Raw genomic sequence first — 72,089 nt, 5'->3', positions numbered from 1 at the left:
ATCCAAAGCTTGGGGATGCCCCGGAAGGCATCCCCTCTTTCGTCTACTTCTATCGGTAACTTTACTTAGAGCTATATTTTTATTCGCCACATGATGTGTGTTTTGCTTGGAGAGTCTTGTATGATTTGAGTCTTTACTTTTTAGTTTACCACAATCATCCTTGCTGTACATACCTTTTGAGAGATCCATACATGATTTGGAATTTGTTAGAATACTCTATGTGCTTCGCTTATATCTTTTGAGTTATGTAGTTTTGCTCTAGTACTTCACTTATATCTTTTAGAGCACGGTGGTGAATTTTTTTTATAGAAACTATTGATCTCTCATGCTTCACTTAGATTATTTTGAGAGTCTTAAATAGCATGGTAATTTTCTTAAAATCCTAATATGCTTGGTATACAAGATTAATAATAAAACTTTCTTATGAGTGTGTTGAATACTATGAGAAGTTCGATGCTTGGTAATTGTTCTGAGATATGAAGATGGTGATATTAAAGTTGTGCTAGTTGAGTAGTTGTGAATTTGAAGAATACTTGTGTTAAAGTTTGTGATTCTCATAGCATGCACGTATGGTGAACCGTTATGTGATGAAGTCAGAGCATGATTTATTTTTTGATTGTCTTCCTTATGAGTGGCGGTCGGGGACGAGCGATGGTCTTTTCCTACCAATATATCCCCCTAGGAGCATGCACGTAATACTTTGCTTTGATAACTTGTAGATTTTTGCAATAAGTATATGAGTTCTTTATGACTAATGTTGAGTCCATGGATTATACACACTTTTCTCACCCTTCCACCTTTGCTAGCCTCTCTAATACCGCGCACCTTTTGCCGGTATCATAAACCCACCATATACCTTCCTCAAAACAGCCACCATACCTACCTATTATGGCATTTCCATAGCCATTCCGAGATATATTGCCATGCAACTTTCCACCATTCTGTTTATTATAACACACTCCATCATTGTCATATTGCTTAGCATGATCATGTAGTCGACATCGTATTTGTGGCGAAGCAACCATTCATAATTCTTTCATACATGTCACTCATGAGTCATTGCATATCCCGGGACACCGCCGGAGGCATTCATATAGAGTCATATTTTGTTCTAAGTATTGAGTTGTAATTGTTGAGTTGTAAGAAAATAAAAGTGTGATGATCATCATTATTAGAGCATTGTCCCAGTGAGGAAAGGATGATGGCGACTATGATTCCCCCACAAGTCGGGATGAGACTCCGGACGAAAAAAGGGGAGAAAGAAAAGAGGCCATAAAAAAGGAGAAAAGGACCAAATAAAAAAATGAGAGAAAAAGAGAGAAGGGGAAATGTTACTATACTTTTACCACACTTGTGCTTCAAAGTAGCACCATGATATTCATGATTGAGAGTCTCCTATGTTATCACTTTCATATACTAGTGGGAATTTTTCATTATAGAACTTGGCTTGTATATTCCAATGATGGGCTTCCTCAAAATGCCCTAGGTCTTCATGAGCAAGCAAGTTGGATGCACACCCACTTAGTTTCTTTTTGAGCTTTCATATACTTATAGCTCTAGTGCATCTGTTGCATGGCAATCCCTACTCACTCACATTGATATCTATTGATGGGCATCTCCATAGCCCGTTGATACGCCTAGTTGATGTGAGACTATCTTCTCCCTTTTTATCATCTCCACAACCACCATTCTATTCCACCTATAAGTGCTATGTCCATGGCTCACGCTCATGTATTGCGTGAAGATTGAAAAAGTTAGAGAACACCAAAAGTATGAAACAATTGCTTGGCTTGTCATCGGGGTTGTGCATGATTTAAATATTTTGTGTGGTGAAGATGGAGCATAGCCAGACTATATGATTTTGTAGGGATAACTTTCTTTGGCCATGCTATTTTGAGAAGACATAATTGCTTTGTTAGTATGCTTGAAGTATTATTATTTTTATGTCAATATTAAACTTTTGTCTTGAATCTTTCGAATCTGAATATTCATACCACAATTAAGAAGAATTACATTAAAATTATGCCAAGTAGCACGCCACATCAAAAAAATTGTTTTTATCATTTACCTACTCGAGGACGAACAGGAATTAAGCTTGGGGATGCTTGATACGTCTCCAACGTACCTATAATTTTTGATTGCTCCATGCTATATTATCTACTGTTTTGGACATTATTGGGCTTTATTATCCACTTTTATATTATTTTTGGGACTAACCTATTAACCGGAGGCCCAGCCCAAAATTGATGTTTTTTGCCTGTTTTAGGATTTCGAAGAAAAGGAATATCAAACGGAGTGCAAACGGAATGAAACCTTCGGGAACGTGATTTTCTCAACGAACAAGACCCAAGAGACTTGGACCCTACGTCAAGACACAAAAGAGGAGGCCACGAGGTAGGGGGGCGCCTACCCCCCCCAGGTGCGCCCTCCACCCTCGCGGGCCCCCTGTTGCTCCATCGACGTACTCCTTCCTCCTATATATACCTACGTACCCCCAAACGATCAGATACGGATCCAAAACCCTAATTCCACCACCGCAACTTTCTGTATCCACAAGATCCCATCTTGGGGCCTGTTCTGGAGCTCCGCCGGAGGGGGCATCGATCACGGAGGGCTTCTACATCAACACCATAGCCCCTCCGATGAAGTGTGAGTAGTTTACCTTAGACCTACGGGTCCATAGTTATTAGCTAGATGGCTTCTTCTCTCTTTTTGGATCTCAATACAATGTTCTCCCCCTCTCTTGTGGAGAACTATTCGATGTAATCTTCTTATTGCGGTGTGTTTGTTGAGACCGATGAATTGTGGGTTTATGATCAAGTCTATCTATGAACAATATTTGAATCTTCTCTGAATTCTTTTATGTATGATTGGTTATCTTTGCAAGTCTCTTCGAATTATCAGTTTGGTTTGGCCTACTAGATTGATCTTTCTTGCAATGGGAGAAGTGCTTAGCTTTGGGTTCAATCTTGCGGTGTCCTTTCCCAGTGACAGTAGGGGCAGCAAGGCACGTATTGTATTGTTGCCATCGAGGATACCAAGATGGGGTTTTCATCATATTGCATGAGTTTATCCCTCTACATCATGTCATCTTGCTTAAGGCGTTGCTCTGTTTTCATTAACTTAATACTCTAGATGCATGCTGGATAGCGGTCGATGAGTGGAGTAATAGTAGTAGATGCAGGCAGGAGTCGGTCTACTTGTCTCGAACGTGATGCCTATATACATGATCATACCTAGATATTCTCATAACTATGCTCAATTCTGTCAATTGCTCAACAGTAATTTGTTCACCCACCGTAGAATACTTATGCTCTCGAGAGAAGCCACTAGTGAAACCTATGGCCCCCGGGGCTATCTCTATCATATTAATCTTCTACTACTTAGTTATTTCCTTTGCTTTTTACTTTGCCTTTATTTCACTTTGCATCTTTATCACAAAAATACCAAAAAATATTATCTTATCATATCTATCAGATCTCACTCTCGTAAGTGGCCGTGTTGGGATTGACAACCCCTATTCGCGTTGGTTGCGAGGATTTATTTGTTTTTTGCAGGTACGAGGGACTCACGCGTAGCCTCCTACTGGATTAATACCTTGGTTCTCAAAAACTGAGGGAAATACTTATGCTACTTTGCTGCATCACCCCTTCCTCTTCGGGGAAAACCAACGTAGTGCTCAAGAGGTAGCACTGCATCACCCTTTCCTCTTCAAGGGAAATACTTACTCTACTTTGCCGCTACGGGCCAGCCAACTGTCTTCGCCCGCGCAAAAGCAGATCATAAGGCTCGCTAGGGCTGTCATTGTCCTTGGTTTTTCCTGGTCGAGGTGTCTGGCGAGCCATTCGTCCCGGACACTGTGCTTGAAAGCCGCTAAGGCTTCGGCATCCAGGCAGTCAACGATTTGATGCTTCTTCGTGAGAAATCTGTTCCAAAGCTTTCGGGCTGACTCTCCGGGCTGTTGAATTATGTGACTTAAATCGTCTGCGTCTGGAGGTCGGACATAGGTCCCTTGAAAATTGGCCCTAAAAGCATCCTCAGGCTCTTCCCAGCTTCCCATTGAGTTTTCGGGGAGGCTTTTCAGCCAGTGCTGAGCTGGTCCTTTCAGCTTGAGGGGCAAGTATTTGATGGCGTGGAGATCATCTCCGTGAGCCATGTGGATGTGAAGGATAGAGTCCTCAATCTAGACCCCAGGGTATGTCATTCCGTCGTATGCCTCTATGTTAACGGGTTTGAATCCCTCTGGAAATTCATGGTCCAGCACCTCATCGGTGAAGCATAGGGGGTGCGCGGCACCCCTGTATTTGAATGTGTCATGGCATTCTTCGGACGGTTGTAGCGTTTGGTTTTGATTCCGAGCTGTTATTCGGTCAGTATAGTCTTTTGGGCGGCCATGATTCTGTGCCGGACCGCGCTTCTTAGATCCGTAGATGGACCTGGCCATACTGGCTTTTTTGTGCAGGTCTTCACGCAAATCGTGTGCTGACTTGTGTGCAATGTCGTTAGCCGCCCTATCGCGGCCACGGGGTGGTCGATCCGGCTGATCAGCCGTTTTATTTTTCGGCTGAATTGGCTCTAAAGCCTCGTCGTCGAATTCAGGCAGCAGCTTGCGCTTTGGATAGCTCTTTGTGTGGCGACTGCCGCCGTACTTTTCTTCAGTGTCATGCACTTTGTTCCATCTGCTGTTGAGCGTATTCTGCACGGCCTTAAACCTTTGCTTCTGCTTCTTCAAGCTCCTCACGGTGGCGATAAGCCTTCTATGGAGGTTATCTTATTCCAAGTGCCTTTCCAGGATAATGTGTGCATCGTCGTCCGGACTGTTCTCCTCTCCGGAGACAGGTTGATGAGCTTTACCATCTGCGTCGCCGTGATCGGACAGCGGCTCTGTACTATGTTCGCCATCCACTGGCTCATCCTGCTCCATCGCTGGGTCCCTGTGGTCGTCGTTTCCTTTGGAGTCGACCGGGGTATTATTCTTTCTTGCGCTGTTATCGATGTTTTTACTGAGGCTGGATTTGGAGCGATGCCTACGTCGTTGCTTTGGTTGCTTCTCGAGGGGACTATCCTTCGCTCCATCCTCCCGTTCCTCGCCGTTGTTTTCTTTGGGTGTATCCACCATGTATATATCGTGTGATGAAGTGGCTGTCCAGCGCCCTGTGGGCGGTGGTTCCTGTTTCTCTCCTGCATCGTCGTCCATACCGTCGATGTCTTCGAAGTCGAAATCAAGCATGTTGGTTAAGTCGTCGACAGTGGCTATTAGGTGGGTGGTGGGTGGGGAACGAATTCCTTCGTCGTCCGCTTCCCACTCGAGCCGGACATAGTTCGGCCGAGGGTCTCCTGACAAGGAGAGAGACCTCAATGAATCTAGCACATCGCCCAAGGGCGAGTGCTGAAAAATATCCGCGGAGGTAAACTCCATGATCAGTGCCCAATCAGATTGGATAGGCATGGACGCAGGCGGTTCGGAGCCTGTGGCCGGGGACGAATCCAAGGGTCTGGTAACACAGGTCTCATAGGAGGTGAAGTCAGTATTCGGCTCTATCGCCGCTGAGTGTGCGGCCTCCGTGGTAGGGTCCATCCACTCGTCCTCGGATGGCACGATCTGCTCCGGATTGAGGGCTGGAGTAACCGCATGTGCGATCTCCCGAACACCGTCCGATGGCAGAGCTAAGTCATACTCATCGTGACTGTGTGGCGCACCTGACATGAGCTCAAATCCGTCAAAGATCAAGTCTCCGTGGATATAGGCAGTGCAGTTCAAGCTTCCAAATCTGACCTGATGGCCAGGGCCGTAGCTATCGATCTTCTCTAGATGGCCAAGCGAGTTGGCCCGCAGTACGAAGCCGCCGAATACGAATATCTGTCCGGGGAGAAAAACCTCACCCTGGATCGCATCGTTGCCGATGATCGAAGGAGCCATCAAGCCTTTACGTGACGGCACAGTGGAACTCTCAATGAAAGCACCAATGTCGATGTCAAAACTGGCAGATCTCGGGTAGGGGGTCCCGAACTGTGTGTCTAAGGCCGATGGTAATAGGAGGCGGGGGACACAATGTTTACCCAGGTTCGGGCCCTCTCGATGGAGGTAATACCCTACTTCCTGCTTCATTCATCTTGATGATATGGGTATTACAAGAGTTGATCTACCACGAGATCATAGAGGCTAAACCCTAGAAGCTAGCCTATGATTATGATTGTTCTTGTCCTACGGACTAAACCCTCCAGTTTATATAGACACCGGAGGGGGCTAGGGTTGCACAGAGTCGGTTACAAAGAAGGAGATCTACATATCCGAATCGCCAAGCTTGCCTTCCACGCAAAGGAGAGTCCCACCCGGACACGGGACGAAGTCTTCAATCTTGTATCCTCATAGTCCAACAGTCCGGCCAAAGTATATAGTCCGTCTATCCGAGGACCCCCTAATCTAGGACTCCCTCAATTGTCGTGCAACTTTCCACCGTTCTGTTATTATGACACGCTTCATCATTGTCATATTGCTTTGCATGATCATGTAGTTGACATCGTATTTTTGGCAAAGCCACCATTCATAACTCTTTCATACATGTCACTCTTGATTCATTGCGTATCCCGGTACTCCGCCGGAGATATTCACATAGAGTCATATTTTGTTCTAAGTATTGAGTTGTAATTCTTGAGTTGTAAGTAAATAAAGTGTGATGATCATCATTATTAGAGTATTGTCCCATGTGAGGAAAGGATGAGGGAGACTATGATTCCCCCACAAGTCGGGATGAGACTCCGGACGAAAAAAAGAAAAAGAGGCCATAAGAAAGAGAAAAGGCCCAAATAAAAAAATGAGAGAAAACGAGAGAAGGGACAATGTTATTATCCTTTTACCACACTTGTGCTTCAAAGTAGCACCAAGATCTTCATGATAGAGAGTCTCCTATGTCGTCACCTTCATATACTAGTGGGAATTTCACATTATAGAACTTGGCTTGTATATTCCAATGATGGGCTTCCTCAAAATGCCCTAGGTCTTCATGAGCAAGCAAGTTGGATGCACACCCACTTAGTTTATTTTGTTGAGCTTTCATACACTTATAGCTCTAGTGCATCTGTTGCATGGCAATCCCTACTCACTCACATTGATATCTATTAATGGGCATCTCCATAGCTCGTTGATACTCCTAGTTGATGTGAGACTATCTTCTCCTTTTTTTGTCTTCTCCACAACCACCATTTTGTTCGACCTATAGTGTTATATCCATGGCTCACGCTCATATATTGCGTGAAGATTGAAAAAGTTTAAGAGCATCAAAAGTATGAAACAATTGCTTGGCTTGTCATCGGGGTTGTGCATGATTTAAATATTTTGTGTGGTGAAGATAGAGCATAGCCGGACTATATGATTTTGTAGGGATAACTTTCTTTGGCCATGTCATTTTGAGAAGACATGATTGCTTAGTTAGTATGCTTGAAGTATTACTATCTTCATGTCAATATTAAACTTTTATCTTGAATCTTTCGGATCTGAATATTCATGCCACAATAAATAGATTTACATTGAGAATATGCTAGAAAGCATTCCACATCCAAAATTCTGTTTTTATCATTTACCTACTCGAGGACGAGCAGGAATTAAGCTTGGGGATGTTGATACGTCTCCAACGTATCTATAATTTTTTATTGTTCTATGCTATTATATATTCTATTTTGGATGTTAATGGGCTTTATTTTACACTTTTATATTATTTTTGGGACTAACCTATTAACCCAAGGCCCAGTGCAAATTGCTATTTTTTTGCCTATTTCAGTGTTTCGCAGAAAAGGAATATCAAACGGAATCCAAATGGAATGAAACATTTGCGAGAGTTATTTTTGGAACAAACGTGATCCAGGGGACTTGGAGTGGACGTCAAGAAACAATCGAGGAGGCCACGAGGCAGGGGGCGTGCCTACCCCCCTAGGCGCGCCCTCCACCCTCGTGGGCCCCTCGTTGCTCCACCGACCTACTTCTTCCTCCTATATATATTCATATACCCCGAAAACATCCAGGAGCACCACGAAACCCTATTTCCACCGCCGCAACCTTCTGTACCAAAGAGATCCCATCTCGGGGCCTTTTCTAGAGCTCCGTCGGAGGGGGCATCGATCACGGAGGGCCTCTACATAAACTCCATGGCCTCTCCGGTGATGTGTGAGTAGTTTACTTCAGACCTTTGGGTCCATAGCTAGTAGCTAGATGGCTTCTTCTCTCTCTTTGGATCTCAATACAATGTTCTCCTTGATCTTCTTGGAGATCTATTCGACGTAAATCTTTTTGCGGTGTGTTTGTCGAGATCCGATGAATTGTGGGTTTATGATCAAGTCTATCTATGAACAATATTTGAATCTTCTCTGAATTCTTTTATGCATGATTGGTTATCTTTGCAAGTCTCTTCGAATTATCAGTTTGGTTTGGCCTACTAGATTGATCTTTCTTGCAATGGGAGAAGTGCTTAGCTTTGGGTTCAATCTTGCGGTGCTCGATCCCAGTGACAGAAAGGGAAACGACACGTATTGTATTGTTTCCATCAAGGATAAAAAGATGGGGTTTATATCATATTGCTTGAGTTTATCCATCTACATCATGTCATCTTACCTAATGTGTTACTCTGTTCACATGAACTTAATACTCTAGATGCATGCTAGATAGCGGTCGATGTGTGGAGTAATAGTAGTATATGCAAGCAGGAGTCGGTCTACTTGTCACGGACGTGATGCCTATATTCATGATCATGCCTAGATACTCTCATAACTATGCTCAATTCTATCAATTGCTCGACAGTAATTCGTTCACCCACCGTAATACTTATGCTATCTTGAGAGAAGCCACTAGTGGATCCTATGGCCCTCGGGTCTATTCTCCATCATATAAGTTTCCAATCTATTTTACTTTGCAATTTTTACTTTCAATCTATATCATAAAAACACCAAAAATATTTATCTTATCATTATCATATCTATCAGATCTCGCTCTCGTAAGTGGCCGTGAAGGGATTGACAACCCCTTTATCACGTTGGTTGCGAGGTTCTTATTTTTTTGTAGGTACGAGGGACTTGCGTGTGGCCTCTTACTGGATTGATACCTTGGTTCACAAAAACTGAGGGAAATACTTATGCTACTTTGTTGCATAACCCTTTCCTCTTCAAGGGAAAACCAATGCAGTGCTCAAGAGGTAGCAAAGCTCTGCTGGATTGGAGTTCATGGGACGTCATCGAGCTGAACGTGTGCTGAACTCGAAGGTGCCGTGTGTTCGGTACTTGGATTGGTCGGATCATGAAGACGTTCGACTACATCAACCGTGTTCTCATAACGCTTCCGCTTACGGTCTACGAGGGTACGTGGACGATACTCTTCCCTCTCGTTGCTATGCATCACCGTGATCTTGCATGTGCGTAGGAAAATTTTGAAATTACTGCGTTCCCCAATAGTGGCATCCGAGCCAGGTTTATGCGTAGATGTTATATGCACGAGTAGAACACAAGTGAGTTGTGGGCGATACAAGTCATACTGCTTACCAGCATGTCATACTTTGGTTCGGCGGTATTGTTGCATGAAGTGGCCCGGACCGACATTATGCGTACGCTTACGCGAGACTGGTTCTACCGACGTGCTTTGCACACAGGTGGCTGGCGGGTGTCGGTTTCTCCAACTTTAGTTGAACCGAGTGTGACTACGCCCGGTCCTTGTTGAAGGTTAAAACAACACTAACTTGACGAAATATCATTGTGGTTTTGATGCGTAGGTAAGAACGGTTCTTGCTCAGCCCATAGCAGCCATGTAAAACTTGCAACAACAAAGTAGAGGACGTCTAACTTGTTTTTGCAGGGCATGTTGTGATGTGATATGGTCAAGACGTGATGAGATATAAATTGTTGTATGAGATGATCATGTTTTGTTAAAGTTATCGGCAACTGGCAGAAGCCTTATGGTTGTCTCTTTATTGCATAAGATGCAAGCGCCATACAATTGCTTTACTTTATCGCTATGCGATAGCAATAGTTGCAAGAGCAATAGTTGGCGACACGACCATATGATGACACATTGATAGAGATCAAGATGATGGAGATCATAGTGTCATGCCGGTGACAATAGAGATCATGACGGTACTTTGGAGATGGAGATCAAAGGCGCAAGATGATCATGGCCATATCATGTCACATATTTTGATTGCATGTGATGTTTATCCTTATGCATCTTATTTTGCTTAGTTCGGCGGTAGCATTATAAGATGATCTCTCACTAAATTTCAATGTACAAGTGTTCTCCCTGAGTATGCACAGTTGCCAAAGTTCGTCGTGCCGAGACACCACGTGATGATCGGGTGTGATAAGCTCTACGTTCACATACAAAGGGTGCAAACCAGTTTTGCACACGCAGAAATACTCGGGTTAAACTTGACGAGCCTAGCATATGCAGATATGGCCTGGAAAACTGAGACCGAAAGGTCGAGCGTGAATCATATAGTAGATATGATCAACATAGTGATGTTCACCATTGAAAACTACTCCATTTCATGTGATGATAGGTCATGGTTTAGTTGATTTGGATCACGTGATCACTTAGATGATTAGAGGGATGTCTATCTAAGTGGGAGTTCTTAAATATGATTAATTGAACTTTAATTTATTATGAACTTAGTCCTGATAGTATTTGCATAACTATGTTGTAGATCAATAGCTCGCGATGTAGCTCCCCCTTTATTTTTGATATGTTCCTAGAGAAAAACTAAGTTGAAAGATGTTAGTAGCAATGATGCGGATTGGATCCGTGATCTGAGGATGTCAGTGGGAACGACACCTATGGGATCACAAGAATCCCTACTACGGTTGCGGGGCGCGGGGTCGTGAGAAGAGCGGATCAAACAGATAGCACACGGTTCGTTTATCCAGGTTTGGGCCGCGGGGATGCGTAAAACCCTACTCCTGCTTTGGTGGATTGTATATTTGTGTTCTTGAGCTAGCTATGGGGCGTGAGGAGCTCCAAAAAGCCGAATCCTCCTCCTGGTCACCTCGGGCCTCCTTTTATAGGAAAGGGGGTGCCACAGTGGCACACGGGAGGTGGAAAGGGTACAGTGATGTGAGGTTATCCCTCGCAGTATATGACAAGGCGCATTTAATGCATCTTGCCCAGGTGTCCTTGCTTTATCGGGGATGAGGGAGAGCCCTGTCTCGTCCGTCGCCGCTCCCTCTTGCGTCGACACGCGCCCTGGCCAGCGGCGCCCACGGTGCCATGTAGGCAGGCAGGCAGCTGAGGTGGCGCAGTGGTGGGTCTCCACGAATATCTGCATGCCACCACGCAGGTGCCTGCCCAGCTGGTTGGGTCGGCAGCTGCATGCGAGCGGCGGTGGAGGTTTGACTGGCGTGGGTCTGATGGTGGCCCAACGGGTGTTCTTGGCAAGGGCCTTGCCGGGGCCCCGGCAAGGGTCTTGCCGTGGCGCCTGCTGTCATCCCCGGCAAGGCTCTTGCCGGGGGCCTTGTGGTCCTCCTTGGCTGGGATCCCACCAAGGATCATCATCTTCTGAAGGGTGTATCCGATCTCGAATGTCTTCACAAAGATCTGCATGCCACCACGGGGATGTCTCCCGAATCCTTGCCCCATGGGGGCAGTGGACTCAAGGGTGACTCACTCCGTAGGTGTGGGGCGAGCTGCCGCAGCAAGGGTCTTGTCGGGTTTGCCAAAACCGCCTCCCGGCAAGGATCTTGCCGGGGGGTCCGCTTCATCCCCTTTGCTCTTTGTGGTCTTGGTCTTGGCATCATTCTGCTTCTCTTGAGCTCCAGCCTTACCTTGGCTCACCTCCCTTGCCTTGCTCAGTGTGGTGGTGCCCGTGGCTCAGACTGCCCATGCATAGTTATAGGGGTACAAAAAGTGTACCCCTCTTTTTGTACACCGACAGAGGATTATCCTCATTGCTGCACAGAAAAATTATGTCCTTGATGCACCACTAGGTGACAGACCTATTGCAGGAGCATATGCACATGTTATGAACGTTTGACAAAGCTCGGTATGATGACTACTTAATAGTTTAGTGCACCATGCTTTATGACTTAGAACTGGGACTTCAAAAATGTTTTGAATGCCATGGAGCATATAAGATGTTCCAAGAGCTGAAATTGGTATTTCAGACTCATGCCTGAGTCGAGAGGTATGAGACCTCTAACAAGTACTTTGCCTACAAGATGGAGGAGAATAGATCAGCTAGTGAGCATGTGCTTAGAATGTCTGAGTACTACAATCACTTGAATCAAGTGGGAGTTAATCTTCCAGATAAGATAGTGATTGACAGAGTTCTCTAGTCACTATCACCAAGTTACTAGAACTTCGTGATGAACTATAATATGCAAGGGATAAAGGAAACGATTCCCAAGCTCTTCGTGATGCTAAAATCGACGAAGGTAGAAATCAAGAAAAACATCAAGTGTTGATGGTTGACAAGACCACCAGTTTCAAGTAAAAGGGCAAGGGAAAGAAAGGGAACTTCAAGAAGAATGGTAGACAAGTATCCACTCCCATGAAGAAGCCTAAAGCTAGACCCAAGCCTGAAAATGGGTGCTTCTACTGCAAAGGAAATGGTCACTGGAAGTGGAACTGTCCTAGGTACTTGGTGGATAAGAAGGATGGCAAAGTGAACAAAGGTATATTTGATATGCATGTTATTGATGTGTACTTTACTAGTGTTTATAGCAACCCCTCAGTATTTGATACTAGTTCAGTTGCTGAGATTAGTAACTCGAAACAGGAGTTGCAGAATGAACAGAGACTAGTTAAGGGTGAAGTGACAATGTGTGTTGGAAGTGGTTCCAAGATTGATATGATCATCATCGCACACTCCGTATACTTTCGGGATTAGTGTTGAACCTAAATAAATGTTATTTGGTGTTTGCGTTAAGCATGAATATGAGTTGATCATCTTTATTGCAATACGGTTATTCATTTTAAGTCAGGGAATAATTGTTGTTTGGTTTACATGAATAAAACCTTCAATGGCCATACACCCAAGGAGAATGGTTTATTGAATCTCAATCGTGGTGATACAAATATCATAATATTGAAGCCAAAAGATGCAAAGTTAATAATGATAGTGCAACTTATTTGTGGCACTGCCGTTTAGGTCATATTGGTGTAAAGCGCATGAAGAAAATCCATGCTGATGGACTTTTGGAATCACTTGATTATGAATCAGTTGATCCTTGCGAACCATGCCTCATGGGCAAGATGACTAAGACTCCGTTCTATGGAACAATGGGTGAGCAACATACTTGTTGGAAATAATACATACTGATGTATGCAGTCCGATGAGTGTTGAGGCTCACGGCAGGTATCGTTATTTTCTGACCTTCACAGATGATTTGAGTATATCTTCTTGATGAAACATAAATCTGAAACATTTCAAAGTTTAAATAATTTAAGAGTGAAGTGGAAAATCATCGTAACAAGAAAATAAAGTTTCTACAATCTGATCGTGGAGGAGAATATTTGAGTTATGAGTTTGGTCTTCATTTGAAACAATGCAGAATAGTTTCACAACTCACGCCACCTGGAACACCACAGCGTAATGGTGTGTCCGAACATCGTAACCGTACTTTATTAGATATGGTGCAATCTATGATGTCTCTTACCGATTTACCACTACCGTTTTGGGGTTATGCATTAGAGACAGCTGCATTCACGTTAAATAGGGCACCATCTAAATCTGTTGAGACGATGCCATATGAACCGTGGTTTGGCAAGAAACCAAAGTTGTCGTTTCTTAAAGTTTGGGGTTGCGATGCTTATGTGAAAAAGTTTCATCCTGATAAGCTCAAACCGAAATCGGAGAAATGTGTCTTCATAGGATACCCAAAGGAGACAGTTGGGTACACCTTCTATCATAGATCCAAAGGCAAGACATTCGTTGCTAAGAATGGATCCTTTCTAGAGAAGGAGTTTCTCTCGAAAGAAGTGAGTGGGAGGAAAGTAGAACTTGATGATGTAACTGTACCTGCTCCCTTATTGGAAAGTAGTTCATCACAGAAATCTGTTCCTATGACTCCTACACCAATTAGTGAGGAAGCTAATGATGATGACCATGTAACTTCAGATCAAGTTACTACCGAACCTCGTAGGTCAACCGGAGTGAAATCCGCACTAGAGTGGTACGGTAATCCTGTTCTGGATGTCATGTTACTTGACCATGACGAACCTACGAACTATGAGGAAGCCATGATGAGCCCAGATTCCACGAAATGGCTTGAGGCCATGAAATCTAAGATGGGATCCATGTATGAGAACAAAGTATGGACTTTGATTGACTTGCCCGATGATCGACGAGTCATTAAGAATAAATGGATCTTCAAGAGGAAGAGGATGCTGATAGTAGTGTTACTATCTACAAAAGCTCGAATTGTCGCAAAATGTTTTTGACAAGTTCAAGGTGTGGACTACGATGAGATTTTCTCACTCGTATCGATGCTTAAAAGTCTGTCCGAATCATGTTAGCAGTTGCCGCATTTTATGAAATCTGGTAAATGGATGTCAAAATTGTATTCCTTCATGGATTTCTTAAAAGAAGAGTTGCATATGATGCAAACAGAAGGTTTTGTCGATCCTATAGGTGCTAACAAAGTGAGCAAGCTCCAGCGATCCATCTATGGACTGGTGCAAGCATCTCAGAGTTGGAATATATGCTTTGATAAAGTAATCAAAGCATATGGTTTTATACAGACTTGCGGTGAAGCCTGTATCTACAAGAAAGTGAGTGGGAGCACTACAGCATTTCTGATAAGTATATGTGAATGACATATTGTTGATTAGAAATAATGTAGAATTTTCTAGAAAGCATAAAGGAGTGTTTGAAAAAGAGTTTTTCAAAGAAAGACCTCGATGAAGCTGCTTACACATTGAGCATCAAGATCTATAGAGATAGATCAAGACGCTTGATAAGTTTTTTCAATGAGTACATACCTTGACAAGATTTTGAAGTAGTTCAAAATGGAATAGTCAAAGAAGGAGTTCTTGCCTGTGTTGCAAGGTGTGAAGTTGAGTAAAGACTCAAAACCCGACCACAGCAAAAAATACAAAGAGAGTGAAAAGTCATTCCCTATGCCTCAATCATAGGTTCTATAAAGTATGCTATGCAATTTACCAGTCCTATTGTATACCTTAGCATCTTTCTGGCAAGGGATTACAATAGTGATCTAGGAGTAGATCACTGGACAGCAGTCAAGATTATCCTTAGAGGACTAAGGAAATATTTCTCGGTTATGGAGGTGGTAAAAGAGTTCATCGTAAAGAGTTACGTCGATGCAAGCTTTTTACATCGATCTAGATGACTCTAAGTCTCGATCTGGATACATATTGAAAGTGAGAGCAATTATCTAGAGTAGCTCCGTGCAGAGCATTGTAGACATAGAAATTTGCGAAATACATACGGATCTAAATGTTGCAGACCCGTAGACTAAACTTGTCTCACAAGCAAAACTTGATCACCCTTTGGGTGTTAATCACATAGCGATGTGAACTATATTATTGACTCTAGTAAACCCTTTGGGTATTAGTCACATGGAGATGTGAACTAATCACATAAAGATGTGAACTAGATTATTGACTCTAGTGCAAGTGGGAGATTGAAGGAAATATGCCCTAGAGGCAATAATAAAGTTATTATTTATTTCCTTATTTCATGATAAATGTTTATTATTCATGCTAGAATTGTATTAATCGGAAACATAATACATGTGTGAATACATAGACAAACAAAGTGTCACTAGTATGCCTCTACTTGACTAGCTCGTTGAATCAAAGATGGTTAAGTTTCCTAGCCATAGACATGAGTTGTCATTTGATTAATGGGATCACATCATTAGAGAATGATGTGATTGACTTGATGAAGGAAATATGCCCTAGAGGCAATAATAAAGTTATTATTTATTTCCTTATATCATGATAAATGTTTATTATTCATGCTAGAATTGTATTAACTGGAAACATAATACTTGTGTGAATACATAGATAAACAGAGTGTCACTAGTATGCCTCTACTTGACTAGCTCGTTGATCAAAGATGGTTAAGTTTCCTAACCATCGACATGAGTTGTCATTTGATTAACGGGATCACATCATTAGGAGAATGATGTGATTGACTTGACCCATTCCGTTAGCTTAGCACTTGATCGTTTAGTTTGTTGCTATTGCTTTCTTCATGACTTATACATGTTCCTATGACTATGAGATTATGCAACTCCCGTTTACCGGAGGAACACTTTGTGTGCCACCAAACGTCACAACGTAACTGGGTGATTATAAAGGTTCTCTACAGGTGTCTCCGAAGGTACTTGTTGGGTTGGCGTATTTTGAGATTAGTATTTGTCACTCCGATTGTCGGAGAGGTATCTCTGGGCCCACTCGGTAATGCACATCACTATAAGCCTTGCAAGCATTGCAACTAATGAGTTAGTTGCAGGATGATGTATTACGGAACGAGTAAAGAGACTTGCCGGTAACGAGATTGAACTAGGTATTGAGATACCGACGATCGAATCTCGGGCAAGTAACATACCGATGACAAAGGGAACAACGTATGTTGTTATGCGGTTTGACCGATAAAGATATTCGTAGAATATGTGGGAGCCAATATGAGCATCCAGGTTCCGCTATTGATTATTGACCAGAGACGTGTCTCGGTCATGTCTACATAGTTCTCGAACCCGTAGGGTCCGCACGCTTAAAGTTCGGTGACGATATAGTATTATATGAGTTATGTATGTTGGTGACCGAATGTTGTTCGGAGTCCCGGATGAGATAACAGACATGACGAGGAGCTCCAGAATGGTCCGGAGGTAAAGATTCATATATTGGATGATATGGTTTGGCCAAGGGGTCAGGCCCATGGGGCTATAAGTCGGTGCAAAAGGAGTTTTGCGGAGGCCAGGGGGCCAAACGCCGGAGACCCTGGCGTCTGGCCCTGGGCCAGACACCGAGGCCCATGGCGTCTCGGCCAGACGCCAAGAATTGTGGCGTTTGGTCCTGGAGTCTGAGTGGGACTCTTGGCTTTCGGGCAAAACCAACTTTGAGGAGGCTTTTGCTCCAAGTTTCGACCCCAGGGCTCAACATATAAATAGAGGGGCAGGGCAAGCACCAAAGACACATCAAGAAACACCAAGCCGTGTGTCGGCAACCCCGTCCCCTCTAGTTTGTCCTCCGTCATAGTTTTCGTAGTGCTTAGGCGAAGCCCTGCGGAGATTGTTCTTCACCAACACCATCACCATGCCGTCGTGTTGCCGGGACTCATCTACTACTTCGCCCCTCTTGCTGGATCGAGAAGGCGAGGACGTCACCGAGCCGAACGTGTGCAGAACTCGGAGGTGCCGTGCTTTCGATACTTGATCGGTCGGATCGTGAATACGTTCGACTACATCAACCGTATTGATATAACGCTTCCACGAACGGTCTACGAGGGTACGTAGACAACACTCTCCCCTCTCGTTGCTATGCATCACCATGATCCTGCGTGTGCGTAGGATTTTTTTTGAAATTACTACGTTCCCCAACAGTGGCATCCGAGCCAGGTTTTATGCGTAGATGTCATATGCACGAGTAGAACACAAGTGAGTTGTGGGTGATATAAGTCATACTGCTTACCAGCATGTCATACTTTGGTTCGGCGGTATTGTTGGATGAAGCGGCCCGGGCCGACATTACGCGTATGCTTAGTCGATACTGGTTCTACCGACGTGCTTTGCACACAGGTGGCTGGCGGGTGTCAGTTTCTCCAATTTTAGTTGAACCGAGTGTGGCTACGCCCGGTCCTTGCGAAGGTTAAAACAGCACCAACTTGACGAACTATCGTTGTGGTTTTGATGCGTAGGTAAGAATGGTTCTTGCTAAGCCCAGTAGTAGCCACGTAAAACTTGCAACAACAAAGTAGAGGACGTCTAACTTGTTTTTGCAGGGCATGTTGTGATGTGATATGGTCAAGACATGATGCTAAATTTTATTGCATCAGATGATCATGTTTTGTAACCGAGTTATCGGCAACTGGCAGGAGCCATATGGTTGTCTCTTTATTGTATGCAATGCAATCGCCCTGTGGTGCTTTACTTTATCACTAAGCGGTAGCGATAGTCGTAGAAGCATAAGATTGGCGAGACGACAACGATGCTACGATGGAGATCAAGGTGGCGCGCCGGTGACGATGGTGATCATGACGGTGCTTCGAAGATGGAGATCACAAGCACAAGATGATGATGGCCATATCATATCACTTATATTGATTGCATGTGATGTTTATCTTTTATGCATCTTATTTTGCTTTGATTGACGGTAGCACTATAAGATGATCTCTCACTAAATTTCAAGATAAAAGTGTTCTCCCTGAGTATGCACCGTTGCCAAAGTTTGTCGTGCCCAGACACCACGTGATGATCGGGTGTGATAACTCTACGTCCATCTACAACGGGTGCAAGCCAGTTCTGCACATGCAAAATACTCAGGTTAAACTTGACGAGCCTAGCATATGCAGATATGGCCTCGGAACACTAAGACCGAAAGGTCGAGCGTGAATCATATAGTAGATATGATCAACATAGTGATGTTCTCCATTGAAAACTACTCCATTTCACGTGATGATCGGTTATGGTTTAGTTGATTTGGATCACGTGATCACTTACATGATTAGAGGGATGTCTATCTAAGTGGGAGTTCTTAAGTAATATGATTAAATTGAACTTAAATTTATCATGAACTTAGTACCTGATAGTATCTTGCTTGTCTATGTTGATTGTAGATAGATGGCCCGTGCTATTGTTCTGTTGAATTTTAATGCGTTCCTTGAGAAAGCAAAGTTGAAATATGATGGTAGCAATTACACGGACTAGGTCCGTAACTTGAGGATTATCCTCATTCTTGCACAGAAAAGTTACGTCCTGGAAGCACCGCTAGGTGTACCACCTGCGCCAGCAATTGCAGACATTGTGAATGCCTAGCAGTCATGTGTTGATGACTACTCGATAGTTCAGTGTGCCATGCTTTACGGCTTAGAACCGAGACTTCAACGACATTTTGAACGTCATGGAGCATATGAGATGTTCCAAGAATTGAAGTTAATATTTCAAAAGAATGCCCGGATTGAGAGATATGAAGTCTCCAATAAGTTCTACAGCTGCAAGATGGAGGAGAATAGTTCTGTCAGTGAGCATATACTCAAGATGTCTGGGTACTGCAATCACTTGATTTAACTAGGAGTTAATCTTACGGATGATAGCGTCATTGACAGAATTCTTCAATCACTGCCACCAAGCTACAAAAGCTTCGTGATGAACTATAACATGCAAGGGATGGATAAGACGATTCCCGAGCTCTTCGCAATGCTAAAGGTTGTGGAGGTAGAAATCAAGAAGGAGCATCAAGTGTTGATGGTCAATAAGACCACCAGTTTCAAGAAAAATGGCAAAGGGAAGAAGAAGGGGAACTTTAAGAAGAACAACAAGCAAGTTGCTGCTCAAGAGAAGTAACCCAAGTCTGGACCTAAGCCTGAGACTGAGTGCTTCTACTGCAAGCAGACTGGTCACTGGAAGCGGAACTGCCCCAAATATTTGGCGGATAAGAAGGGTGGTAAGGTGAACAAAGGTATATGTGATATACATGTTATTGATGTGTACCTTACCAGAGCTCGCAGTAGCACCTGGGTATTTGATACTGGTTCTGTTGCTAATATTTGCAACTCAAAACAGGTACTACATATTAAGCGAACACTGGCCAAGGACGAGGTGACGATGCGCGTGGGAAACGGTTCCAAAGTCGATGTGATCGCTGTCGGCACGATACCTCTACATCTACCTTCGGGGTTAGTATTAGACCTAAATAATTGTTATTTGGTGCCAGCGTTGGGCATGAACATTATATCTGGATCTTGTTTGATGCGAGACAGTTATTCATTTAAATTAGAGAATAATTGTTGTTCTATTTATATGAGTAATATCTTTTATGGCCATGCACCCTTGAAGAGTGGTCTATTTTTGATGAATCTCGATAGTAGTGATACACATATTCATAATGTTGAAGCCAAAAGATGCAGAGTTGATAATGATAGTGCAACTTATTTGTGGCACTGCCATTTAGGTCATATCGGTGTAAAGCGCATGAAGAAACTCCATACTGATGGACTTTTGGAACCACTTGATTATGAATCCCTTAGTACTTGCGAACCGTGCCTCATGGGAAAGATGACTAAAACGCCGTTCTCCAGAACTATGGAGAGAGCAACAGATTTGTTGGAAATCATACATATAGATGTATGTGGTCCAATGAATATTGAAGCTCGTGGCGGATATCATTATTTTCTCACCTTCACAGATGATTTGAGCAGATATGGGTATATCTACTTAATGAAACATAAGTCTGAAACATTTGAAAAGTTCAAAGAATTTCAGAGTGCAGTTGAAAATCATCGTAACAAGAAAATATAGTTTCTACGATCAGATCATGGAGGAGAATATTTGAGTTACGAGTTTGGTCTACATTTGAAATAATGCGGAATAGTTTCGCAACTCACGCCACCCGGAACACCACAGCGTAATGGTGTGTCCGAACATCGTAATCGTACTTTACTAGATATGGTACGATCTATGATGTCTCTTACTGATTTACCGCTATCGTTTTGGGGTTATGCTTTAGATACGGCTGCATTCACGTTAAATAGGGCACCATCGAAATCCATTGAGATGACGCCTTATGAACTGTGGTTTGGCAAGAAACCAAAGTTGTCGTTTCTTAAAGTTTGGGGTTGTGATGCTTATGTGAAAAAGCTTCAACATGATAAGCTCGAACCCAAATCAGAAAAATGTGTCTTCATAGGATACCCAAAGGAGACTGTTGGGTACACCTTCTATCACAGATCCGAAGGCAAGACATTCGTTGCTAAGAATGGATCCTTTCTAGAGAAGGAGTTTCTCTCGAAAGAAGTGAGTGGGAGGAAAGTAGAACTTGATGAGGTAACTGAACCTGCTCCCTTATTGGAAAGTAGTTCATCACAGAAACCGGTTCCTGTGACGCCTACACCAATTAGTGAGGAAGTTAATGATGATGATCATGAAACTTCAGATCAAGTTATTACTGAACCTCGTAGATCAACCAGAGTAAGATCCGCACCAGAGTGGTATAGTAATCCTGTTATGGAAGTCATGTTACTAGACCATGATGAACCTACAAACTATGAAGAAGCAATGGTGAGCCTAGATTCCGCAAAATGGCTTGAAGCCATGAAATCTGAGATGGGATCCATGTATGAGAACAAAGTGTGGACTTTGTTTGACTTGCCCGTTGATCGGCAAGCCATTTAGAATAAATGGATCTTCAAGAAGAAGACCGACGTTGACGGTAATGTTACTGTCTATAAAGCTCGACTTGTTGCAAAAGGTTTTTGACAAGTTCAAGGGATTGACTACGATGAGACCTTCTCACCCCTAGCGATGCTTAAGTCTGTCTGAATCATGTTAGCAATTTCCGCATTTTATGATTATGAAATTTGGCAAATGGATGTAAAAACTGCATTCCTAAATGGATTTCTGGAAGAAGAGTTGTATATGATGCAACTAGAAGGTTTTGTCGATCCAAAGGGATCTAACAAAGTATGCAAGCTCCAGCGATCCATTTATGGACTGGTGCAAGCCTCTCGGAGTTGGAATAAACACTTTGATAGTGTGATCAAAGCATTTGGTTTTATACAGACTTTTGGAGAAGCCTGTATTTACAAGAAAGTGAGTGGGAGCTCTATAGCATTTCTGATATTATATTTGGATGACATATTGTTGATTGGAAATGATATAGAATTTCTGTATAGCATAAAGGGATACTTGAATAAGAGTTTTTCAATGAAAGACCTCGGTGAAGCTGCTTATATATTGGGCATCAAGATCTATAGAGATAGATCAAGACGCTTAATTGGACTTTCACAAAGCACAAACCTTGACAAAAATTTGAAGAAGTTGAAAATGGATCAAGCAAAGAAAGGGTTCTTGCCTGTGTTACAAGGTGTGAAGTTGAGTAAGACTCAATGCCCGACCACTGCAGAAGATAGAGAGAAGATGAAAGATGTTCCCTATGCTTCAGCCATAGACTCTATCATGTATGCAATGCTGTGTACCAGACCTGATGTGTGCCTTGCTATAAGTCTAGCATGGAGGTACCAAAGTAATCCAGGAGTGGATCACTGGACAGCGGTCAAGAACATCCTGAAATACCTGAAAAGGACTAAGGATATATTTCTCGTTTACGGAGGTGACAAAGAGCTAGTCATAAATGGTTACGTTGATGCAAGCTTTGACACTGATCCGGACGATTCTAAATCGAAAACCAGATACGTGTTTACATTGAACGATGGAGCTGTCAGTTGGTGCAGTTCTAAACAAAGCGTCGTGGCAGGATCTACATGTGAAGCGGAGTACATAGCTGCTTCGGAAGCAGCGAATGAAGGAGTTCATATCCGATCTAGGTGTCATACCTAGTGCATCGGGTCCAATGAAAATCTTTTGTGACAATACTGGTGCAATTGCCTTGGTGAAGGAATCCAGATTTCACAAGAGAACCAAGCACATCAAGAGACGCTTCAATTCCATCCAGGATCTAGTCCAGGTAGGAGACATAGAAATTTGCAAGATACATACGGATCTGAATGTTGCAAACCCGTTGACTAAGCCTCTTCCACGAGCAAAACATGATCAGCACCAAGACTCCATGGGTGTAAGAATCATTACTGTGTAATCTAGATTATTGACTCTAGTGCAAGTGGGAGACTGAAGGAAATATGCCCTAGAGGCAATAATAAAGTTATTATTTATTTCCTTATATCATGATAAATGTTTATTATTCATGCTAGAATTGTATTAACTGGAAACATAATACTTGTGTGAATACATAGACAAACAGAGTGTCACTAGTATGCCTCTACTTGACTAGCTCGTTGATCAAAGATGGTTAAGTTTCCTAACCATAGACATGAGTTGTCATTTGATTAACGGGATCACATCATTAGGAGAATGATGTGATTGACTTGACCCATTCCGTTAGCTTAGCACTTGATCGTTTAGTTTGTTGCTATTGCTTTCTTCCTGACTTATACATGTTCCTATGACTATGAGATTATGCAACTCCCATTTACCGGAGGAACACTTTGTGTGCCACCAAACGTCACAACGTATCTGGGTGATTATAAAGGTGCTCTACAGGTGTCTCCGAAGGTACTTGTTGGGTTGGCGTATTTCGAGATTAGGATTTGTCACTCCGATTGTCGGAGAGGTATCTATGGGCCCACTCGGTAATGCACATCACTATAAGCCTTGCAAGCATTGCAACTAATGAGTTAGTTGCAGGATGATGTATTAAGAAACGAGTAAAGAGACTTGCCGGTAACGAGATTGAACTAGGTATTGAGATACCGACGATCGAATCTCGGGCAAGTAACATACTGATGACAAAGGGAACAACGTATGTTGTTGTGTGGTCTGACCGATAAAGATCTTCGTAGAATATGTAGGAGCCAATATGGGCATCCAGGTCCCGCTATTGGTTATTGACCAGAGAGGTGTCTCGGTCATGTCTACATAGTTCTCGAACCCGTAGGGTCCGCACACTTAATGTTTGTTGACGATATAGTATTATATGAGCTATGTATGTTGGTGACCAAATGTTGTTCGGAGTCCCGGATGAGATCACAGACATGACAAGGATCTCCGGAATGGTCCGGAGGTAAAGATTCATATATTGGATGATATGGTTTGGCCAAGGGGTCAGGCCCATGGGGCTATAAGTCGGTGCAAAAGGAGTTTTGCGGAGGCCAGGGGGCCAAACGCCGGAGACCCTAGCGTCTGGCCCTGGGCCAGACGCCGAGGCCCATGGCGTCTAGGCCAGACGCCAAGGATTGTGGCGTTTGGTCATGGAGTCCGAGTGGGACTCTTGCCTTTCGGGCAAAACTGACTTTGAGGAGGCTTTTGCTCCAACTTTCGACCCGAGGGATCAACATATAAATAGAGGGGCAGGGCTAGCACCAAAGACACATGAAGAAACACCATCTATAATGTTTGATTGCTCCATGCCATATTATCTACTGTTTTGAATGTTTATGGGCTTTATTATACACTTTTATATCATTTTTGGGACTAACCTATTAACCCAGAGCCCAGTGCCAGTTTCTGTTTTTACCCTGTTTTAGGGTTTCGAAGAAAAGGAAAATCAAACGGAGTCCAATTGACCTGAAACTTCACGGAACTCATTTTTGGAAGGAAAGAAGCCCAGAAGACTTGGAGTGCACGTTGGGGGCTCTATGAGGAGGTCACGAGGCTGGGGGCGCGCCCACCCCCCTGGGCGCGCCCTCCACCCTCGTGAGCCCCTCGTGGCCCCCTGACGTACTTCTTCCGCCTATATATCTCCATATACCCTAAAAACATCCGTGAGCACAATAGATCGGGAGTTCCGCCCCAGAAGCCTCCGTAGCCACCGAAAGCCAATCTAGACCCGTTCCGGCACCCTGCCGGAGGGGGCAATCCTTCTCCGGTGGCCATCTTCATCATCCCGGTGCTCTCCATGACTAGGAGGGAGTAGTTCTCCCTCGGGGCTGAGGGTATGTACCAGTAGCTATGTGTTTGATCTCTCTCTCATGTTCTTAAGGTGATACGATCTTGATGTATCGTGAGCTTTGCTATTATAGTTGGATCCTATGATGTTTTCTCCCCCCTCTACTCTCTTGTAATGAATTGAGTTTCCCCTTTGAAGTAATCTTATCGGATTGAGTCTTTATAGATTTGAGAACACTTGATGTATGTCTTGCCGTGCGTATCTGTGGTGACATTGGGATACCACGTGACTCACTTGATGTATGTTTTCATGACGAACTTGCGGGTTCCGCCCATGAACCTATGCATAGGGGTTGGCACACATTTTCGTCGTGATTCTCCGGTAGAAACTTTGGGGCACTCCTTGAGGTCCTTTGTGTTGGTTAAATAGATGAATCTGAGATTGTGTGACGCATATCGTATAATCATACCCACGGATACTTGAGGTGACATTGGAGTATCTAGGTGACATTAGGGTTTTGGTTGATTTGTGTCTTAAGGTGTTGTTCTAGTACGAACTCTAGGGCTGTTTGTGACACTTATAGGAATAGCCCAACGGATTGATTGGAAAGAATAACTTTGAGGTGGTTTCGTACCCTACCATAATATCTTCGTTCGTTCTCCGCTATTAGTGACTTTGGAGTGACTCTTTGTTGCATATTGAGGGATAGTTATGTGATCCAATTATGTTATTATTGTTGAGAGGACTTGCACTAGTGAAAGTATGAACCCTAGGCCTTGTTTCCTAGCATTGCAATACCGTTGACGCTCACTTTTACCATTAGTTACCTTGCTGTTTTTATAATTTCAGATTACAAATACCTTTATCTATCATCCATATTGCACTTGTATCACCATCTCTTCGCCAAACTAGTGCACCTATACAATTTACCGTTGTATTGGGTGTGTTGGGGACACAAGAGACTCTTTGTTATTTGGTTGCAGGGTTTCTTGAGAGAGACCATCTTCATACTACGCCTCCTACGGATTGATAAACCTTAGGTCATCCAATTGAGGGAAATTTGCTACTGTCCTACAAACCTCTGCACTTGGAGGCCCAACAACGTCTACAAGAAGAAGGTTGTGTAGTAGACATCAAGCTCTTTTCTGGCGCCGTTGCCGGGGAGGTGAGTGCTTGAAGGTATATCTTTAGATCTTGCAATCGAGTCTTTTAGTTTCTTGTTTTATCACTAGTTTAGTTTATAAAAGAAAATTAAAAATGGAATTGAGTTTGTCTCATACGTTCATCTTTTTAATATCTTTCGTGAGTATGATGGAAAGGATAATTGTGCTAAAGTTCTAGAAGAAGAAATCTATAAAATGTTTGGCACTAAATATTTGAATGATGAGCATGATTTCAATGTTGTTAGTACGAATTCTTTGAATATTCATGATGCTAATGATATGCAAAGCCACAAGCTTGGGGAAGCTATGTTTGATGAAGATGATATTTTTTGTCCCCCAAGTTTTGATGAGCAAATTTATTATGATGAAAGCATGCCTCCTATCTATGATGATTATTGTGATGACATGTATGCTTTAAAGAATAATAATAACAATGAAACTTGTCATATTGATTTCAATTTTCAATCCCATGATAATTACTTTGTTGAGTTTGCTCCCACTACTATTAATGAGAAGAATTTTGCTTGTGTGGAGAGTAATAAAATTTCTATGCTTATAGATCATGAAAAGAATGCTTTAGGTGCTAGTTATATTGTTGAATTCATTCATGATTCTACTGAAAATTATTATGAGGGAGGAATATATGCTTGTAGGAATTGCAATAATATCAAGTTTCCTCTCTATGTGCTTAAAATTTTAAAGTTATGCTTGCTTTACCTTCCTATGCAAGTTGATTCTTGTTCCCATAAATTGTTTGCTCACAAAATCCCTATGCATACAAAGTGGGTTATGCTTAAATGTTCTAGTCATATTCTTCATGATGCTCTCTTTATGTTTCAATTCTTATCTTTTATGTGAGCATCATTGAAATCATCATGCCTGGCTAGGGGCATTAAACGACAGCGCTTGTTGGGAGGCAACCCAATTTTATTTTAGTTACTTGGTTTTTGTTCCTCTTTAGTAATAGATAATTTATCTAGCCTCCGTTATGATTGTGTTTTTTGTTTTTAATTAGTGTTTGTGCCAAGTAGAACCGTTGGGAAGACTTGGGGAAAGTCTTGTTGAACTTGCTGTAAAAAACAGAAACTTTAGCGCTCACGAGAACTGCTGTCATTTTTATTTTGAAAGTGATATTTAGTTAGTTATTTTTTAAGATGATTAATAGATAAATTCCTCACGTCCAGAAATTTATTTTAGAATTTTTGGGGTTCCAGATCTTGCGCTAGCTCCAGATTACTACAGACTGTTCTGTTTTTGACAGATTCTGTTTTTCGTGTGTTGTTTGCTTATTTTGATGAATCTATGAGTAGTATCGGAGGGTATGAACCATAGAGAAGTTGGAATACAGTAGATACTACACCAATATGAATTTAGAATGAGTTCATTACAGTACCTTATGATGGTGATTTGCTTTCTTATACTAACGGAGCTCACGAGTTTTCTACTTTAAGTTTTGTGTTGTGAAGTTTTCAAGTTTTGGGTAAGGATTCGATGGACTATGGAATAAGGAGTGGCAAGAGCCTAAGATTTGGGATGCCCAAGGCACCCCAAGGTAATATTCAAGGATAGCCAAGAGCCTAAGCTTGGGGATGCCCTGGAAGGCGTCCCCTCTTTCGTCTTCGTTCATCGGTAACTTTACTTGGAGCTATATTTTTATTCACCACATGATATGTGTTTTGCTTGGAGCGTCAATTTATTTTGTTAGGATTTGCTTGCTGTTATTTAGAACAATGTTTTTCATCTTTTATTTCAATAAAAGTGGCATTGATAGCCTCCACTATGCCTATGTTACAAGTGTACATGTTGCTGTTTGAAAACAGAAAGTTTACCGCTGTTGCAATAATTCCCTACAAAATTAAGAATGTGATAAAATGTTGAAACCTTTTGAATATTAAGCTCTGATAAATTTACTACAGTGGAAATTTTATTTCATAATTTTTAGAGCTAGGGAAGTATGGATGTTGCTGCATTCTTTACAGACTATCCTGTTTAGGCAGATTGCTGTTATGTTTGCATTGTTTGCATATGGTTGCTTCTTTAATGATTCTATTTGAGGATAGGACTATTAAATATGCAGAGGCCTTTAGTATGCAATGTTGAATAATAATTTTAGTGATTTGCTACAGTAGAGTATGATAAGGTTTTGGCAATGGTTTATACTAACTTATCTCACGAGTCCTTGTTGAGTTTTGTGTGGATGAAGCTTTTGAGATTTAGGGAGACCGTGATATGAGAGGAATTAAGGAGACACAAAAGCTCAAGCTTGGGGATTCCCAAGGCATCCCAAGATAATATTTCAAGAAGTCTCAAGCGTCTAAGCTTGGGGATGCCCCGGTTGGCATCCCACCTTTCTTCTTCAACAACTATCGGTTAGTTTCGGTTGATCCTAAGTTTTTGCTTCTTCACATGATGTTTGCCATTCTTAGAATGTCATTTTATTTTGCTTTGTTTGCTATTTGAATAAAATACCAAGATCTGAAATTATTAAATGTTAGAGAGTCTTCACATAGTTGCATAATTATTCGACTACTCATTGATCTTCACTTATATCTTTCGGAGTAGTTTGTTGTTGCTCTAGTGCTTTACTTATATCCTTTTAGAGCACGGTGGTAGTTTTATTTTGAAGAAATAGATGAAATCTCATGCTTCACTTATATTATTTTGAGAGTCTTTAGAATAGCATGGTAATTTGCTTAAATAATCCTAATATGCTAGGCATCCAAGAATAGTAAAAACTTTCATATAGAGTATTGAATACTAAGAGAAGTTTGATGCTTGATGATTGTTTTGAGATATGGAGGTAATAATATCAAAGTCGTGCTAGTTGAGTAGTTGTGAAATTGAGAAATGCTTGTGTTGAAGTTTGCAAGTCCCGTAGCATGCACATATGGTAAACGTTATGTAACAAATTTGAAACATGAGGTGTTCTTCGATTGTCCTCCTTATGAGTGGCGGTCGGGGACGAGCGATGGTGTTTTCCTACCAATCTATCCCCCTAGGAGCATGCGCGTAGTGCCGAGGTTTTTGATGACTTGTAGATTTTTGCAATAAGTATGTGAGTTCTTTATGACTAATGTTGAGTCCATGGATTATACGCACTCTCACCCTTCCATCATTGCTAGCCTCTTCGGTACCGTGCATTGCCCTTTCTCACATTGAGAGTTGGTGCAAACTTCTCCGGTGCATCCAAACCCCGTGATATGATACGCTCTTTCACACATAAACCTCCTTGTATCTTCCTCAAAACAGCCACCATACCTACCTATTATGGCATTTCCATAGCCATTCCGAGATATATTGCCATGCAACTTTCCACCATTCCGTTCATCATGACACATTCATTATTGTCATATTGCTTTGCATGATCATGTAGTTGACATCGTATTTGTGGCAAAGCCACCATTCATAATTCTTTCATACATGTCACTCATGAATCATTGCACATCCCGGTACACCGCCGGAGGCATTCATATAGAGTCATACTTTGTTCTAGTATCGAGTTGTAATCATTGAGTTGTAAATAAATAGAAGTGTGATGATCATCATTTTCTAGAGCATTGTCCCAAGTGAGGAATAAAAAAAGGCCATAAAAAGAGACGGCCCAAAAAAAGAGAAAGGCCATAAAAAGAGAGAATGCCAAATAAAAAAAATGAGAGAAAAAGAGAGAAGGGACAATGTTACTATCCTTTTACCACACTTGTGCTTCAAAGTAGCACCATGATCTTCATAGTAGAGAGTCTCTCATGTCATCACTTTCATATACTAGTGGGAATTTTTCATTATAGAACTTGACTTGTATATTCCAACAATGGGCCTCCTCAAGTGCCCTAGGTCTTCGTGAGCAAGCAAGTTGGATGCACACCCACTAGTTTCTTTTGTTGAGCTTTCATACATTTATAGCTCTAGTGCATCCGTTGCATGGCAATCCCTACTCCTTGCATTAACATCAATCGTTGGGCATCTCCATAGCCCATTTATTAGCCTCGTTGATGTAAGACTTTCTTCCTTTTTGTCTTCTCCACATAACCCCCTCATTATTCTATTCCACCCATAGTGCTATGTCCATGGCTCGCGCTCATGTATTGCGTGAAAGTTTATAGGTTTGAGATTACTAAAGTATGAAACAATTGCTTGGCTTATCATCGGGGGTTGTGCATGATGAGAGCATTCTTGTGTGACGAAAATGAAACATGACTAAACTATATGATTTTGTAGGGATGAACCTTCTTTGGCCATGTTATTTTGAGAAGACATAATTGCTTAGTTAGTATGCTTGAAGTATTATCATTTTTATGTCAATATGAACTTTTGTCTTGAATCTTTCGAATCTGAATATTCATGCCACAATTAAGAAGAATTACATTGAAATTATGCCAAGTAGCACTCCGCATCAAAAATTCTGTTTTTATCATTACCTACTCGAGGACGAGCGGGAATTAAGCTTGGGGATGCTGATACGTCTCCAACATATCTATATTTTTTGATTGCTCCATGATATATTATCTACTGTTTTGAATGTTTATGGGCTTTATTATACACTTTTATATCATTTTTGGGACTAACCTATTAACCCAGAGCCCAGTGCCAGTTTCTGTTTTTACCCTGTTTTAGGGTTTCGAAGAAAAGGAAAATCAAACGGAGTCCAATTGACCTGAAACTTCACGAAACTCATTTTTGGAAGGAAAGAAACCTAGAAGACTTGGAGTGCACGTCGGGGGCTCTACGAGGAGGTCACGAGGCAGGGGGCGCGCCCACACCCCTGGGCGCACCCTCCACCCTTGTGAGCCCCTCGTGGCCCCCCTGACGTACTTCTTCCACCTATATATCTCCATATATCCTAAAAACATCCGTGAGCACAATAGATCGGGGGTTCCACCGCCAGAAGCCTCCGTAGCCACCGAAAGCCAATCTAGACCCGTTCCGGCACCCTGCCGGAGGGGGAAATCCTTCTCTGGTGGCCATCTTCATCATCCCGGTGCTCTCCATGACAAGGAGGGAGTAGTTCTCCCTCAGGGCTGAGGGTATGTACCAGTAGCTATGTGTTTGATCTCTCTCTCTCTCTCGTGTTCTTAAGGTGATACGATCTTGATGTATCGCGAGCTTTGCTATTATATTTGGATCCTATGATGTTTTCTTCCCCCTCTACTCTCTTGTAATGAATTGAGTTTCCCCTTTGAAGTAATCTTATCGGATTGAGTCTTTATAGATTTGAGAACACTTGATGTATGTCTTGCCGTGCGTATCTGTGGTGACATTGGGATACCACGTGACTCACTTGATGTATGTTTTGGTGACCAACTTGCGGGTTCCACCCATAAACCTATGCATAGGGGTTGGCACACGTTTTTGTCGTGATTCTCCGGTAGAAACTTTGGGGCACTCCTTGAGGTCCTTTGTGTTGGTTGAATAGATGAATCTGAGATTGTGTGACGCATATCGTATAATCATACCCACGGATACTTGAGGTGACATTGGAGTATCTAGGTGACATTAGGGTTTTGGTTGATTTATGTCTTAAGGTGTTATTCTAGTACGAACTCTAGGGCTGTTTGTGACACTTATAGGAATAGCCCAACGGATTGATTGGAAAGAGTAACTTTGAGGTGGTTTCGCACCCTACCATAATCTCTTCGTTCGTTCTCCGCTATTAGTGACTTTGGAGTGACTCTTTGTTGCATATTGAGGGATAGTTATGTGATCCAATTATGTTATTATTGTTGAGAGGACTTGCACTAGTGAAAGTATGAACCCTAGGCCTTGTTTCCTAGCATTGCAATACCGTTTACGCTCACTTTTACCATTAGTTACCTTGCTGTTTTTATAATTTCAGATTACAAATACCTTTATCTACCATCCATATTGCACTTGTATCACCATTTCTTCGCTGAACTAGTGCACCTATACAATTTACCGTTGTATTGGGTGTGTTGGGGACACAAGAGACTCTTTGTTATTTGGTTGCAGGGTTGCTTGAGAGAGACCATGTTCATCCTACGCCTCCTACGGATTGATAAACCTTAGGTCTTCCACTTGAGGGAAATTTCCTACTGTCCTACAAACCTCTGCACTTGGAGGCCCAACAACGTCTACAAGAAGAAGGTTGTGTAGTAGACATCAGCCGGCAACCCCGTCCCCTCTAGTTTGTCCTCCGTCATAGTTTTCATAGTGCTTAGGCGAAGCCCTACGGAGATGGTTCTTCACCAACACCGTCACCACGCTGTCGTGCTGCCGGAACTCATCTACTACTTCGCCCCTCTTGCTGGATCGAGAAGGCGAGGACGTCACCGAGCCGAACGTGTGCAGAACTCGGAGGTGTCGTGCTTTTAGTACTTGGATCGGTCGGATCGTGAATACGTTCGACTACATCAACCGCGTTGATATAACTCTTCCGCAAACGGTCTACGAGGGTACGTAGACAACACTCTCCCCTCTCGTTGCTATGCATCACCATGATCCTGCGTGTGCGTAGGAATTTTTTTGAAATTACTACGTTCCCCAACACTTGACCCATTCCGTTAGCTTAGCACTTGATCGTTTTAGTTTACTGCTATTGCTTTCTTCATGACTTATACATGTTCCTATGACTATGAGATTATGCAACTCCCATTTACCGGAGGAACACTTTGTGTGCCACCAAACGTCACAACGTATCTGGGTGATTATAAAGGTGCTCTACAGGTGTCTCCGAAGGTACTTGTTGGGTTGGCGTATTTCGAGATTAGGATTTGTCACTCCGATTGTCGGAGAGGTATCTATGGGCCCACTCGGTAATGCACATCACTATAAGCCTTGCAAGCATTGCAACTGATGAGTTAGTTGCGGGATGATGCATTACGGAACGAGTAAAGAGACTTGCCGGTAACGAGATTGAGCTAGGTATTGAGATACCGACGATCGAATCTCGGGCAAGTAACATATCGATGACAAAGGGAACAACGTATGTTGTTATGCGGTTTGACCGATAAAGATCTTCGTAGAATATGTAGGAACCAATATGAGAAGCCAGGTTCCGCTATTGGTTATTGACCGGAGATGAGTCTCAGTCATGTCTACATAGTTCTTGAACCCGTAGGGTCTACACGCTTAACGTTCGGTGACGATCGGTATTATGAGTTTATGTGTTTTGATGTACCGAAGATAGTTCGGAGTCCCGGATGAGATCCGAGACATGACGAGGAGTCTCAAAATGGTTGAGACATAAAGATCGATATATTGGACGACTATATTCGGACATCGGAAAGGTTCCGAATGATTCGGGTATTTTTCGGAGTACCGGAGAGTTACGGGAATTCGCCGGGGAGTATATGGGCCTTATTGGGCTTTAGGGGAAAGAGAGAGGGGAGGGTGCATGCCCCCCAAGGCCTAGTCAGAATTGGACTAGGGGGATGGGCGGCGCCCACTCCTTCCTTCTCTTCTCTTTTCCCTTTCCTTCTCTCCTACTCCTACTACATGGAAGGAGGGAATCCTACTCCCGATGGGAGTAGGACTCCCCAGGGCGCGCCATAGTAGAGGGCCGGCCCTCCCCCTCCTCCACTCCTTTATATACGGGGGAGGAGGGCACCCCATGGACACACAAGTTGATTGTTCCAAGCCGTGTGCGGTGCCCCCCTCCACCATAATCCACCCCGATCATATCGTAGTGGTGCTTAGGTGAAGCCCTGCATCGGTAGCAACATCATCACCGTCATCACGCCGTCGTGCTGACGGAACTCTCCCGTGAAGCTCTGCTGGATCGGAGTTCGTGGGACGTCATCAAGCTGAATATGTGCTAAACTCAGAGGTGACGTGCGTTCGGTACTTGGATCGGTTGGATCGTGAAGACGTTTGACTACATCAACCACGTTCTCATAACGCTTCCGCTTACGGTCTACGAGGGTACGTGGACGATACTCTTCCCTCTCGTTGATATGCATCACCATGATCTTGCGTGTGCGTAGCAAATTTTTGAAATTACTGTGTTCCCCAACACGGGTCACATGCCATCGTTCGAGGTGTTGGTACGGTCGATCTGAAGTTTACTTCTGAGAAGCCCATGCGTCTGAAGAATGTTCATCATGTGTCGTCCATCAATAAAAATCTCGTTAGCGGTTCCCGTTTATGTTGAGATGGTTTTAAGTTGGTTTTCGAGTCCAATAAAGTTGTAATTTCTAAGTATGGACAATTTGTTGGAAAAGGCTATGAGAGCGGAGGCTTGTTCCGCCTGTCTTTGTCAGATATTTGCACTAAAGTTCTTAATAATGTCTGCCACAATAATGAGTCTGATATTTGGCATTCACGACTTTGTCACATTAACTTTGGTTGCATGACGCGGCTAGCCAATATGAATTTAATTCCGAAAATCTCTATTGTCAAAGGCTCTAAGTGCCAACTATGTGCGCAAGCTAAGAACCTCGCAAGTCCCATAAGACTGCAAAGGCAAGAGACTTGGCGCCACTAGAGCTTATACATTCTGATCTTTGTGAGATGAATGGCGTATTGACAAAAGGTGGAAAGAGATACTTCATGACGTTGATTGATGACTCCACTAGATATTGTTATGTGTATCTTCTAGAATCAGAAGATGAGGCTTTAACTTTCTTCAAAAACTATAAAGTTGAGGCAGAGAACCAACTTGATCGAAAAATTAAACGGCTTAGGTCCGATCGTGGTGGAGAGTATTTTTCCAATGAATTTGATCTGTTTTATGCGGAAAATGCTATAATCCATGAGAGGACGCATCCCTACTCACCTCAGTCAAATGGGGTAGCCGAAAGAAAGAACTGAACTCTAACTGATATGGTTAACACCATGTTAGACACATCGGGTCTCTCCAAGGAATGGTGGGGGCGCTAATGACTGCGTGTCATGTCCTAAACCGAGTTCCCACAAAGCATAAGACCATGACTCCATTTGAGGAATGGGAAAGGAAAAGGTTGAAACTCTCTTACCTACGTACTTGGGGTTGTTTGGCGAAAGTCAATGTACCAATTCCCAAGAAGCGCAAGCTTGGACCAAAAACCGTAGATTGTGTTCTTCTGGGCTATGCTTTTCATAGCATTGGTTATAGATTTTTGATAATAAAATCTGAGGTATCCGACATGCATGTTGGTACGATTATGGAGTCGAATGGTGCAACTTTCTTTGAGGGCATATTTCCTATGAAGGATATGTCGATTTCATCAAATCTGGAGATACCTACTCTATCTAGTGACGAATTTGCTGTAATTCCTGAACCCACCATTGCGATGGAACACGTTGAGAATCCTGTTGAGGGTGACAATGGAACTCCTGTGAGGGGTAAGAGACAGAGGACTGAAAAGTCCTTTCATGATGATTTCATTGTGTACCTCGTGGGTGACACACCCAGGACTATTTCAGAAGCCTATGCATATCCCAGTGCTGACTACTAGAAGGAAGTTGTTCATAGCGAGATGGATTCCATCTTAGCTAACGGAACCTGGGAGATCATTGACCGTCCTTATGGGTGCAAACCTGTAGGATGTAAGTGGGTGTTCAAGAAGAAGCTTAGACCTGATGGTACGATTGAAAAGTACAAGGCACGGCTTGTGGCTAAGGGTTATACCCAGAAAAAAGGTGAAGACTTCTTTGATAATTATTCACCCGTGGCTAGACTGACCACAATTCGGGTGCTACTATCATTGGCTGCCTCACATGGTCTTCTCGTTCATCAAATGGACGTTAAGACGGCTTTCCTCAATGGAGAGTTGAAGGAGGAAATTTACATGGATCAGCCAGATGGTTTTGTAGTACCTGGTCAGGAAGGAAAGGTGTGCAAGTTGTTAAAGTCTTTGTATGGCCTTAAACAAGCTCCTAAGGAGTGGCATGAGAAGTTCGAAAGAACATTAACTGCTGCCAGCTTTGTAGTAAATGATGGTGACAAGTGTGTGTACTATCGCCATGGTGGGGGCGAAGGAGTTATTCTTTGTCTGTATGTCGACGACATGCTGATCTTTGGAGCCAAACTTGATTTAATCAAGGAGGTTAAGGATTTATTATCTCGTTGCTTTGAGATGAAGGATCTAGGAGTAGCTGATGTTATCTTAAACATCAAGTTGTTGAGAGATGAGAATCGTGGGATCACACTGCTTCAGTCTCATTATGTGGAAAAGATCTTGAGTCGTTTTGGGTATAGTGACTGCACGCCTTCTCCAACTCCATATGATGCTGGTGTGTTGCTTCGAAAGAATCAACGGATTGCTAGAGATCAACTGAGGTATTCTCAGATTATTGGCTCGCTTATGTATTTGGCGAGTGCCACGAGGCCTGACATCTCTTTTGCTGTGAGCAAGCTGAGTCGGTTTGTGTCAAAACCGGGAGATGATCATTGGCATGCGCTTTAGAGAGTTATGCGCTACTTGAAAGGCACTACGATCTATGGGATTCACTACACCAGGTATCCAAGGGTACTGGAGGGTTATAGTGACTCAAACTGGATATCTGATGCTGATGAGATTAAGGCCACAAGTGGTCATGTTTTTACACTTGGTGGTGGCGCTGTTTCCTGGAAGTCTTGCAAGCAGACCATCTTAACGAGGTCAACTATGAAAGCAGAACTCACAGCATTAGACACTGCCACTGTTGAAGCGGAGTGGCTTCGTGAGCTCTTGATGGACTTACCTATGGTTGAAAAAACAATACCCCCTATCCTGATGAACTATGATAATCAAACTGTGATCGTCAAGATAAACAGTTCTAAGGACAATATGAAGTCCTCAGGGCATGTGAAGAGAAGACTAAAATCTGTCAGAAAATTGAGGAACTCCAGAGTTATTACGTTGGATTATATCCAAACATCGAAAAACTTGGCAGATCCCTTAACAAAGGGTTTATCACGTAATGTGATAGATAATGCATCGATGGAGATGGGTTTGAGACCCACCGCATGAGTTGTCCATAGTGGTAACCCACTCTATGCATGTGATCAGAGATCCCGTGAAGTAGAAGTAGGAGACAAGCTGTTGGTCAGCTGGGAGGAGAGTATCCCTATAATAATTATCCCACTCCGTGAAGATGCAATACTCTCCTGATCTGCATGGCAGGTTGATACTTATCTTACCGTGTTCCAAGTGGCTTATTCGGGTAAGCAGAGATGTTGTCCTGCAGAGCATCTCCTGACGAACACACCTATATGAATTTGACTGTTAAACGTTGCAATCTGTGAGAATTGGGTGTTCTCTAATAAATTCATGAAATGCCCTGGAGTATGACGTATACACTCCACCCGCGGGGAAGCCTTGCGGTAGCCCAGTATCGGTGAAGAATTTGTGTGAAACTAGTCTTGCAGAAAACTTGTAGTTCAAGGCATAGTCCACTATTCAAGTTGTGATCTAGTGTAGCACAAATCTCCGAGTGGAAGTTCAACTTTACAGTCTCCACTAAGAACCGGTATATAAACAGTGTTTTGGAACTAAATGATGAGATGTGCCAATGAGACTTTGTGGGGGATTGTTGGAATTTTGCTAGTAGGCCTTTGGCCCAAAGTCCAACTAAAATTCTGAAATTCTCTTGGCCCATTCATGCACACATGTGAGTGGAGTGAGTGAGGCTAAAGTTTAGTCCCACCACGGAAGTTGAGTGAGAGTTGCACCTCTTTATAAGGTGAGCTCTTCTACCACTTGTATGAGCATGAGAAGAGGAGACCTACGTGCGCGCTCCTCCTCCTCGCTCGCCTCGCCACGTCACGCCTCGTCACGATGCGACGCGACGCGTGTTGCGGGATTGAGCCGAGCCGAGGACAGAGCTATGCACATTGTCTATATTTTTTCTGCTCGGAAAAATTAATGAGTCATTAATTAATAATTAACGGACGCGTTAATTACTGAACCATTTCCAAATCTTTTGGATCGCGACTCGGACGTGGGGTTTACTCCCACGACCTACTCGCCCCGCACTATATAGTTAGGCAGACGTCTACCCTAGACGTTGCCGCTTCGTATGGTTTCGCATCACTGTTCCAGATCATTGCGCCGCCAAGCAAGTCTTCTCCATCCCTCCTTTCGGTGTGCACCGAGAGAAGGGACAATAGGCCTCTGGAACCCCGCCTCTCATGATCCTGTACGGGAGAGGGGCGATCAGGTTTTTGGGGAGCGCACTCGTGCGACTGCTGGCAGCGACGACTTCGCCAACGATGATTTCTTCCCCGACCTCGACAACCTCATCCTCGACGACATGGCGACAACGTCAACGCGGGCGGTGCTGCTCCCGCTGCACCGTATGTGATTCTATCCTTCCTGTCTGAGATCGTGGTATAATTCATGTTTCTTTGAGATCGTGGTAGAATTCATGTTTCTAGTATGTGCCCTAGATGTGATCTGTTCATCTACTATGCTAGTTCGCATGATTAGTTTAATCTTTGTTATTGTAGTCATGATTTATCTTCTCTTTATTCGTATTAAATCTCGTAGTAATTTGCTCATATTTCCAACACCGCCTGCCCACTACTCTCGGGTCTGGACTCTGGTTGGGTGTCGCTCGCCGCTCATTGCGCCTGCTGCTCTTGATGTTTGGCTCGGCGGGTTCGTTGTGTATCTGCGGCACACGCGTGCCCCGTGGCGTACTGCGCGTGGTTGGAGCCCCGCGGCGTGGCACAATTACGGTACACCGCTACGGTGAAGTACCAGTACCTGTTGTGTCCGGTCCCAAGATAGTGTAATGTTTCTCATATATACGCCTATACATTCATCTCTATGAACGCACACACGTACTCTCTATCCCTATGAGCATCTTCAAGAGACTGAGCTGGCATATCACCTTAGGGCGTGTTTGGTTCACTGGCTCGCACCTGGCTCGCATGAGGCATGCAAAATCCGGCCCGTTTGGTTTTCTGTATGGCCTCCTCGGCCTGACCCAGCTGATGCAAAAGGACCCCTCTCAGCCAGGCTGAGAAGAATGCAGAGGAATCGGGCATTTCCCCGATGCAGCCCCTGCTTGCACCCACACCTCCCACTTAAAACGAAACGTTACGTAAGTTTGGTCTTGATATCTTTCAGATTCACTTCCAAACCGCAACCTCCTCGATCTCTTGTTCCTCTGCTCAATCACGCATCAGATTAGATCGAGCTCACCAGCCAATCGCCGCCGCCTCCGTCAAGAGACCCTCTTGCACCGCCGCCTCCGTCGAGAGCTCCCTCTTGCGCCGCCACTGCCGTCAAGAGCGCCGCCTCAACCTCGCCATTGGTCCAAGCTCCATCCTCCGTTGCGACCCCGCCCGCCGGCGCCCAGATGGTGAAAACGCATCCGATGTGTGTGCTTCGTATGAGCTACGTCAAAGGGGAGTCGCGGCGGCGTCATGGGAAGGTTGGCAATAGCAGTGCCCTGCATGGGAGATGCCTTGGTGCTTGTTTGGTCTGGCAGAATTCCGTCACCGTCGTGCTTTGGGGAAGAACCTGTGGATATCTCATACAACATGCCAAACAACATCTCACATTAGCCTGCCCCACCCCATGCACACAACCAAACATACATCTCAACTCATTTTTGCATCGTCTTAGACAGGCTAGACTCAACCAGGATGGTGAGTACGATGCAGCCTGAGGCTATGCAAGGAACCAAACACGCCATTAAGATTTTACAAAGTCAACATAGGCACCTCGTAGTCAACGAAAACGTCTCTTCTCACTGAACGTGAGTTGCCGAAAATCCTGAAATAAATTCAGAACAAATGCGAGCGCCGGGACCTGAACCATGGTGGGCTGGGGATACACTGTCGTCCTAACCATCCAACCACGGATTGGTTCGCTAGTGCAATGTTATTGTCATGTTTGTTGCCCACATCCACTTCAAACAACCTAGTGGTTTTAGTATGTTTGGTTGCTTGATACGTCTCCAACATATCTATAATTTTTTATTGTTTCATGCTATTATATTATCAGTTTTGGATGTTTTACAATCATTTTATAGCAACTTTATATCATTTTTTGGAACTAACCTATTGACATAGTGCCCAGTGCCATTTGTTGTTTTTTGTTTATTTTTTACATCGCAGAAAATCAATAGCAAACGGAGTCCAAACGCAGCGAAACTTTTTGGAGAATTTTTCTGGACCAGAAGACGCCTGTTGGGCCCAAGAAGTACTAGAGGGGAGCTCCGAGGGGAGCACAACCCACCAGGGCGCGTCAGCTCGTCCTGGTGGGTTGTGCCCACCTCTGTGGCCTCCCGCACCGCCTCTTCGCCCTATAAATCCCAAATATTCCAGAAACCCTAGGGGAGTCGACGAAACACAATTCCAGCCGCCGCAAGTTCTAGAACCACGAGATCCAATCTAGACACCGTCACGGAGGGGTTCATCATCCTCATTGGTGCCTCCCCGATGATGCGTGAGTAGTTTATCATAGACCTATGGGTCCGTGGGTAGTAGCTAGATGGCTTTCTCTCTTTCTTTTGATTCTCAATACAATGGTCTCTTGGGGATCTATCTGTTGTAACTCTTTTTTATGTTGTGTTTGTTGGGATCCGATGAACTTTGAGTTTATGATCAAATCTATATATCCATGAAAGTATTTGAGTTTTGATGTCTTATATTCATGATTATTTATAGCCTTGTATTTTTTCGAATCTTTGATTTAGTTAGAACATCTCCAACAGGTGCACACAAATTTGGCGCCCTAAAATAGTTTTAGCGTGTCACTGTAGCACTTTTAGTGCGCTGGACCCAATATTACTTTAGCAAATGCCCAAAAACACATGCCCAAAAGAATGTGCGGTGTAAATTGTGAAGCGCGCGCAATTCGGCGCCTCAAATTTGCAGCTTTTGATAGCGGTTTTCAGCGCTCGCCCAACTCTTTTTTGTGCACGCACTGTTTTATAGCTTCTGCTGGAGCTGTCCAACGCCCAAAAAACATGGATTTTAGCGCGCGGCCTAGTTTTGGGGCATCTGTTGAAGATGCTCTTAGGCCAACTAGATCAATTTTTCATGCCATGGGAAGATATGCTTTTGTGATGGGTTTGATCGTGCGGTGTTCTTTCACAGTGACAGAAGGGCAGCAAGACACGCATGTGTCATTGCTATTAAGGGTAACAAGATGGGGTCTATTCCTACGGCTTCGGGGTCTAATCTTTATCATACATGCCTTCGAGATCTATTTTTATTTGCTTTTATTTTCAGATCTATTATTTCAAGAACCCAAAAATACTTTGTTGCACTTTTTATTTACATTTTTTATTTCACGTTTATTCGAGATCTATTTATCCAATCTATCACAAATGTATCCCATCAACTTGACAATTTCCTACGCCGTTACCCATAAGAGGGATTAACAACCCCTCATAAGTGTCGGGTTGCAAGTATTTGTTCTTTGTGTGCAGGTACCGTTTACATAGTGTTGTTTGGTTCTCCTACTGGATTGATACCTTGGTTTCATAACTGAGGGAAATACCTACCGTAGATATGCTACACCATCTCTTCCTCTTCGGGGAAATACATACGCAGTTCAAGCGACATCATTGCTCACGCAAGACACTAACCGTATATGCACGATACTCAAAGCACGTCATATCCCGGCTCACAAGGAACATTCAGATCAGCAGAACAAATGCAAGCGAGGACTGGCATACGCGGGAGCAGAAATGGAGACGGCGGACAACGAATATTTGCAGGCGTGGTATGGCACGAAATCTGTAATCTCGCCCCCCCCCCCACTCGTCTCATCCTTCTTTTTCTCGCTCGGGCGTGGTAGGGGGTTCTTCACACTGGCAACAATGTCGACTCGGATTTGCAATGCCGGTTGCAGCGCGGACCAAGATCTTCTGGATGGGATGTGCTCCTCCCATTCATCGTCGTCTCCATCTTGTCAGTCTCGTCTCTCGCACCGGCAGGTCATCGCTGTCATCTCCCACATTGTTAAGCGGCATACAACCATCCTCAATCCAGCAATTGTTAGGTCGTTAGACAAGACGTACGATCAGTTTTTCCATTACTCACCGAAACATTGTTTTCACTAGGACAAATGGATAAAGCTTATGATTCAGATAACAAAACTCATAGTAGTTCTATGGTCTTGCTCTTGTTGGTCCAAAATAAAGCAGTTCGTCTAATTCCAAGCATGTGGTCAGATATGCTCCAATCGTTTGCTCGAGATAGAGAGAGTATGGTGAATTTGAACTATATCATAACCGTAACAATGAGGAGGGTGTGCACCCATTTCGGCCAGACCTTGCGTCGGCTAGGAGGTCCCCTGTTATTTTCATTACATTTTTCCTTTTTGTTATTTCTTTCCTTAGTTATAATAATTTGGGTATAAAAAAGTTTCAAATTTCAGGAAAATTGTAAAAATTGAATAAAATGTTCACAAAAACATGTTCCAAATTTTCAAAAAATGTTCATGATTTTGAAAAATGTAGCTTATTTAAAAAATGGTCATGAATTTGGAAAATGTTCGGGATTTCATAAACATGTTGTTGAATTTTGAAAAATATTCATCAATTTAAAATGTATGGGATTTCATAAAAATATTCACGAAAAATGTTTAAAAATTTCAAATATTGTTGTGATTTTGAAAAAAATGTTGATGAATTTCGAAAACGTTCAGGATTTCATAAAAATATTCTTGACTTTTTTTTAAAATGTTCACAAAATTTTAAAGAAATTCTCGGGAATTTCAAGCATTGTTCCAAAATTTCAAAAATGTTCACCGATTAAAAAAATCATTGATTCAAAAAATGATTATGAATTCGGAAATTATTCATGAATTTGAAAAATGTCTGTAAAAAAATAAATTCAGAAGTTGTTCCCAAATTTTAAAATATGTTTGTCGATTCAAATGATGTTTGCTGATTATAAAATTGTTCATAATTCAGAAAATGCTCATGCACTAAAAAAATGATCATCAAAAAAATATTGTTCATGAATTTCAAATTCCCATATTTCACAGAAAGTTCATGGATTCACAATTTTAAAAACTTTTCATGAATTTCTAATAAAATGTTCACAAATTCAAAAACTCGACGATTTTAAAAAATCTTCGTGAATCTGAAAACTTCTCGCGATTTCAAAAGATATTTATGATTTAAAGAAACAGTTATTTGAAAAATGTTCGTGATTTGGGAAAAAAATCACGAATTTGAAAGATGTTCAACAAAATGAAAAATAAAAGTAAATAAATAATATGTAAAATAAAATTAAATAAGTTAAATTTAAATTGTAAAAGAAAGTAAAAAGAAAAGATAAAAGAAAAAAATCTGGGACTATGGGCCTGCCCATACAGAGGATATGCGCCGAATACTGGCCGTGTCGTGTGGTTGGAGCCGGGCCGCTGCGTTGCAGATCTGGCACAACCAAACAAACCGATTCCGGGTCGCGCGGCAGCGATCTTGTGGGCCGTGGCCGAATCCCGCTCCCGAGCCGACATTGTGACGGGTTCGGACGTGTCAGCTTTGAAATACAGAGAGGCGCTCGCAGGTCTCAGCCGTACCTATCTCCGCTCACCACGTCTTCACGACCGCTCACAGCTTGAGTCGACGCGCGAGCATCTCCAACAGCTCGTCTAAATGATCGTCTAAAGCCCATATACACGACGAAGGCCCGAAATCGGCCTCCCAGCAGCTCGTGCATCGCGTCGTCTATCCATCCACATTGTCCAAATTCACCTCCACATTGTCTAGGCATGGACATCGTCGAGACGTCGTGGATAGAGGAATCGCTCCATCCCAGAGCGTTTGGCGCCACCATCCGGAGTCGTTGGAGCCGCGCCTGCGACGTCACGTGGTCGCCGTTGCCCCCTCGAGGTACGGTTCCTTTCTTCCTCGAGAGATGGAGAGGGAGGGTTGGGGGATGTCGCGACCGCTCGCATCCGTGCTGGATCCGATGGCCGGTGGCCGGCGACCGACGCGCACACCCGTGTAGGATCCGATGAAGCAGGTGGAGGCGAAGGTGGGGCACCGGAGCCAGGACGGGGTGGAGATGGATCCAGCGGCTGCGGCCGCGCTCGAGGGCCACCTCCGCGCCTCTTTGTTGAGGTAGCCGCGCAGGGTATCCAGCAGTTGTTTAACTGAATATGTTCAGTGCAGGTTAACTGAATATGTGGCAGTGCATTAGCCATGCAGTTTAACTGAATATGTTGAAGAAACGTCTGCATTTGTGAAAGTAAAATCTACCAAGGGGAAGAAATGGTCTAGTCAAGAGGACGATTTGTTGGTGGCAACATGGGTGCACACTAGTCTGGATACTTCAATAGGAACGGATCAATTCAAATTCTTTTTGGGATAGGATTTATGATTACTACAGCACACGCAAGACTGAACGTGTTTCAATTACATGCATTGAAATGGTAGTTGAATTGGTAGTAGGAAAATAATATTAAAATATAGGAGAGAATATAGATGTTCTATATATAAACATTCTGCTGCAAAACTCAATGTGTATATAAAGAATTTTTATAGACCATTGTTTATATGGATATATAGATATCTAAATTTACACGTGCTGTTGGAGATGCTCAGCCAGTCACGGCGGCGGCCATGGAGATCGAGGTCTCGGCGGACGACGTCGCGTACGAGGAGGACGTCCTGCGGGATCCCTTCAGCCTGTCCGGCTGGCTGCGCTACCTGTCGGCCCGCCGCGCGGCGCCGCCGGCGAAGCGCGCGGCCATCTACGAGCGGGCGCTGCGGGCCCTCCCCGGGTCCTACAAGCTCTGGCACGCCTACCTCACGGAGCTCGGCGACGCCGCGCGCGCGCTGCCCGTCACCCACGCCGCCCACGCCGGCCTCGACGCCGCCTTCGAGCGCGCGCTCGCCGCCGGCATGTCCCGGATGCCGCGCGTCTGGCACATGTACGCCTCCTCGCTCCTCCACCAGCGCCTCCTCACCCGCGCCCGCCGCGTGCTCGACCGCGCCCTGCGGTCGCTGCCCGTCACGCAGCACCACCGCGTGTGGCCGCTCCACCTCCGCCTCGCCTCCCTGCCCGACTGCCCAGCCCCGACCGCCCTCCGCGTGCATGGCCGCCACCTCCAGTTCAACCCCGACCACGCCGAGCAGTTCATCGCCTTCCACCACCTCGTCTCTGCCGGCAGATGGCGGGACGCCGCCCACCACCTCGCGGCGGCCATCGACGACGAAGGCTTCGTGTTCGTCAAGGGCACAACGAAGCGCCAGCTCCTGCTTGACCTGTGTGGCCTGCTCGCCCAGCACCCGGAGGACGTCGCCGGTATGCCGGTGGACGCAATCCTCCGCGGCAGCATCCGCAAGTTCCCCGAGGAGGCCGGCGTGCTGTGGACATGTCTGGCCAGCCACTACGCGCGGAGAGGCCTCCATGGCAAGGCGAGGGACATGTTCGAGGAGGCCACAACCACCGCGACCACCGTCAAGGACTTCCGGATGGTGTTCGACGCTTACTTGCACTTCGAGCACGCCATGGCCGCCGCGGAGCTCGAGCTCGGGCAAGCGGACACCGTCGACGTCCAGGACTGCTGGCTCGCGGACCGGGACAGCACAGACTTGGCGATGGCGAGGCTGGAGCGGCTGCTCGAACGCCGGCCGGAGCTGCTCAACAGCGTGCTGCTGACGCAGAACCCGCACGACGTCTAGGCGTGGCACGAGCGGGCCAAGATCTTCCACAAGGATCCCGCGAGGCAGGCCGCGACCTACGTGGAGGCCGTCAAGGCCGTGGATCCGGCGAAGGCGACGGGGAAGCCGCCGCACACGCTCTGGCTGGCGCTGGCCAGCATGTACGAGGACCGTGGCACCGTCGACTGCGCCCGAGACGTGCTCCACAGAGCCACGCAGGCGAACTTCACGGCGGCGGAGCACCTCGCCGCGGTTTACTGCGAGTGGGCCCACATGGAGCTGAGGCACCAGGATCCCGACCGGGCCATCGACCTCATCCGGCGAGCGACCACGCCACCGTCGACCGAGGCCATGACTCGCGCCGCTGCTGCCGGCGGCGAGGACGTTCGGGCGAAACTGCACCGGTGTCTCAAGCTGTGGCTCGTGTACCTGGATCTGATGACAACGCACGGGTCGCTCGAGTCCACCTGCGCCGTCTACGACAAGATGCACGACCTCGGCGTCGTCACGCCATTGCTGGTCCTCGACCACGCGACTGTCCTGCAGCCGTGCGAGCTGCAGAGTTCAGGCGAGAACGTGAACGAGAGAGAGAGTTTTGCGCAGTGCAAAGTGTCGCTGCTTTTCTTGTTTATCTCTGAACTTGAAGCAAAAGTGATCGCGGCTTCAGCCACGCCCCCACGGACGCGATCGTGCCATCCCACGATACCAGGACGTGTTGAGCTACTGGCCTCACACAAAACGTGGGCAGGATCCGGCTAGTCCGGCTAACTGAATGCTAACAGAAAATCTGACTAACAAACTGAAACTGACAGCTAACCTGACAGCTAGATTATTCAACAATCTCCTCCTAATCTAGATGTTCCTGATGTCGACGATCCCGATCCTCTCGCGCATAGCCTGGAACCTGACGCACCCGAGCGATTTGGTCAGAATATCAGCGAGCTGATTGTCGGTGTTCACGTACTCCACGGCGATCTTGTCGTTCTCGACGCTCTCCCTGATGAAGTGGTAGCGCGTCTCGATGTGCTTGCTTCGCCCGTGGAACACTGGATTCTTGCAGAGTTGGATTGCAGACAGATTGTCCACAAGAAGAGTGGTTGGTGCAGCTTCCTTCCCGAGCAGATCGGCGAGCAACCGGCTCAGCCAAATGCCCTGGCAGGCTGCGGTGGCGCCGGCAATGTACTCAGCCTCGCACGAAGACAAGGCAACAACCTTTTGCTTCTGCGATTGCCAACTCACCGGGCTTGAGCCGAGGAAGAAGATGAAGCCAGAAGTGCTCTTCCGATCATCAACGTCCCCGGCATGGTCGGCGTCACTGTACCCAATGAGAGTGCATCCTCCTTTGTTGGTGAAGCGGCAGCTAAAGTGAATTGTCCCGGCGATGTACAGGAGGATGTGCTTGACAGCACTCATGTGCTCCATCGTCGGCGACTCGAGGAAGCGACTGACGTAGGCCACAGCGAACGAGATGTCCGGACGCGTGTGAACTAAGTAGCGCAGGCTACCCACCATGCTGCGGTAGAGGTGGGCGTCCGTCGGTGGCGTCGAGCTCTCCCTGCTCAGGCGTAGACGTGGCTCCATGGGGACATGGACTGTCTTGCAGTCCGACATCCCAGCACGCTCCAAGAGCTTGGTGGCGTATGCCGCTTGGCACACGGTGATCACGCCGGGGCGCTGGCGTACCTCCAGCCCGAGGTAGTAGGTGAGGAGCCCGAGATCGCTCATCTGGAAGCGACGGGTCATCTCCCCCTTGAACGTGTCGATGGCGGTGGTGCTAGCCCCGGTGATGATGAGGTCATCGACGTACACCCCGAGCAGCAGCCGATCGTTGCCGGTGCCGCGGTGATACACCGCATGCTCTGACAGAGTGCGTGTGAACCCAAGTTCAGACAGCGTGGTGTCCAGCGTGGTGTTCCACGCGCGCGGGGCCTGACGCAGCCCGTAGAGAGCTTTGCGAAGCCGCAGCACCTTGTGCTCACCGCCGGTGTGGGAGAAGCCTGGGGGTTGCGCGACGTAAACCTTCTCGTCCAGATCGCCATTCAGGAACGTTGTCTTGACGTCGAGGTGGTGGACCTCCCAGGACTCGTGCGCCGCGATCGACAGCAGAACCCTGACGGAGTCCAGCCGCGCGACCGGAGCAAAAACCTCGTCAAAGTCGATACCGGCGCGCTGGACGAAACCCTTCGCCACGAGCCTGGCCTTGTGCTTGACGACGTTGCCGTTGGAGTCTTTCTTCACCTTGAACACACATTTGAGGCCAATTGGGCGTTTACCTGCAGGCAGATCGGTGAGGTACCAAGTTTCATTGTCCTCGATCGCCCGCATCTCATCGAGCATGGCGATCCTCCACCTCTCATGCGGCTCCGCTTCGGTGAACGTGGTAGGCTCCTCGCACGCCCCAAGATGCAGCTCACCGTCCTCCATCGCCAGAACATAGTCCTGTAGGCGAGAGTTCGGCTGAACGATGCCATCCCGTGCGCGCGTTGTCATCTGATGAACTGGTGGCACCTGCTGGACAGGGGCGGTGACACATCGCTTTGCCGCTTCAGCGGCGTTCTCTGGTGATGGAACAGCCGTGTCCGGCTCCTCGACGGCAGGCGAGTCGACAGGCGGTGTGCTGTCCGTGTCGGGCGACGCGCTGCCAGCACGTACTGGCGAAGAGCTGGCTCCTCCAGAGCTCGTACTTCCAGCATCAGCGGCGTGGCGAGCCGCGCCCGTGTCACTCCGACACGGCATGGTGAAGACGTCCTCGATGGTGAAGCTGCCGTCGCCGCCGTTTCCTTCCCAGTTCCAGCTTGCCGTTTCGTCGAAGACGACGTCCCTCGAGATGATGACGCGCTTGGCCACCGGATCGAAGAGCCTGTACGCCTTTGTGCCCGCCTCATAGCCGAGGAAGACAGCTTTTGTGCTGCGGTCGTCGAGTTTGGCCGCGTGCGGGCGAGTGACCTTGGCGTAGGCGACGCAGCCGAAAGTTCTGAAGAAGTGCACCGCCGGTTTCACGCCGTGCCACGCCTCATAAGGCGAGCATCCATCGAGAGCCTGCGTGGGCGAGCAGTTGAGCAGAAGCACAGCCGTGGTGACTGCCTCCCCCCAAAACTCGTTCGGCACGCGCCTCGCCTTGAGCAAGCACCGTGCCATGGCCAAGATGGTTTGGTTCCTCCTCTCGACTACCCCATTCTGCTGGGGCGAGTACGGGGCAGTGAGGTGTCGCTGCGTCCCTTCTCCTGCACAATAAGCAGCGAATTCCACCGAAGTGAACTCACCGCCTCTGTCCGTGCGCAGTGTGCGGAGCTTGCGGCCGGTCTCCGTCTCGACGGTGGCCTGGAAGTTCTTGATGCGGCTGCAGCTTCGTCCTTTGAGCGCAGCAAGACAAGCCACATGTAACGACTCATGTCGTCTACGAGGAGAAGGAAATGGCGCTTCCCGTCGTGCGTGGCCGACGAGATTGGGCTGCACAGGTCATCGTGCACCAGGTCAAGGCGGTCACTAGCGCGGTAGCTCGCTATTCGTGGGAACGATGCGCGACGCTGCTTCCCGAGCAGACAACTGTCACACACCTGATCCATGTGCTGGATTGAAGGGAGCCCGCGCACCATGTCCGACGATGCCAGCTTGCGGAGCGCGTCGAAGTTGAGGTGGCCGAACCTCTCATGCCACTTCCAGGCCACCTGATCGACGCGAGCGGTCATGCAGACCGGCTTGGCGAGCGTGGCTGGGAGCTTGTACAGGCGGTTGCCGCTGCGGGCAACGCGCGCGATCAGCTTGCCGCTTCTGTCCCGGACCCGAAGCAGACCGCCGTGGATCGACACCTCGCAGCCCACCTCATCGAGTTGACCTACAGAAATGATGTTGTTCTGCAGCTTTGGGATGAAGTAGACCTGGGTGAGTGCTCGATGACGTCCGTCTTTTGCGATGAAGAGAACGGTGCCGCGCCCGCATATCTCAATTGCGGAGCCATCGCCGAAACGAACGCGCCCCGCGATGCCGGTGTTCAGCTCGAAGAAGGCGTCGCGGTCGCCGGTCATGTGGTTCGACGCTGCCGTGTCGATGTACCACAGGTTGTCGCGCCGTGCTGCTGCATCGCCGATAGTGACGTTGGCGTTCTACTCGTCGAGGAAGACCTGGCCGCCTTCCTTGTTGTGGTCAGGGTCGGAGCTGAGGGAGACGATGTGCGCCATCAGGAGACTCCCTTCTCCTTCTTCCTCGTCCACCCGCGCGATGTTGGCCTCGTCGCGCTGCTTCTTGCGACAGTCACGCGCCCAGTGCCCGTTTTTGTTGCAGTAGCGGCACTTGTCGTCGCGGGTGGCCACGCGCCCGCCGTTGCGGGGCGGCGCGCCAGCCTGGTTCTTGCCCTTCTGCTGTCCGCGCCCACCGCGATTCTGGTTCTTGCCCTTCTGCTGCCCATTGCTGGACTGGCCCTCGCCGCGCTGCTTGCACCGTGCTTCCCACTCCTCCTCAGTGAGGATCAGGCGAGTTCCTCCCGTGCTATCTTCTTCCTCCAGGCGCTCCTCAACCGAGCGAAAGCGCACGGTCACCTCCTCAAGCGACAGCGTGCTGACGCCGAGGAGGGTCTCAATGGCAATGGCAACCTGGGAGTACTTCTTTGGAATGACGCGGAGAAACTTACGGACAACCTTCTCGTCGTCGACGGTGTCGCCGAGCGTGCGCAAGTTGTTGACGAGGGCGGTGGCGCGCATGGTGAACGCGTCGATGGTCTCGCCCTCCTTGAAGGCGAGGTTTTCGAAGTCCTTTCGGAGCTTCTGAGCGGTGGCCTCGCGTACCCGGCCCGTGCCCACCCGCATGGCGCGGATGGCCTCCCAGGCCTCCTTCGCCGATCGTTTGACGACGATGGACCCGACCATCTCAGGCGGCAGGCCACGGAGGATGGCGGCCATGGCGTACTTGTCGTCGCGGAAGGTGGCTGTCTCCTTCCCTTCGACCGCGTCCCAGAGTGCCGCGGCCTCCATCTGGACCTGCATGACAAGCGCCCACTCGATGTAGTTCATCGCCGTGAGCATGGGCGGGGGGCCCGTGCCTCCGGGCTCGCGCACCAGGCGCTCCTGGACGACGATCTCCCGGCCGTTGCGTCGCGTCGAGCTCCTCCCACGCCTCATGCGCGGAGGAGTGTGCGACCGATCGCCGGTGTCGGCGCCGCGAGCCGCCGGAGGAGGCGAGTCGGTGGCCATGGTCCCCGGATCAACGGGCTCTGATACCAATTGTCCCGCAGCCGTGCGAGCTGCAGAGTTCAGGCGAGAACGTGAACGAGAGAGAGAGTTTTACGCAGTGCAAAGTGTCGCTGCTTTTCTTGTTTATCTCTGAACTTATACAGGAAGCAAAAGTGATCGTGGCTTCAGCCACGCCCCCACGGACGCGATCGTGCCATCCCACGATACCAGGGCGTGTTGAGCTACCGGCCTCACACAAAACATGGGCAGGATCCGGCTAGTCCGGCTAACTGAATGCTAACAGAAAATCTGACTAACTAACTAAAACTGACAGCTAACCTGACAGCTAGATTATTCAACAGCGACCCTCCTCGAGCAGCACGGGCGGTTCGAGGACGCGTTCTGTGTGTACGAGCGGGGCGTCAGGTCCTTCAAGCACCCGCACGCCGACGCCATATGGGAGGCGTACTTGACCAAGTCCGTCCAGCGGCACGGGAGGAGCAGGCCGGAGAGGGTGCGGGACCTGTTCCAGGCGGCCGCCCTGCAGGCGCCGCCGGAGAGGAAGAAGGCCGTGTACCTCAGATACCCGAGGTTCGAGGAGGACTTCGGCCTCGCGAGCCGCGCCATGAAGGTGTACGAGGAGGCCACGGGCGCCGTCCCCACCGGCGACAGGCTCGGGGTCTACGGGGTGTACGTCGCGCGGGCTACCGAGCTCTACGGCCTTCTGAAGGCGAGGGACGTGTACGGCCAGGCGATCGTCGGCGGCGGGCTGCCCGACGAGGGCGCGAGGGCGATGTGCGTCGGGTTCGCCGACATCGAGATCGGGCTCGGGGAAGTTGCGCGCGCTCGGGCGCTGTACGCCTACGCGGCGGCCTTCACGGATCCCGGGGTTTGCCATGATTTTTGGAAGCGGTGGAACGACTTTGAGGTGCGGCACGGCGACGAGGGTACGTTCAGGGAGATGCTCCGCGCGAAGAGGACCATGGCGGCCGTTGCCAGAGATGGAGCCGGGGCGCGGTGTGCGACCGGCACCGGCGGCGGCGTGGTGGAGCAGGGGCTGTGCCCGTGCGCGGGACAACGACTCGACGTTGCTCGGCAATCCAAGCGGATACGCCTAGTGTAGTTCTTTCTTTTTTTTTTCTCCTCGTAACTTGACATGTTAGTTGTTTTCTCCGGTTCGAGTATGTGCTATCTCCAGATCGTTGATGTATGTACTCACATTCTTGAGCACTTTTTTTTGGTGAAATGTATACAACGTTAGTAATCTACTCTTTCTCGAGAATGTTCACTAATCTTCAAAATTCGCATGGATCGAACCATTTCCGGTTGGGGGAGGAGGGGTGGGATCGACATCGCTGGTGGAGGGGAGTTCGAGGGTGGATCGCCGTCGCTAAAGAAGTGAGATGGGTGTGTGAGCACTCCGTGTGACGGTTTAGCGTCGCTCCCAAGGGATCTTCATTTTCATCGAAGTCGTTGACCGTCTCGCACCCAAGGGTTGCAAGGGCGTTAGTGGCCGAACAGGTTTGGTGTTGAGGTTGGTGTCTCCGTTAGTTCGTCTTGTTTTCCATTCATCGCACCTGCCGCACGGCGACCTCCGTTGTGTTTCTCTGGAGTTGTAGTTGGTATGTCACGGTGGCCTGCCCGAGGGCCTCCATTGTTCATATGGTGGGGTTGATTCCCAGTAAGGGTGTGCTGAGCACCCGCAATGCCTTGTCTACGATCTTTGATGATAGCTGGTGTCATCGTTGTTCCGGCGAGGCTCGAGGTGCCAGCCCCAAGAGTCATGAACCCCGGGGGTCTGGTACCAAGGATGGCGAAGCTGATGGGGTTTTCGCCCAATTGGTGTGGAAGACGTGGTGCTGATGGAGCGATACTTACTGGCTCGGAGGTGGGGAGCCATGGACGGTGGAATCACGTGAGTTGTCGCGGATCCGTTGGTGTTGCTGACGATTGGAGCCATGATTGGTGCTGAAGATCTATTGCCCGTTGAGCTGCTTGGTGTCGTCATGAGAACCTGCTCCAGGAGATGGCATGTAGGGGTTCATCGCCATCCGTGGTAAGGGCCGGTTTTAGGCTTGTATCGATCTCCTCGCCTTCCTCCGTCTCCTAGATGAAGATGATGCTAACCACGGTATCCTCGCCGCCATTTGTTTCCGGAAGTGAGTTGAGGGTAGCAAAGCTCAGATACGACACTAGGGCGGGCCGATGGGTTGTTGTACGGTCGACGCAATGTTCCGAACTCGAGGCCAGAATACGGACTTCAACCGCGAGGTTTGTCGATGCGAGGTCGTCGTCCTCTAAGATAGAGGCCGGTGGTATTGGTGACAATGGCTCCGATGGGACCATGCCTACGGCTCGATAGGGCGGTGGAACGCGGAGTTGGAGATCGCCATAGCGGCCGATGACGAACGTGAGAGACCAGAAGAAGATGGTGGGGTCAGAGAAGCACGGTGGGTTGATGTCAAACCAGCATGCCCCAGTCGCGACAAAGGTGAGGGAGCCGAAGGTCAAGCTCTCTGCTGGCGCGAGGTCGCCAAATGTGATGGACAACTGTAAGTGCATCTAGTGCCCCTTAGTGATTTTGGTGTATTGAAGACTTATAGGTTAAGGGACTAATGCGTTTGTGAGTGTACACATGTCTATAAGCCTATGAGGAGTTTGATATTTACAGAGAAAGTCGACCCCTAAAAATGAAGTTCTTTGACTGAAGACTTTCTGAAGACTTTGAAAGTGAAGAAATTGGTCTCACCTTGAAGACTTGGTATTCGTTCGAGGAACATGAAGCGTGAAGACTTTTTGTTTTCGTAGTTTCATTTTCTCTTTCTTGAGTCATAGGAAACACCGTACTGTTAAAGGGGGTCGAGGAAATACTAAGGAAAAATTTCCATGTGATGCTCAACTCAAAATCCTACACCTACCAATCCCTTCGAGTGAAGCCATTGGAAATCTCATACAGTTCAGTCAATTTCTTCAGTGAAAAAGACGAAGTTCTTCTGGTCTTTGAGGAATTTGTCCTGACTGAGGAGTTAGGAATTCTCCAGTGCGGATTGCCTACACAGTGAGGAACATGATAGCCCTGAGGATTTTGCTACTCAAAATTCTGACCGTTGCTGTGCTATGCGCCAGCTGTCCCAAAATATCTATCCACCTAACGGTCATATAATTGAAGGGCATTTATGTCTTATCATGTCGGGCTGCTCCCTAGGCTATAAATAGCCGCCCCCTACAACCACTAGCTGGTTGGCTGCTCCGAGAGAAACTGACACTTGTCATTTGAGAGCAACCCATCCTCCGAGGACTTTGAGCGAAAATCATCAAGTGAGGAAAAACCTAAAACCCAAACACCTACAAACCCCAAGTGATTGAGCATCACTGAAGAGATTGATCCTGCGTGGATCCGACGCTTGTTACCTTTGAAGACTGTGCTTCTTCCAAACGGTTAGGCGTCATGGTCTAGAGCATCCAAGAGGAATTGTGGATCGCCGAGTGACCAAGTTTGTGAAGGTTTGGAAGTCGCCTGAAGACTTACCACGAGTGATTGGGCGAAGTCTGTGTGACCTTAGTTCAAGGAGAATACGGTGAGGACTGGGTGTCCTGAGCTGCGTGTTCAGGACTGGGTGTCCGGGACTGTGTGTCGTCGAGTTTAAATACTAAGCCGCTCCAACCAGACGTACAACTGAGACAGCAGTTGGAACTGGTCTACCAAATCATTGTCTTCACCAAGCTCACTGGTTCCATTTTCTCAACTCTTTCATTTCCTCATAATTGAGTTGTGTACTTGTTCATATCTGTGTTTGAAGATTTTTACTGAAGACTTTCTCAATTTCCTCAATTCAATTTCTTCAGTCTATTTGTCTTCATCCTGTGTTATCCTGTGCTTACGTTTCCTGTACTCTGTGCCTGTCTTCATTTCATCATGATGACTATACTTGTATTCTGTTATGTTTACTGTTGAGTACTTATTCCGCTGCTAGTAGTTCTTCGCTAAGGAATTTCCTCACCGGAAAATTCCTCAGTGAAGAATTTCATAAAAATCACCTATTCACCCTCCCTCTAGTCGATATAACGCACTTTCAATTGGTATCAAAGTAAGGTACTCCCTTGTTCTGTGTGATTTTGGTTTAACCACCTGGAGTTTTAGTTATGTCGATCGCAGGTATGACGAAAGTGACATGCCCCATCTTCGACGGTCATGAGTATCCCAAGTGGAAGGCCATGATGAAGAAACGCCTCATGGCAATGAACAGCGAGCTGTGGACCGTCACTGAGATTGGTCTGACCGGTCTATGCAAGATGGCGGAAACTGATGACATCTGCAAGTACACTCATCTCACCCTCACGGCGAAGGATGTCATCTGCTCCAGTCTGTCACAAAATCAGTTCAGGAATATCATGCATCTCGATCATGCGAAGCTCATCTGGGACCGTCTCTCTGATGTCTATGAAGGTCATCGAACCTGTCATGATCCTTGGTTTGAGAACTTCAAGGAATATCTCAAAGAGATGACATTCGAACCAGAATCATCATCTTCTGCATCATGCCTTATGGCAAAAGCGGCTGAGGTAACTGAATGCTACCTATCCGAGTCCAGTGATGATGAATCTGGTGATGAATTTGGACCCAGCTATGTCAAACTTGCTTCCCTTGCCACTAAACAACAAAGAGCTTTGGAAAAAGTTTACTACATGCTAAATAAGAGCGATGATATGTTGGGTGAAGAAATGGATCAGTCAAAAGCTTTGGCTGAAAGTCTTCAGAGACTTCATACTAAGTATGACACCCTTCAAGATCAACATAACACTCTCTTATCCGATCATGAGAAGCTTTCTTATGAATTTCTTCAAAAAAAGCAAGATCTTGAAAAGCTAAGAGTGAGTTATGAAGATCTTCAGAAGGAGCACGATTCATTACTTGCTCAACAAATCAGCGCATCTCAGGAAGAATTTGTTCCTCCATGTTTGAAATGTTCAAATGCTGCTAATGTTTCAAATTCTTCACATGCCTCTGCTGTCACTAATTCCTCATCTGAGGACATTGCTAGTATCACTGACGATGCAGGGCTGAAGGAATTGTACACGACAGGCATGTACAAAAGCCTTAAAGGGCATCAGGCTCTTTGTGATGTGCTTAAAAAGAAGATTCTCAACAGGAACCCTAGGAAAGAGGGTATTGCCTTTGAGAGGAAACTCAATGCTGATGGTACATATTGGAAGCCTGAGCAGTACCCCAAAACTACATGGGTTGCTGCAAAAGGACCTCCAGTTGATCCATCTAACCTATCTAGATATGCATGTGAATCTGCTCATTCTGATGATGAGTCATTTGACTCCAACTACAAACTATTCAAAAATCAGAATGGTGAAGTATTTGCTAGATATGTTGGCACTAACTGCAGGAACGGTCCCCCTATGAAGAAAATCTGGGTTCCCAAAAGATGCCTTGAAAATCTTCAGGTGAATGTTATCATGACGCCACCTGTGAAGAATAGGAACCCCAGATCAAATGCTTCATATGGAACAAATTCTTCATATGGATCCAAGTCCTCATACGGACAAAACTCCTCACATGGATCATATTCCTCAAAAGGATCAAAGTCCTCAAATGAACATCATCGTGCTAACCCGTCTGTTTCACAAGGAAGATCTAAGGATTATGGATATGTGCATTATTCTTCAAATTATTATGTCCATAAGTCCTGGAGGAATTTCTCTGCTTACTCTTATGCTTATTCTAACCCCTCTTATGTGAAACGAAATGGACTGGCTTCTATGCCATACTTCTCGTATGGAGCTCGCAGAATGATGAACTCTTTGCCACCCCTTCAGATGTGGGTGGTGAAGAAAAAGAATTAATCTCTTCTGCAGGGTCAGGTCTACAAACGTACGTAATCGTCTGAAAAATTTGCTGGAGACCTAAGCATGCCTGATAGGACGCAGGCTAATCATGAAGAAATGAACTTTCATTTTTCACGTCCTCATATTACTTTATCTGTTCTTTTGCTTGATGAAATTGATCTGATGAATTGATGTCATATTCTTCACTGATGAAGTATATGAGTTTGTAAGCTGCACTAATTCATCTGCAGGATGATCAACCCAAAGCCACTGAGTGGGTCCTCGATAGTGGATGTACAAACCACATGAATGGTGACAAGAATCTATTGATGGATGCTCCATTATCTCCGTCGCATCTGAAGCATATCATCTTTGCTGACAAAGGCAAAAGTCAGGTATTGGGTCTAGGTAAGGTTGCGATCACAAAGGATCGACACATGGACAAAGTCATGCTTGTTGAGTCCTTAGGATACAACCTTATGTCTGTCTCAATGCTTTGTGATCTTGATATGGTTGTTGTCTTTGGTAAGTACCATTGTGTTGTGGTTATGGAAGCTGACAATTTCAAAGTCTTCGAAGGCTTTAGGAGAGGAGACCTGTATATTGTTGATTTCTTTACAGGACCACAACTAGCCGTGTGCTTACTTGCAAAAGCTTCAGAAGGCTGGCTCTGGCATCGACGACTTGGTCATGCAGGCATGAGGAATTTGCACACGCTTGCGAAGAAGAAGCATGTCATTGGCATCGAGAATGTCAAATCCCTCAAGGATCATCTATGCGGAGCCTGTGAAGCTGGGAAGATGACGAAGGCCAAGCATCCAGCGAAGACTATCATGACCACCACTCGCCCATTTGAATTGCTTCACATGGATCTCTTTGATCCTAATCATTATTCTGCTATTTCAAATGAAGCATCTCAATATGGCTTTGTTATTGTTGATGATTATTCTCGCTACACATGGGTACACCTTGTTACTTACAAACATGAAGTGCAGGAAGTCTTCAAACGATTTTCCTCGAGGGCTTCAACCAACTTTGGTGTGAAGATCAAGCACATCAGAAGTGACAATGGCACTGAGTTCAAGAATTCTGGTCTCGATGACTATCTTGATGAACTTGGTATTACTCATGAGTTATCTGCTCCTTATACTCCTCAGCAGAACGGCGTCGTGGAGCATAAGAACAGGACTCTTGCTGAGATGGCTCGCACTATGCTTGATGAATACAAAACGCCTCGTCGGTTCTGGACTGAGGCAATTGATACTGCGTGACACATCATCAACAGAGTATATCTTCACAAATTCTTCAAAAAAACTGCCTATGAACTCCTCACTGATAAGAAACCCAATGTAAGTTATTTCAAAGTCTTCAGTGCTAAATGTTGGATTAGAGATCCTCATCACAACTCAAAATTTGCACCGAAAGCACATGAAGGTTTTATGCTTGGTTACGGAAAGGACTCGCACACCTACAGAGTCTTCAACAACGTTCTTCACAAGGTTGTTGAAACTGTAGATGTGCGGTTCGATGAAACTAATGGCTCGCAAAGAGAGCACCTATCTACTGTGATAGATGAACCAGCACCTGAGGAAACTATAAAGTTCAAGGCTACTGAGGATGTCATTCCCACTGAAGAATCTGCTGAAGAATTCATTCCAGAACATGAAGAACGTCGAGCTAATGCACCTGAAGAAAATGCCGAAGAAAATGGTGCTGAAGAAAACGTTGATCAAATTCTTCAACGACAACCAGCTAAGTGCAAGTTGAAAAGATCATCAATGACATCAAAGCGTCAGGTCCTCTCACACGCTCAAAAACTTCACATTTGTCTAACTTTTGTGGGCACTATGCTTTTGTCTCTATTACAGAGCCCACTAAGGTAGATGAAGCATTTCTGGAGCCTGAGTGGCTTCAGGCCATGCAAGAAGAATTACATCAGTTCGAGCTCAACAATGTCTGGGAACTAGTCAAACGTCGAGATCCTCGCAAGCACAATATCATCGGCACAAAGTGGATCTACCGCAACAAGCAAGATGAAAATGGCCTTGTGGTGAGAAATAAGGCACGGCTTGTAGCTCAAGGCTACAAACAGATTGAAGGAATTGATTTCGATGAAACTTTTGCATCTGTTGCTAGGCTTGAGGCTATTCGCATATTACTTGCTTATGCTAACCATCATGATATCACTTTATATCAAATGGATGTGAAAAGTGCATTCCTCAATGGTAAGCTTGAGGAAGAAGTATATGTCGCTCAACCCCCAGGTTTTGAAGATTCAAAGAATCCTGACAAAGTCTTCAGACTCAACAAGGCCCTCTATGGCCTCAAGCAGGCCCCACGGGCATGGTATGATACTTTGAAGGAATTCCTCATGACGAAAGGCTTCAAACCCGGTTCACTCGACCCTACTCTTTTTATTAAATCTTATGATGGTGAATTTTTTGTGTGCCAAATATATGTTGATGATATTATCTTTGGTTGTACTGACCAACGTTATAGTGATGAATTTGCCTATATGATGAGTGAAGAATACCAAATGTCTATGATGGGAGAGTTGAAATTCTTCTTAGGTCTTCAAATTTGTCAACAACGCATTGACATATTCATATCTCAGGAAAAATACCTCAAGGATGTACTGAGGAAATTCGGCATGCAAGATTGCAAAGGCGTCAAAATTCCTATGCCCACAAATGGCCATCTGTGCACTGATGAAAATGGTATTGACTTCGATCATAAGGTATACCGCTCCATGATTGGTTCTTTATTGTACTTATGTGCATCTAGGCCAGATATAATGCTTAGTGTTTGCATGTGTGTCCGATTTCAAGCTACACCGAAGGAATCACACCATAAGGATGTGAAGCATATTCTTCGATATCTAGCTCACACACCAACACTTGGATTATGGTACCCCAAGGGCTCGGCTTTTGATCTCATTGGATATTCTGACTCTGACTATGCTGGTGATCATGTGGACCGCAAATCAACATCTGGTACATGTCATTTCCTCGGACGATCTTTGGTCTGTTGGTCCTCAAAGAAACAGAACTGTGTATCACTATCTACTGCTGAAGCTGAGTACATTGCCGCTGGTTCTTGCTATGCTCAACTGCTATGAATGAAGCAAACTCTCAAGGACTACGGCGTCAGCATGAAGAATGTGCCTCTCTTCTATGACAATGAGAGTGCCATCAAGATTGCTCACAACCCAGTTCAGCACTCGAAAACAAAGCACATTCAGATTCATCATCATTTTCTTCATGATCATGTGTTGAAGGGCGACATTTCTATTGAGCATGTGAAGACTGAAGAACAGCTAGCTGACATTTTCACAAAGCCCTTGGATGAGAAGAGATTTAGCAAGTTGCGGTGTGAGCTAAATATCCTAGAATCTTCGAATGTTCTTTGAAAAGGACACTCATCCTAACACTTATGCAAAATTGATGACTTAGATGTGCGACACATGAAGAAACGTTTTTCTTCAATTCAATGAAGAACAACACTCTTAGAGTGAAGAAATTAACGAAGAATTTGATTCTCAGAACCCTACGATAATTGTACGCGGTGTCTGAAATCATCATTCTTATACAGTGGGTCACGCCACCACCAAAAGTTGAAATTCCTCAATTATTCATATTCTTTAACTTTGCATTGTCTTCACTGCTTCCGTCGTTTTTCTTCATTGGCTATATATATATATATAAGTTTATGTCCTCTACAGCATTCACTTATTGCTAATTCTTCAAGTTGGTTTTTCTGCTAAGTGAATGTGATCGGACCCTTCCCCCTCTATGCTATACTCAACCCAATCTATTCACAAATTCTTCATGTGCGTTCTATTTGAAACTCGTTCAAAATCTTCACTGTGTCCTTGTCAGCTGAAGAAATTGCGAACGGAACTTTAAAATCTATCTTATCAAAATTTTCGGCTTTGCCGCTCAAACCGTTCCGCATCCCACGTTATACTTATTCACTCACCCACGATCACACACGATCTCCACCTCTCAGTACGTGGGTGACACATGTCAAGCGAATGAGAAGGGTCAGGGGCACGTTCGTCCAATTTCTTCGGGCAAGCAGTTTTTCACCGTGGCTATAAATACCCCTCCGCCCCTTCCTCACTTCTTTTACTCCGCTCGACCTCTCTCTCCAGCTCAACCTTCTTAAACCCTAGCGCCGCCGCTACTTCATCGCCGTCGGTGAGGAAGAGCTTCACTGCCTCGACCTCGTCGCCGACGTACTCGCGCCGACCGCGGAAATCTTCACTCCGCCGCCGCCGTAGCCGTCTTCCTCCGCCAAGTTAGGGCGTGGAAGATCTGCACAGATGAACTTCACATCTCCTCACTCCAGTTCGTCGTGTTCTTCGTCCAGGCGTTCCTCGAAGAAAAGTTGCATACTTCTTCAGAAAATTCAATTGTCCAAATTCCTCAACTGAAGAAAATGGCTGACGGTAAGAAGCCACAGAAGGGAGGAAAGAGGCCTGAGGTCAATACAACGTTTGAGATCCCTGATGAAATATATGCTGGGTACTGCACACCTACTGAGGAAACTAAGAATGAGCGCAAGGTGCGCATTCAAAAAATAGAAAGGAGATGGGCAAAAGAGTGGAGGGAGTACAGGTATGTAACTCCAAAGTACATGAAAAAATTCGCACTCAATCCTCCATGCCCAAGAGCTCCATTGGCACCTGGCCAAATTGCATCCCACCAGCCTCAAGCGTGATGAGGACTATCCTGATGAATGGGCCAAGCGCCAAGCCAAGTTGGCTAAGCAAGCCAAAGAAGCAGTGAGGAAATTCAATGAAGACTTTGCTGCTGCTGCTGCCTCTGCTGAGGCCTTTGCTGTCAAGCCAAAGAAGGCTATATCAAAAAAGCCTGCGCGCAAGCCAAGTGCTTCACCAACAATGCCCTCAAGGCCAAGTTCCTCAGCAATACCCTCACGGCCAGAATCCTCAAAGCCCTCATGGCCAATTCCTCATGTTGTTCCTGTTTCTTCAAAGTCCTCAGCTCCTCTGCCTAAGCCCTCAGCTGTTCCGACTAAATCCTCAGCACCTGTGCATCTCGCCTCGTGCCAAAGGACTGCAGGCATCTCCATTGCCTCAGGTGTCTCAGCTAGTTCCTCAGCTGCACCAAGTTCCTCAACTGGCCCCTCACTGCTGAAGACAAAGGCCACTGTTGGACGAGGTCCTCGCCCAAGTCCTCAAAAGAAACAAGCCGCTTTCCAAGTGCCGTCTGAAGAAGACGAAGCTGATGATGATGAACTTGCAGAAATCATCAGAGACATATAAGTCAGGGCCGCTAGAGCCAAAGGAACAGGGGTGCCACTGCTTTTGGATCCCAAGTTGATCCTTGACTACATTGATGTTTGACACAAGGACCCCAACGCTCCCATGCCTGACTTCAAGCTGACTCCTGGCCAAAATCACATGCTGACCCACTTCATTCAAGAAGAAAAGTGGAAATTTGAGAAGGCCAGGCAGATCAAGAAAGCGCAGTACAAGAAAGAGCGCTATCTCAAGAAAAACGTTGTCTCTATGACAACTGAAGAACTTGTCACTATTCAGACTGAGATCAAGAAACTCAGTGATGACTTTGACACATATCGCGCTGATTGGCTTGGAGCCAAGGTTTGTTTTGTGAAACTTGCGGATAACTTCACTTCCAATGTTGCAGCCCCAACGCAACAGAAAATTCCTCAGGCTAAAGCATCTGCTCAGCCTACTGAAGAAAATGCCAGCACCGCTGATGACAATCAGGCTGCTGAAGAAAATGTGAGTTCCAGGGCTGATGAGTGCATTCCAGCCACTGAAGAAATTGTCAGGGCACCCACTAGTGGTGCGCCTGAAGAAAATGAAGAACTCAGGGCAACTGCATCAGTTGTTCCTGAAGAAAATCAACCAGATTCCTCAGCTGCTCCTGCACCAACTTCAACTCCAATCCTTCCATCTGCATCAGATGTGAAGAAGACCAAGGCTGCAGAGCGTGCTGCAGTGAAGAAAAGGAAAGCATCAGCTGCTTCAGATTCTTCAGCTCCGAAGGAGATGAAGCCTATGATAAGTTCATTTGCTAATCCGATTGATGTTGTTCCTATCTCAATCAGGCCATCAAAGGACCTTGTTCCTTTTGATGAAGAATATGTGATCCCCGGCGGATCAGATGAAGAAACTCCTTCTGCTGCTTCGTCGGAGCAGATTGATGAAGAAATTGAAGTGGATGCGATCCCTTCAACACCTGTCATCTCCTCGCCCATGCCTCAGTTTACAGCTGAAGAGGCTGGCGTTGAAGAAATGGAAGATGAAGATGTGGACGTTGGCTGCTCCACACCCGTAATCAGTGATGAATTCTGGGAAAGTCAGCATCCAAACTCTCCAATGTTCACACCGCTGCAGCAAATACCTCAGTCGCCTACACCAATTGTTCAAATGGGCTCTGAAGAAACTCATCCCACTGCATCTGTCCATGAGGAAATTCCAGCCACTAGCGCTGAAGAAACTGCTGCTGCTGAACAACCAACGACGCAGACTGCCACTGAGGAGGAACCAGAAATTCCTCGGCCTGAAGAACCTGCGATTGAGATTCCTGAGGTCATGATGCAACTCACTGACACTCCTCTGCCGAAGCCAAAGGATCCATTCTCACGCAAGCAAAAGTTCAAGGCTGATCTTCGGCGAGCACGTATTCTTCGAAGATTACAACCCATATAACTCTGCTCGCATTAGGAAGAGGCGTTTTTGGACTACTAGTCAAGCCAATTTCTATTCCTCAGTGTTGTTCAATAAGGAGAAAATCTTCTACCATGAGCATATTCCTCACGTGGATATGAAATCTCTGCCGTGCTTCGCACCAGTCCTCAGTGTTCTTCACGACGCTGGACTGCTAAACTTTTGCTCTGACATCTGCGATTGGAATGAAGAACTGATTCTTCAATTCTATGCAACGCTGCACATCACCGGAGATACTGAAGATGTGAATTTATGGGTGCTGGACTGGATGTCTGAAAACACTCACTATACTGCACCAGCATCTGAATTGTTTCGTGCTCTACCACTCAGTCCTCCCCTTGAAAAAGCTCGTTGCATCTATAGTGAACCTGAGCCCACACATCATTACATGCAGGTGCTGATGAAACCTTTGAAGCCAGGTCAAGCACCAAGAACCAAATTCCTCGTGAAGGAATTATTGTACGTGCCTAGAACTGTCTATTGTATTCTTACGAGGACAATCAATCCTATCAAAGGCCACGGCTCATCTGATGAGGAAATTGTTGGCATCATGAAGAATCTGGTATTCAATATCGTTCATGGCATTCCTGTCAATTATCACGATTTCTTCATGAGGACTATGGCAAATGTTGCACTATCTTCATTTGAGCTGAAGCCTTATGCACCTTGGATTATGAGATTCCTCAGGACAAGGTCTTCACTCAACTACAAAGCTGATTTCCAGAATCACCTCAGCTACTTGCCCCCAATTGAAGTCCTCAAGCAGACATATTCCTCAGTTGATGGAAAGGGCAAGGCACCAGCTGTAATAGATGAAGGCATTCGTCCATTGGATGGTCAGTTTTGCAAAGCTGCATCTTATTCCACCAATGATGACTCTGCCACACATGACTCTGCCAATGCACCCAAGTCCACTCCTCAAGCCACTGCTCCGCGCGTGATGACTGACCGTGAACTTCTTCTTAGTCTTCACCAGAAGGTGGATCGAAATCACAAATGGGTTAAGCGTCAGTTTGGTTCACTTCTTCACAACATGACTGCCACACACAATGCAGTGAAGAAAAATCACTACTACCTCCATCAAGTCTTCGGGCGCACCTGGGCAATCCTGTCACATCTGTATGGTGAAGAAGATCTGAAGAAAATGGGTCTCAATGAAGATTTTGACTGGTCTGCACCTCCACCGAAGAAATTCAAGAAGGTCAAGGTTCCTTCTCTGGTGGCCAGCTCATATTCTTCGTCGCGCAACACTGATGAAAATGAAGACTTGGACGACATTGCGGCAGGCCCTACTACGACAAACGACCCCAACAACGCTGGCGCTCCTTCATCAACTTGATATTCTTCAGGGGCGTTAGTCCTCATATTCGATCCTTTTGGTCATTTGATGACAAAGGGGAGAATTTTGAGTTAGTCTTCAAGCGAGTCTTTCTATATGGATGTTTTTTGTTAAGTTACAACTCTCGTTCTTCTGAGACTTTATTGGATCGAGTTGTAAACTTAAACCCGATGGTGCTCTGATACTTTTGATATGTTTTTCTGCATGCTTATTCCTCGTTAATATTATTGCACGCATGCTGAATTACATCAGTCACCATATTTCATCATGCATTTCAAATTCTTCTCTGTTATATGTCAAATGCGTGTATGAGTTACAAGATATAGAGGGAGATCTCCATGATTCAACTCTTCAAGTGTGCATTGCTTCAAAAGCAAATTCCTCACTATGCACATCTTCAGGGGGACTTCTTCTATATCTTGCAATCAAATTTCTCAATATCAGTAGTTACACTTCATATGTTTATCCCCGTTAAAAACTTAACATATATTGTCATCAATCACCAAAAAGGGAGAGATTGTAAGTGCATCTAGTGCCCCTTAGTGATTTTGGTGTATTGAAGACTTATAGGTTAAGGGACTAATGCGTTTGTGGGTGTACACAGGTCTATAAGCTTATGAGGAGTTTGATATTTACAGAGAAAGTCGACCCAAAAAAATGAAGTTCTTCGACTGAAGACTTTGAATCACTGAAGACTTTATGAAGACTTTGAAAGTGAAGAAATTGGTGTGACCTTGAAGACTTGGTATTCGTTCGAGGAACATGAAGCGTGAAGACTTTTTGTTTTCGTAGTTTCATTTTCTCTTTCTTGAGTCATAGGAAACACCGTACTGTTAAAGGGGGTCGAGGAAATAGTAAGGAAAAATTTCCATGTGATGCTTAACTCAAAATCCTACACGTACCAATCCCTTCGAGTGAAGTCATTGGAAATCTCATACAATTCAGTCAATTTCTTCAGTGATAGAGACGGAGTTCTTTTGGTCTCTGAGGAATTTGTCCTGACTGAGGAGTTAGGAATTCGCCAGTGCGGATTGCCTACACAGTGAGGAACATGATAGCCATGAGGATTTTGCTACTCGAAATTCCGACCGTTGCTGTGCTATGCGCCAGCTGTCCCAAAATATCTATCCACCTAACGGTCATATCATTGAAGGACATTTATGTCTTATCATGTCGGGCTGCTCCCTAGGCTATAAATAGCCGCCCCCTACAACCACTAGCTGGTTGGCTGCTCTAAGAGAAACTGACACTTGTCATTTGAGAGCAACCCATCCTCCGAGGACTTTGAGCGAAAATCATCAAGTGGGAAAAACCCAAAACCCAAACACCTACAAACCCCAAGTGATTGAGCATCACTGAAGAGATTGATCCTGCGTGGATCCGACGCTTGTTACCTTTGAAGACTGTGCTTCTTCCAGACGGTTAGGCGTCATGGTCTAGAGCATCCAAGAGGAATTGTGGATCGCCGAGTGACCAAGTTTGTGAAGGTTTGGAAGTCGCCTGAAGACTTACCACGAGTGATTGGGCGAAGTCTGTGTGGCCTTAGTTCAAGGAGAATACGGTGAGGACTGGGTGTCCTGAGCTGCGTGTTCAGGACTGGGTGTCCGGGACTGTGTGTCCTCGAGTTTAAATACTCAGCCGCTCCAACTAGATGTACAACTAAGACAGCAGTTGGAACTGGTCTACCAAATCATTGTCTTCACCAAGCTCACTGGTTCCATTTCCTCAACTCTTTCATTTCCTCATAATTGAGCTGTGTACTTGTTCATATCTGTGTTTGAAGATTTTGACTGAAGACTTTCTCAATTTCCTCAGTTCAATTTCTTCAGTCTGTTTGTCTTCATCCTGTGTTATCCTGTGCTTACGTTTCCTGTACTCTGTGCCTGTCTTCATTTCATCATGATGACTATGCTTGTATTCTGTTATGTTTACTGTTGAGTACTTATTCCGCTGCTAGTAGTTCTTCGCTAAGAAATTTCCTCACCGGCAAATTCCTCAGCGAAGAATTTCATAAAAATCGCCTATTCAACCCCCCTCCAGTCGATATAACGCACTTTCAACAACACCGTATGAAAAAGAATATGGGCATAATCCTTAGTACTCTTGCACCTCTGTTCGTATAAAACGAATGCTCAACATACGAAAAAAATCCCATAGGAAGAAAATCCTACAAAATTCTAAATTGAATAAGACCTAACAAAATATAAAAATGCTAAAAAAAATTACGTTAGTTATTTTGACATGACAATTCCTGGCGAAAAAACTGAACGTGTCCAGGATCTGGCATGATTGATAAAAAAACTTTCACTCGCATGAGTCACGACAACATAATTTGTCATCTCAAATGTTTTATTATTTCTGATGTTCGTTGTACTACCATGATTAAAAATGAATAGATTGAAAGTTTTCTCGAAAAAACTCCCACATTCGGTTTGGAGCGAAATCCAAAAAATACCACACCACAAAATATTATAACCGGCACTCCCTATAAGCATCTGGTCCAAACATTTACGTGAATCCTGCCTTGATGCCCGCCGAGCAGGTGCAGAGCCCATGAGCTCCCACGACACCACCGGCCCGATGTTGTGAACTTGTGTCCCCTGCCGACGTCGTGGATGGCTCGATAGACTTGCAACCACGAGCGATACTTACTGGCTCGGAGGCTGGGGAGCCATGGGCGATGGAACCACATGAGTCGTCGCAGATCCGTTGGTGTTGGTGACGATTGGAGCCATGGTTGGTGCTGAAGATCTGCTGCTCGCTAAGCTGCCTGGTGCCATCATGAACTCTCCGAACTCCCCGAAGAAGATGGTGGGACTAGAAGAAAATCGGTCTCCCCGAACTCCCGTAGCAGAAAAGCTGAGGGCTCCTTTGATACAAAGGATTTTTGTAGGATTTTTGAAGGATTTGGATCCTTAGGATTTTTTGTTCTTACGATGGTCGTTTGATTCGTTGGATTGAAATTCTTTGGAATTTTTCCATAGGATTCATTTGTACTATGTTTTGGAGGAAAATTTCCATCCACTCAAACCTCTTTGTAGAATTCCTTTATTTCTCCTGTACTATCAAACACACTTCCAAATCCTATAGGGTACAAAAGAACATGGCACTCTATTCCTGCATTTTTCATATTCCAGTATTTTGAGAATCCTACGAATCAAAGAGGCTCTTAACATGGCAAGGAATTTTTTTTGTGAAAAACATTGCCATGCCTGATATAGGAAATTGCCATCCTCACAAGTCGCGACAACATAATTTGACATCTCATTTGTTCGATTCATCATGTTTAAAAACCCGACGTTTCGTTTGTAGTGAAATCCAAAAAATATCACACCACAAAATATTATAACCGGCACTCCCTGTAAGCATCTGGTCCAAACATTTATGTGAATCCTGCCTTGACTTACCTTATATATGTTCATCAAATTCTGACCGTGACTTACCTTATATTTTGATTACAAGTTTGGTAAGTAATTAAAATAGAATTGGTTTACGTAAATTAAGGTGATTGATTATCATATATGCATGAAAGATTGCACAAAGTGGTGGTGGGAAGAAAGGTGAAATGGAAAACATTATGTTCTTTTTAAGTAATTCAAGAAAATGAATAAAAGAGAATGTATCTAGATGTATTTTAGTTCTAGATAAACCCATTTTTATCCATTTCGATGACAAGTATTTCCGGACGGAGGGAGTATACAACATTAGTAATCTCTTTTTCGAGAATGTCTACTAATCTTCAAATTTCGCATGGATCAGACGATTTCCGGTTGGGGGAGGAGGGGCGGGATCGACATCACTGGTGGCGGGGGTCGAGGGTGGATTGCCGTCGCTAAAGAAGAGTGAGGTGGGCGTGTGAGCACTATGTGTGTGACGGTTTGGCGTCGCTCCCAAGGGATCTCCATGTTCATCGAAGTCGTTGATCGCCACGCGCCCAAGGGCTGCAAGGGCGTTGGTGGTCGAATGGGTTTGGCATCGAGGCCGACGTCTCTGTTAGTTGGTCTTGTTTTCCCTTCATCGCGCCTGCCGCACAGCGACCTCCGTTGTGTTTCTCTGGAGCTGTAGCTGGGTTGCCACGGTGGCCTGCCTGAGGGTCTCCATTGTTCATAAGGTGGGTTGATTCCTAGTAAGGGTGTTCTCAACACCCACAACGCCTTGTCTATGATCTTTGATGATAGCTAGTGTCATCGTTGTTCCCGCGAGGCTCGAGGTGTTGGCCCCAAGAGTCATGAATCCCGGGGGTCCGGTACAGAGAATGGTGAAGCTGATGTGGTTTCGCCCAATTGGTGTGGAAGACGTGGTGCTGATGGAGCGATACTTACTATCTCAGAGGTTGGGGGAGCCATGGACGGTGGAACCACGTGAGTTGTTGCGGATCCGTTGGTGTTGTTGACGATTGGAGCCATGGTTGGTGCTGAAGATTTGCTGCCTGCTAAGCTGCCCGGTGTCGTCATGAGAATCTGCTCCAGGAGATGGGCTATAGGGGTTCGTCACCATCCGTGGTAGGGATCGGTTTTAGGCTTTGCATCGGTCTCGTCGCCTTCCTCCTTCTCCTAGACGAAGATGATGCTATCCACGGTATCCTCGTCACCATTTTCCGAAAGTGAGGCGAGGGTAGCAAAGCTCAGATACGACACAAGGGCGGGCTGGTGGGTTGTTGTAAGGTCGATGCAACGTTCCGAACTCGAGGCTGGAATACGGACTTCGGCCGTGAAGTTTGTCGATGCGAGGTCGTCGTCCTCTAAGACAGAGGCCGGTGGTATTGGTGATAACGGCTCCGATGGGACCACGCCTACGGCCCGATAGGGCGGTGGACACGGAGTCGGAGATCGCCATAGCGGCTGATGACGAATGTGAGAGACCAGAAGAAGATGGTGGGGTCAGGGAAGGACGGTGGGTTGATGTCAAACGAGCATGCCCCATTCGCGACAAAGGTGAGGGGGCCGAAGGTCAATCTCTCTGCTGGCGCGAGCTCGCCAAACGTGATGGACAACACCATATGAAAAAGAATATGGGCATAATCCTTGGGACTCTTGCACCTCTGTTCGTATAAAATGAATGCTCAACATACGAAAAAAATTCATAGGAAGAAAATCCTACAAAATTCTAAATCAAATAAGACCTAACAAAATAAAAAAATGCTAGAAAATTTACGTCAGTTATTTAGACATGACAATTCCTGGCGAAAAAACTAAACGTGGCAAGGATCTGGCATGATTGATAAAGAAAACTTTCAATCTCACGAGTCACGACAACATAATTTGTCATCTCAAATGTTTGATTTGTCATGCTTGATAAAGTAAACTGTCATCCTCACGAGCCACAACAACATAATTTGTCATCTCAAATGTTTGATTTGCCATGCTTAAAAACCCGGCATTCGGTATGTAGCAAAATTCAAAAAATACTACCGTACACCACAAAATATTATAACCGGCACTCCCTATAAGCATCTGGTCCAAACATTTACGTGAATCCTGCCTTGATGCCCGCCAAGCAGGTGCAGAGCCCATGAGTTCCCACGACACCACCGGCCCGACATTGTGAAATCCAAAAAATACTACACCACAAAATATTATAACCGGCACTCCCTGTATGTATCTGGTCCAAATATTTACGTTTTTTAAGGCAAAGTCCAAATATTTACATGAGTGAATTCCACTTTTTACCCGTAGTTTTACATTTGTGACACTAATTACCCCATCGAGTGAAAATTCGCCTAGAATACCCTTTTTGAAAGCTTTGGACCCTCATTTTCTGATGCATATCTATCACGTAAGGTGTAAGAGATGACGCCAGGGGTCCGAAAATATGTGATGACGATGAGGAATGGATATGGACAAGAGAAGGCTGGACATGATCGTCAATGATACCCTCTGATCTTTACATATTCTTTTACGAATCATTGACACAACATGCCAATCCTATATAACATAAACAAGGAAAATGCAAAACTAGGTAAAACCAAGTTAAATGCCTCCAAAATCTGATATTTTGATAGAAGGTTCATTAAATAGGGTAATATGTATCACAAATGTACAACTACAAGGTAAAAGGTGAAATTCACTCTATTTACGTGAATCCTGCCTTGATGCCTGTAGTTCAAATATTTACGTGAGTAGGTGCAGAGCCCACGAACTCCCACGACACCACCGGTCCGACGTTTTGAACCTGTGTCCCCTGCCGACGTCGTGGACAACGTCCAACCACCGGCAGGCACTTTGCAGTCCTGGCCTCTCATGGCATCGCAGATCATTCTCTTGGTCAACTCTATTCTGTTCGGTCCTCTTTGTTTAGGGTAAAACGGACAAAGAAAACAGCCTAGCGTGCGATGGCCCGGACTCATCTTGTCCGTTTTGTGTCCGGACTGATCCATTTCAAGCGCAAACTTGCGCCGGGTTTGGGTCGCGACGGACATCAAACGAACGCGCGCCTCGTCCGCGTCGGGGCCGCGTGGCAGGCGGTCACCTATCTCTTACCCGCCCACATCAATGCATACGAGCGAGCGGCTCCACCTGTCATCCGCACGTCGAACGGTCGTCGTCCTTCTTTAAATGGGAAGCGTGGACGGGTCATCGTCCATACTGCCCCACGCCATCCCGCGGCCTCCTCGAAACTCGACAGCCCCAGTCCCAAACCCTAACCAACACCTCGCCGTCCGGCCGCCCACAGTCATGGGCCGCAAAGGCAAGCACGACCACGAGGCTGGTTCCTCGTCGGGACGCCGCCGCGAGCCCGCGTCGCCATCTCCACCACGCCGGGCCCCCGCGCCGCCCGCCTTCTCCATCGCGCCCACGTCCGCCGGCGAGTGCGACCGGCATTACATCCGCGCGTCGGTGTGCCGCCGTTATTGGAGACAAGGACACCGCTCTCCTGGAGCGACGTCCATCTCCCCAATAACTGGCATCTCTCCGCCGATCGGGTCCCGATCCCGCCGGTCCCGACGAGCGGCCTTACGCGCGACACGGAGATCAAGCGCCGCCGCCGCCTCCTCCCCGACGACCTCTTCTACGACCCCAGGTACGCCCCCAACTCCGGACTCTGGGACACCTGGTTTTGTGACGAGCACGACACCAGGCGCGCGTCGTTCTTCGTCGACACCTCGACGGAGCCGCGGCGACCACGACAGCAGCACGCAGCGCCTGCTCCCCAAGAGCGCGGGCGTAGGCGGGTGCGTGGCGTCACGCCCACGCCGTCGCCTTCCCCGTCTCCGTCGCCACCTCCCCCTCCTCGCATGACAGCGGAGGAGGAGGCCTGTCTCCTGCAGCGTGTCATGGAGGACTCCATGAACACGCACGACGAGCGGCAGTGGGACGGCCTGGAGGAGACCATGGCCCTCTCTGCCGCCGGGGACGTCGCCTTCCCGAAGCTGCAGATGGCGGCCGTCACGGAGGAGTCGATGGAGGAGGACCCGCCGGCCGCGTTCCAGCAGCTGCTGGGCCAGGGGTGGGGCTGGTCCTGCACTGCTCCGGAGATGGCCGCTGGCGTGGGCGTGAACTGGTGCCCCACTCCGCCGCGGTCATCGGAGCGGGAGGCGTCTCCCCGGGAGGAGGTGGTGCAGGCACCTCCGGCCGTCCAGCCCTCCCCCGTCTACCACGCACCGCCGGCTCACATGTGGACGCCGCCGGCCTACGTCGATCTCGTCAGCGACGACGACGACACCAACGGCCAGTGAAGACGGCGACGGCACCGACGGGCGCGGCAAAAGCGCGCGGGAGGCGTTTTTTTATTTTGTTTTTTATATGTTAATTATGAAACTGGGCCTTTTAAGTGGCCGTGGAAACTAGGCCGTTTTGTGGCCGATCCCTATATATGT

At 46.1% G+C, this 72,089-nt stretch overlaps 1 protein-coding gene across 1 annotated transcript; it reads left to right on the top strand.

The window, feature by feature from the left end:
* Positions 1–43,284: 43,284 nt before the first annotated feature.
* On the top strand, positions 43,285–51,501 carry LOC125523661 (pre-mRNA-splicing factor syf1 homolog). Its single transcript, XM_048688714.1, is given in 2 exon segments — positions 43,285–45,750; positions 50,725–51,501. Coding segments are annotated over 2 exon segments (2,358 nt in total). The 5' UTR covers positions 43,285–44,169.
* Positions 51,502–72,089: the final 20,588 nt, after the last annotated feature.

This window comes from Triticum urartu, chromosome 7, assembly GCF_003073215.2.
Source record: "Triticum urartu cultivar G1812 chromosome 7, Tu2.1, whole genome shotgun sequence".
Lineage (NCBI taxonomy): Eukaryota > Viridiplantae > Streptophyta > Magnoliopsida > Poales > Poaceae > Triticum > Triticum urartu.
Note: the sequence above shows the minus strand (reverse complement) of the source record. Positions and strands in the feature narration are given on the sequence as shown.